The sequence below is a fragment of the Zeus faber genome, assembly GCF_960531495.2.
Source record: "Zeus faber genome assembly, chromosome: 21".
Lineage (NCBI taxonomy): Eukaryota > Metazoa > Chordata > Actinopteri > Zeiformes > Zeidae > Zeus > Zeus faber.
In genome coordinates, this window is record NC_137208.1 from 20,906,942 (window position 1) to 20,979,030 (window position 72,089).

The following is a 72,089-nucleotide window of genomic DNA, read 5'->3' on the forward strand; positions in this document are numbered from 1 at the left end:
AGGTCCAGTTGAGCAAACTACTCAGTGTTGCACTGGAAAAAACAAGCTCTCCCATTTTCCTGACGTATTTAATGATGCGAAGCCCAGGGTGGTGCTTCTTGTTTTGCCTTGTTTTTTTTTTTTTTACACGCATCCAAATGTGCCTAAATCAGCACCGGCTGCTTTGACACTGATTGTCATATCGTGACAAAGTGGTAGCTGTGCTCCGTCCAAAAACACCTCGGGGCCCCCGTCAGGCTCCTGACTCCTGACTGATCGCTCAATCATTTCACGACGCCAACCTCACCTTGCCGCGACGTCATTGGCAACACCCGACGGCTGCCGAAATCTTAGGTGGCACAAGCCAAATCAGCCCGCAGACGCAGACCATAATAATAATAATAATTACAATGATAATGAGTTCCAAGCTTCTGGATGATTTAACCATTAAGAGACCTTTTCTGCAACAAGGAACACAGGCCTCGAGGGGTGTTGAAAAAGAAGATATTTACTTTGGCTGTTCATCGCTGTGGTGATAACTCTGGAGACCAAAGCATGTCATCGCAGGACATTTTTGATTTCGGGGCAGGTTCTGACAGAGGCCGAGTACGGAGGGAGGGCTATATAAGATGCCCCTGGAGTTGGAGAGACTTCAGAATTAAATTCCTTTGACAACTCCGGTCCCAATGGCGTCCCACCTGCTTTTGCTCACAAATGTCCTCGTCGTCCACCTGGTTTGTCTGCAAATGGCGTCCGGGGCGGGCTGGGGAAGCGGTGCCAACCGCACCGCCAGGCATCACCCTCCTCCGCGTGACGGTAACCAGCACGTCTTGGACGCCAGCGCGATCGGTCCGATAGACCACGGATTCGAGAGGCCTCCGAGGCGACGGGTTAGCGGCGGAGTCCGTGCGCCGTCGAATTACGGACGGTTCAATTCCGACACGGTGAGTCAAGAAAAACAAAACCCCAAAGTTGTATCATATCATTTCTTGAACAACCAATGAAATAAAAAATGAAAAAAAATATTTCTCTTTTCAGCGGGGCTGTGACGGAATCCAAACGAAGAGCTGCAATTCCCATGCCCAGTGCACAGGATGCTTGGGACTGTACAACTGCAACATGACCCTTGGAAAGTGCCACCTGAAGGGACTGTCACAGATGCAAGGTAGCCAATTTTAGTGCCCTGGAAATAGCCGCTCCTCAAAAACACGAATAACTTACTAATAAATTACAAAGAGCAAAAAGTCCCATTAAGTAGGATTTATGTGAAACAAATGTGAACTTTGAGCTTTGAAATCTGTATCATTACTCAAGACTTAGCAATTAGTGGTACATATTTATAATTTGATGACAGATTGATTCATGCTCCGTTTTAACCATTACTGAATAGTTTGACAGGAGTCGTGGGCAAGTGTTAAAGGATAGGTTGGCTATTTTTCACCCCCTTGTTAAAATGTTTATAACTGTTCATAGCACAACCTTGCGGAAGGCTTCGCTGCTGAGGAACTTACCACTCTGCTGCAGCTTCTGTGCTTCAGTGCTGTCCAATGGGGCAAACCTTTAACCCTTTAAAAAAACATGAGTTAAATCTCCATTTGCAAAAGAGGAAGCTAAATCATGTTGTTGTTTTTTAAAGGGCTGAAATAGCAAACCTTGAACATGAATTCTTGGTAAATACATTATTTGATTTTTATGATATAATACATTTTAAAAATGCATGTATTTTGTTGTGTCTCTCATAGATAAGTTCCTATGGAGTCTGAAAAGTTTCTCGTCTCGACCCTGAAATTGGATGACGGTCTAATGGATGATGGCGTTGATAAACTGGAGAGAGTTGAACTTTCATCAACATTGTGTCAGTTGTTAACTATATATATATATATGTGTGTGTGTGTGTGTTTATTAGTCATAAATGACTGACTCATGTAGTTCGAATCATGATTCACGATTTAACTGTATGTCAATGCGTCATTTTTTTTGACTTTTTGAATCCTCTTAAATTTTTTCCTTTTTTCTTTTAATTCTGTTTTTTCTTGTCCTGGGTGGAAAGCACAATTTCCCTCTACGTGTCCTAATTATTCTGTGCCAGATATTTTTGCTTTACAGTTTTGCCGCCCATAAAAACAAATAAAGTGTGTAAAAAACAATGTTTTCATGAACATTTCAGTAAAATAGGCTGTTGATAACCTTGCAAGTGGTTTTTTTTGTAATAAGGAGAAAACATTTCAATTAGTAAATGTTCAAATGAATAAATTGGATCGGCCTATCAGGCTGGGATCTGTATGTCTGTAAAGCCAAATAAAATCTAATTTGATTGACTATAGAAGGTTGCAATGTCATTTCAAGGTTTTGATAAATTATTGCTTCATGTTGTTGCATGGTATATCCCCTTGATTTTTGATTATATACTTTATATACAAATACTTTTGCCGTTTTGGGAGCCCTATTAGCTTCCCCTTTTTGTTTTTAACATAAAATCAAAAGGGCAAGTAAAACGGTGGGTGTCATGTGATTGCCGAGAAAAAGAGGAATTGAACTTCACCCTTAAATTGACCTGCCAGTAGAGAGATACACAGATCCATTCACTGACACAGCCTTTAGCTCTTCGGAAGCCATGCCCCTACAAAGGTAAAACTGCTGTTTACTTCAGTATTTTGGACGACCCAAGATGATTACACCGATCAACTTAACTCATATTCCGTTAAAATGACTTATGTTTGTCATTCATTTTGATATTATAGAGCACACGTCACTTTACTCTTTTGGAGCGCAGCGGCCGTCTCTGCCATGAGAGCGGGCTACGCGACGTGGGAAGACGAGGAAGGCTTCGAATTGTGTGTCACTTCAAGGAGACGGACAGAGGACCTCAGCGGTATGAATATGTCGCACGTCCCCTTGAATTTGCCCAACACCACACAGCTACTCGACATCTCCTACAACCCCCTCAAGAGACTGGACGGAGCTCCGCTGCACAGACTTTCCCAGCTCTGTTTCCTGAAGGCAGCCTATTGTGGTCTGAAAGCCCTATCTCCCGGCACCTTCGATTGCACACCGGGACTTAAGGTTTTGAACATATCCCACAATTATTTTTCTCGTATACCCGATCTCTCGCTGCCGCTGCTGAAGGTCCTCGACCTGGTGAGCAACCTGTACAACGTCTATCAGCTGCCACCAACATTTAAGAGCCTGACGAGTCTGGACGTCCTCTATTTGGGCAGCGTAAACGCTCTGCAAGTGAACAAGAACGACTTCGCTACGCTGTCAAATTTCTCCTTGGAGCACCTTGCGCTGGGAGAAGGAGTCAAGTGGAGAAAGTACGACAGGGGCGCTCTTGCCGAGCTGAAGTCGGTCCGGAAAATAACCCTCGATGTGCCCTTTTGCGAGAACTTTAGTCTACTCGAAAACCTGCTCAAAGACTTGAATGAAACCCAGACAAAGGAAATACGGTTTGTGGGGGTACTTCCCGATTCTTGCAATGTGATCGGCGACCCTTTCAGGAACCTAATAACAATGCCGGCATTGCAGAATCTTACAATTCAGAGCACTTTGATCAACAGCTCTTTCATGGAGACCTTTTTAAAGAATATATTGCTGTCCCCTATTTCTAAGATTAAATTCAGTAATATAACCTATAGTGAAGATACACCCGATGGCTTTCAGTTCTCTAGTCCGAATTGCACGATAAATATCCATTCGGTTATTTTCGATGGCGTAAACCATCACCAATACAAATACCCCACCATAAACATCAGCGTTGACATTTTTTTCAAGATGACCTATTTGAGGTTTTCGGGGACCGGGATGAACATCTTGCCCTGCAACCTCATATCCGCCCTGCCGTCGCTGGAGACACTTGACCTGTCGGACAACTTGCTCTCCGACACAGGGTTCTGGTGGGAGACGTGTTCGTACACCTCGGTCTTCCCTAAACTCAGACATCTGTCTTTGAGCAAGAACCGCTTTATGGATCTGTCCTTCATCTCTCATAAGGTCCACCAGATGAAGAACCTGAAAGTGTTGGACCTGAGCTACAACTCGATCATTTTGAATCAGATATGTAAGTGGCCCGCTCACCTGACCGAGCTGAGCCTGAGCAACAACTATTTGGACAACAATGTCTTTTTTTATCTCTCTCATCACTTCGAGAGAATTGACTTGTCAAAGACAGGCATTACGGTCATCGACCCGGAGCTCCTACAGCCATTTCTGAAGCTGACCCACCTTTTCCTGACCTCCAATGGTATAAAGGTGATCCCTGAAGATCTGTACGTCCCCAATTTGCTCAGCCTATATGTAGATGATAATGGTGTCACGTCAATTTCCCAGGAGTCCTTGGCAGGTCTTCCCCGACTTCAGACCCTGAAAGCAGGATACAACCCCTTTTCTTGTTCATGTGACTCTTATTGGTTCCTGACATCGCTCAATAAGTCCTTACTCCCTGACTGGCCCTCCGACTATACTTGCAGCACTCCACCATCTCGAGCTGACCTGCCAATGTCGGAGTACAAACCCAGTAAGTTCTCCTGTGAGGTCTGGCTCCAGGCAACCGTTGCTGTGCCTTTGACTGTGGCCGTAACTGCAGCCTTCTGCTTTGTCTTTTATATATGTGATGGGGTCTGGTATACAAAGATGTTCTCGGTGTGGATAAGAGTGAAGAGGAGAGGCAAGAAGCAGGCCAATTTGTTGAAGAACGCAACGTACCGCTACCATTCGTTCATCTCCTACAGCCACGCCGACTCCTCCTGGGTCACGAGTCAACTGTTGCCGTCGCTTGAAAAGGCCGGGCTCTCCCTCTGCATCCACGAGCGAGACTTCGTCCCCGGTGAGTGGGTCGTGGACAACATAATTAATTGCGTGGAGGCCAGCTACAAGACGCTCTTTGTGCTCTCCAACCACTTTGTCCAGAGCGAGTGGTGCAACTACGAGCTTTTCTTCGCCCAGCACAGGGCCATCGACGTGCAGCAAGACTCCTTGGTCTTCATTCTTTTGGAGCCCATTCCAACCAACTCGCTGCCCAAGAAGTTCATAAAACTGAGACGGTTACTGAGGCAGCAGACATACCTGGAATGGCCCAAGGATGAACTAAAGCAGCAGGTTTTCTGGGCAAGTCTCAAATCCATGCTGCAGGTCGCCGACAACAGCATCATCGTAAGAGATGCTGCACGGGCGTTGTCTGAAATATTATCTGAGGCTTTGCCTCTGATTTCTGATGAAGTTTAATTGAGTTATGAAAATGAAAAAGGTATATGTTACAAAAAAAGTTTTGTACATATTTTTTTAGAACTGATATACGACTGCAAATTATTTTTTATAAATGCTGTGATTTTTTTTATGCCTTCAGTGCCCCCTGTGATTTTCTTTCTCAGTGTGTATTTTTCATTTGAGAAAATGTCCCCACCTACTGCTCCTTGGAGAGAAACGATCCTCCGCCTAGTTTCATTCCTAGTGTATGAAAACGCATTGTTTTGTGTATAAATCTATGTACATTTATAATCAACACACACAAACACACACTGAAATAAATAATGTCACACTTTTAGAAATAACGTGAAATACAATTTAAATGCATCCTTCGATCATAAAGTTGTACTAATAAAGAGCCAATAATGACACTGCTACAGCCGTAATCGCTTCGGTTTGGACTACAATACCCACATCCCATCATGCTTAAGCCCGGTATCATGCTGCCTTCCATTGTGGGTGAAATTCGGGAAAAACCCGCCCTCTTCTTGTAAAAGTGAAAAGGACCGGCCAGTCGGAATTTCAAGTGAGAATTTTGGGGGCAGATCGCGCGGGGTCCTAGAGCAGATAACAGACCTTTTGTAATCATTTATAATACGTTCTGTTTCTTGTCAAATGCGCAGAGCGCATGTCTGCATCGGGAGGGGGGGGGACACACATTTTGCTCGGAAGTTGGGGCCCACCGAAACGGAATGACCGATTTCGCGGGCGGATCCGAACGCAGCATTGGAGACTTGGACTACAGCACCCACAGATCCCAACACCCGTCTGCGGGTGAGCGGAGTCCGCCTCGTCGCTCAAAGTGCGGGACGGTGGTTTCCGACGAGAGCCAGGCAGCCACCTCCACCAAGCGCGCTGCTTCCAATCAGCGGGTGCCGTCGAGTCCCACCCGACGTCTTACAGTGATTCCAGACCAAATAAAAAGCCGCACTTGTGACCAAACGGGTCCGACTCCCTTTTTTTTTTTTTTTCCAGAGTCGGTTCCCGCGGAGTAAACCAGCCAAAGGAGTCGTTCGGGGGGTTTGGGCGCTTTTCAGGACGACTCGATGTCGATAATCACGGGAGTGATTCCATTCTGAGTGTCGCACCTTCAAGTTGAAGTTCAAGTCCAAGGGATTCTTTGTCGCATGCATATACACACGCGGGTCCCAGAAAATCTCTTGGTCGCATTTTTCTTCGAAAGGTATTTATCTTGACAAGAGAAATGCAGATGGAGAAGCCATCATTTCCGTCGGTCAGATGCATTCGCTTCGGTGTAAATCGGGCACGTTCGACGTGAATCCCGATTCACACGCTTGGCCGTGGACCTCGTTTCGCGTTTCCTCTCAGTCGCTATTACCAGTTTGAAGATCGGGAGGATCCCGCCCGTTCGGTCGGAGTGGCTCCCAGACCCTCGAGTCATTTCAAGAGATCCGTCCGCCGCGACCGGATCGTTGGCGAGTCTCGCATCGCCACCACACACCCATTCGGTGCGACCATCCTCCCGGAGAGGGACTCCCATCCAGCGACCGACAGGACGGGGTGAGTGTCCGCGACGGTGCCCGAGCGACAGCTGCGCGACAACCGGTGCCGCGCTCAGGTCGCATCGGACCAATGTTTCGTTTGTGCGGTGTCATGTGTTTGTTTTTGTTGCCGCCGGGTCTTGTGTGGACTCCGGCGGGCTCCGCCAGGCCGCGACAGGGAACCAAACCGCTCCGACCCTCCCGAAACTTTTACACAACACGTTCCCCGTTTTATACACGGGGGCTTTGCTGCTCACTTTGGGTGTTTTGTTTGTCTCCATCTACAAAGCAGAGGAAAAATAAAGGGCTAGCCCACTATGTAGCATTAGCCGGCACCATAGAGATCACAGCCACCAGCTAGCATCGCTAGCCATTCTTTACTACTTGGCGGCTAGCAGCCTGTTAGCCAAACAGCGCCCCTCGCCGGCCGGTCACCCGTGCTGTCAGTGTCACTTACCGGCGTGTGAACTCGTCAGCTTCGCTCCCAATGGTTCTCTCTAGGTTTTGTTGAGCAATTATGTTGTAGTACATTTCAAGAGTTGTTAATCATACAAGTAACTGTACAGTAAAACGAGGGGAAACTAAACGTCAAGGGCTATGCAAAACAAAGTAGGAAGAATAAGTAACAATCAGAAAATAAGAAAATATCCAACAAGCAGCGCTCTATATCTATCTATATATATATATATATATATATATATATATATATATATACACACACACACACACACACACACACACACACACACACACAGGTACTCCTCACTTAACGACCGACTTCAGTTCCTAGGACCAGGTCGTTAACTGAATTGGTCGGTAAGGGAGCGTGGCCATTGCCAACGCTAGTGTAGTGAATACTGACGGACTGCTGGAACGACACTGAGAACGGAGATGAGATGTATATACTGTATACAGTCTATAGTATATATAGTTTATACAGTTTATATAGTATATACAGTGTCTAAAGTATATATAGTGTTTATAGTATACAGTGTATAAAGTATATACAGTGTATACAGTGTATATAGTACATACAGTTTATATAGTACATACAGTGTATATAGTGTACAAAGGGTGATGTGAGATGAGATGCTTGACGCTGAGACCCCGCGCATGCAGGGAGGCCTGGTAGGAGAGGTGGTCGTAAGTCTGAACGGTTGTTAAACAGGAGTTCCTGTTTAACGACTACCTGTTTAAGTGAGGTGTGTGTGTGTGTGTGTGTGTGTGTGTGTGTGTGTGTGTGTGTGAAGCAAAACAAGTATGTATATGATTCTGTGTATAAATAGAACTGCAACAGAGCGTGCATGTATGTTCAATGGGTAACTATGTACAGTTGGAAGGGTGTGATATCCACAGATGATACCTGTACAATTATGTAGATAAGATAGTATGTAAACATAGTATAAATATACAGGTTATATATTGAAGAACAGATGAACTAGTGTGATGAATTTGTGTCCAGTTGCATAGTGTATAGTCATATTAGTGTCCAGGTGAATACTGTACAGGTCAGTCAGTGTTTGCGGACAACACAGGGGTTTCCTGCCATGTCACAGTTTAAGGGACTCCTGGGAAAAAATCTCAGAGTGTGTCCATGTTGACCTTGTGACTGCAGAGCTGTTTACCTGACTGCAGCAGTTTAAACACCGGATCCTTAATAATCCTGTAGTCCAGTTGTAAGACAACCATCGTTGCATGTTATTGTTTGATACATGACATGTCTTAATTATATGTAGGCATCCAAGTGCCATAATTTGGTCGATTTGTTCAGTCCCTGTTTTTATAAATAGGGTATGTAAGGGTATAAAACAGCGTGATCATGACGGCTACATAAATCCATATATAAATACACATTATGTTTGGGTGAAATTATGTATAACTTGAATGCCTAGTTTGAGAGCTTCCGCTAAGAAGCAGCAACGTAGCAAACTGTTCGCCCCACAAATGACTTATTTGCTGTTATTAATGTTAAATTAATTGTGAAATGAGACATTGGGTTTAAGCCTTCCATTGTAGTTTCCGTGTAGCATCACAAGATGCTACACTTGCCAGTAGCAACTGTTAGCATTTGCAAGAGCATGTAGGCGGTTTGAGGTGAGGAACGTGACACCATGTGGAGAAGTGGTTGCTCATCGTCGCAATGGCCATTATTAACAGACAGCGGTCATTATGCATTCATTATTCAGCTTATCCCACAGATCTAGAAATGTAGAAGCAGTAGCCAGCCCCTTCTCTGGTAGGATTTGATCCACTAAAAAAAAAAAAAAAAAAAAGTCCTGTAGCTTTCTGTGTTGGAAATTGCAAAATGTCTGACTCAACCTGTGAGTCTGTCTCTGCAAATGCAGTCCACTGTGCTGCTCCACCCGCACAGTCTCAGGAAGGACTGGTGACCGTACATGTCGAGCATTCAGATGGGGTTACCACCCATTTCCTTAAAAGAAAGGAGACTCTTGACAGGCCCCTCCCACATCTTCCATGCTCAGGACTGGACTGTGATATTTTTAGCTGTCTGCCTTCCTCACTCTGTGTCTTATCACTGGTCTCAACCCTTTCTGCCCAGGATGGATCCTTATGGTAGCTTGACAACACAAGACTAATTTGCCAATGCGTATTAGTCTGGAACCTAGGCTTGGGCCGATTGACGATTAAATCGTCTATCGGCGATCGACTCAGTCATCGCCAATCGACTCCATTGATCCTGATTGATACTGATGACAGTTTCTTTGTTTTTTCTTTTCTCTTCCTCCGCCAGGAAAAATCCAAGCATTGAGACGGTGTAAGTGCAGTTTACCGTGTTCTGAAACTGATGCGGGGAGCGGGGAAGAGGTAGATGGATAGGTGGAGAGAGGGGGAGATCCTCCATCCCCTCTCTCCCCCTCTCTGCTCAGAGCTGTCCAGTAACCACTGGTGATTGGGTCTCAACTTTCCCCCTACAGTCCCGTACAGAGACTTTTAGGGGCAGGTGCTCAAAAAAAAGAAGAGGCACATGGACTCTGGAGCTCTGGTTCTAGGCATTTTGCTGCTCTGGGCAAACGGAGCAGCGCAGTGGAGCCGCAGTGCCCACATCGCAGGTGCGCGGAGGTTCATGAGGTGCCCCTCATGAACCTCCGCTCATCAGGTGCCCCAGTGATGGAAAAATGGCGACCAGCAAGGCCTTTTGGGAAATTAAACTTTTACCAAATTTGTCGGAAGTATGGCAAACACATCTTTCTTATCAACAAAAGCTTTAAGTGCAGTTGTTTGTTCTTCTTTTAGAGAAAATATGCCCTCTCAGATTCATCTGGTTCCCAGGCTATCCTTATGGTGCTCCTCACAACATGAACCTTTCTTTTAGGCCTTGGTGTGTTGTGAGTTGGCTCTGCATTTTTTTAAGAGTCGCTTTCACGTGAGCCAATGTTGATGCACTGTTATATGCACACAGGATAAATTCTGCGCTACTTGCCAGAATAGACCTTTGGCTGAGAGAATAGATTAGTAGTTATTCCAGAGCAAGGGAGCCAGCTTGCATAGTACCATACACTTCCCAGTTTGTGTAAACACATGAGCAACAGCATTGAAGTTGCCACGGTCATTCGCAGCTGCCGAGGCTTAAAACATATGCCGATTAGGGCAATTAAGTGAACCGATTTCAAAGTTTAGTTGGAGGAGTATTGTGATTCCAAATGGTGAATAAGCACCCATACAGTCCATGGATATCAGCTACAGCTTCATGTAAAGCCCAATTGTGCAAAGGATCAAACTCGAGGAGTGAACCCATATACTTAAATACTTTGTACTCTATAAGTTTGTCTCATACAAACTTAGTCGTCTCCCTTGATAACATGGCTGAATATACCTGCTCAACGGTTTATTCCGGCATTCACCATTGCTTGAACATTTTGTCCAGTAATGTTATTGTGTTTATAATCTGAAAAAAAAAAGATTTGAGAAGATTGCTTGGCTTATCTGTCCACTAAATTGATTCAGGGAACCAGCCGCAGACACAATAATAAAGAATAAAGAATACAATAGAAAAATGACAAGATTAAAGGAAAAAATTAAAGCTCAAAGTGCTTGAGAATGGGCCTCCATGGGGAGCTTTGGCTATTTTCACCAGCCATTAGCTGAGTGAGTGAGCAAAGAACTGCCCCCATCCCTCAGAGTCCTTCATGTCCGTTTAATTGGCACTTACTCTGTGCCTACTTACAAACCTATGAGCTCAGTCCTCTCCATTGAAGGCTCATCCCTTCTCCTATGTGAATCGACCACTAAAGGCGCCAGTCTACCCACAGAGAAACAGAACATTCTCCATTTCTATGTCAGGAGGCCCCCGCCCCTTAGGGGCTACGCTCCTAATGATATTCATCCAACCGTGCACACCGACTGCTGATAATTTATTCATAAACTCGCTTCAGCCAATCAGGATGGAGCAGCATAGCCTTATAAGCCCCCGGCGCCCACTACTCGTCTCCTTTTTCAATTCAGCAGTGACTGATGAAAAATAAATTCTGCACTCAACCTCAAGATATTCTTCAAGAAAAAGCGTCATCGAGTGAACTCATCTAGGCGTCTTGATATGGAGCTTAATCCAACAACGGCTCTTATAGAGGCCCTTGCCTCTGCGTTGGTCTGATGGTGGCGGGTGATCTCAAAGCCAGGTGCTTCATTTGTCTAGGATGGGAGCACGCGCTCGAGGACCTGCTGGACAAGGCCTGCCAGCCCTTATCTGCCGCTAAGTGGGCCTGCCGCAGTGGATATTTTAAGGAGCACGTTCTGCTAGACCAGGCGGTCGCAGAGGTGCTGGACCAGTTCCGGCCTCTTCCCCGGTGACAGGACACCGAATGAACCCGATGAGGACCGGACCTCCATTGCGCTGGCCTGCACAACCTGTTGGGAACCGCATTTCAGCCTCCTCCCATATTACTGGTGACACCGGGACCCAGATGTGGTTACGCACTGCAACAACTGCCTAAGCGCACTCCCTTGGGCTGCGTCCCTGCCCCTCAGGTTGTGACCAGCGGCGGCGTCGGCCGTTAGGGTTCTGGAGGAGTGCTTGGAGGGTGTTCCCCAGCTTGCTGCTCGACCCTTATGCAAGCACTATGTCAGGTGGCAGCTTATCTGTGTGCTGTCCCGCTGGACGGACAGGACATTGCGAGGGGGTTACGCACTACGATTCCCCCGGATCCCACCGCCCTTCCAGGACATTGTGTGGACGGTGATGACATCACCAGAGAAAGCAAGCTGTAGCGTGAGTGGTCGCCCCTCAGTGGGACTTGGAGCTGGTTTTGGATGCGCTCTGTAGCGCGCCCTTCGAACCGATGTCTCATATCCCGTTAAAGCTGCTGTCTTTCAAGATGGCGCTGCTCCTCGCTCACGATGGCTTATGAGTCGACGGGTCGGGCTGCCCCGCTGGCTTTCAGTGCCCACTTTACTCGAGGTGAGGCTGCCCTCTTTAGGGGTGTCTGGGTCCAGGACATTTTTACAGCAGCGTCTTGGCCACCGTGACAATCCGCGTGACGTTACGGCAGGGTCTCTTTTCCAGTCGGCTAACAGTCTCTCTGTGGATACAGTGTTGTGTGTGGTGTTAGCTGCTTCCCTTTGGGCCTTTTAGTGGGGCACGAATGATTGCCAGGGTCGCTGTGTGTTAAGATTGCGTTCACTGCCGGCTTTGGCTGCTTCAACCTGCACCCTGGACCGTTAAGCATTTGGGGGTGTTTGGGTCCAGTGGGTAGTAGAGTATCAGGGGTCCCCGCCCTTGGTATACCATTAGGAGCATTCGGCGATCTCCACCTGTCTGCGGTCAAATTGGATTGGGTTGTCTGGCAGGGTGGCAGGTTCTTTTTCAGTTCATTCCAGTTCTCTCTTCATTTTAAGTATACTGTGTACTAAGGACATACTGTGCAAGGACATCTCAATTCGTGTCTTTTCTTGTGTTTTTCATCTGCTGGTTTGGGTTTTTTTTTTCCCTGGGTGTTGCTGGGATGAGTGTAAAGGCAGATGGACATAGCTATCAGGTGAACAGGGATTTCACTTCTGGAGTCTTTCATCTCAACTGCCGTAACTTGTTTTGGCCTCAAACCCACAGATATGGATATTCCCTAGTTATGAAATGTACTGTATATAATTGATAAATAAATGATAAATATAATTTGTCATAGTTATAAATGTCAAATTGGATAGATGGGATGGATGGATTTGCACTGTATAATATATTTTTGAAATTCTGTCCATATAATAAATATATAATTGAAATAAATAAAAAAATACCAATGGACAAATATAAATAAATGATTAAAGATGATGCCCAGCGATTTCTGGAGTCAAGCAAGTACAGATGTTGCGGGGTATGTCTCATCCCTACAGCCTCGCGGACGATCGCACGCCCCCCCCACCCCCACCCCCACGTTGTCCCGTGCCATAGGATGTCCAGGAGTGCCGGTGGAAAGGAGGACCCCATGGAGTGCCCACTGTGCCTGGAGCCGCTGGAGATCGACGACGTCAACTTCTTCCCTTGCACCTGCGGCTACCAGATCTGCCGCTTCTGCTGGCACCGCATCCGTACCGACGAGAATGGCCTCTGCCCCGCCTGCCGAAAGGTTGCGCGCGCACACATACACACTGTATTTTTACTAAAATACATTTTTAGTAAAAACATTTATACTATTTATTTATTTATACTTACTGTATCGATTTATCGCATATAATTTTTTTTTGTATCAAACTGAAAAAAAAAACATCTATTACTATGTTAATAGATCTATTTTTTTTTTGGTTTGATAAGGAAAACGTATTTTAGAAAAAAATATTCTCAATCAATTTATTTTTTCAGTTTGATACCGCAATAACTTCAAAGGGCCATTGGAAACTGAATCGGTTTTATTTAGTAATTTGAAATTAAAAATAATTCAAATCAACATAAAAAATACATTGAAGAAATAACACTAATGGGCAACACTTGCAAGTAAATAATAAAACAAGTTAGTTAAAAACATTGCTTACATCGAACATTGCTTCTTCCTGCAAATACTTTGTTTGAGTTCCAATGCATTGTTTACCTGTTTTCCCTGACTACATCACTGATCGCATGTTATGTTATGTTATTTGGCATATACATCATAAACTGTATGTGTATGTTCCGCGAGCGAAATCCCATTCTGTTAAGCTTCATTCCGAATGAGCAGCTTCCACAAGCACAGAATCAAATTTGGCTAGTTTAGATTAAACATACAGATGTAGGACAATTGATTTTTCTACTAATAATACATTTAAAACTATGAGTAGGCCCGAGTCTACTGCCTATTGTAGGTAATGCTGATGCTTTGGCTGCTGATTCTGCATGTTTCAGCCAGTAGCAGCCTCATTGTGACTTCATTGTTTACAACTCAGTAGCACTGTTTTTGTCATTATCAATACATTTTCAGACTTACCACTATTTGGCCATTTTGTGCGGCTATTTTGTATTTCCCTAACTGGTGGAAAAGGTTTGGACACCCCTGACCCCCTCCGCTTTCTGTTGGGGTCCTGATTACACTGTCATGTAGTCGGATGGCCCCCCACGGTTCAGCACGCACGTGAACCGCGGATCGATTGCAAAATTTAACAAGATAGTGAAAAAACCGAAGCCCGAGCCGCAGGAGCCGGAGCTCAGCTGGAGCGCAACTTGTGCCTTATAATAATTTAATGAAAAAGTGTGCTCCGATCCAATAAAATTATATATTTTACAATATGTCCACTTGATTTGTCCATTTGAGAGGGCAGAACCAAGACGGACAGCCTTTGAGAAGTGCCAGTACACGCTCCATAAGAGTGGTTAACGTTATGGATACGATTTGGATTGTGATCAAAGATAAGACAGTAATAATAAACGGAACATGATGCTGTGATATGATGAATAGAATTTGGAAAAAAGTCATTGCGGCAGCTCCTCCTACCACACGCCACCCAAGTGGCGTTTTCAGGGCCCTCCGGCACAGAGACACAAGTTTATTGTAGAGAGGGGGCTAGGTGGAATTAGGCAGGAACAGATCCGACATGTCATGACAGGGCTCCTCTCCTGAGTGAGTGTTAAGTTAGGGGTTTTAACCTGCTGCTCGTTAGCCCAGCCAATGAGCAACAGGTATGCAGCCACCCTGACCCAATCACCTAGATCCAGGTCAGATGTGGCTGCTCAAACCATCCCATCTCCACACCACAGTCATATTAAAGAACGTACAGAGCAGACAAGGACGTGGTGGGCGTAGGAGAAGTGACGTACTTGCAGTAGTGTTGAAAAGTTTGTCTCTTTTTAGTGAGCAGGATGATCTGGCTAACTGAAAAGAGTCTGCTCTTACGCCTCCCAAGCATCTATTTTATCTATGAAATGGTATGAAATATTTTGTTTATATTTATTCCACTACAAATATAACATTATTTATAATTATTTAATGTGACTGGACTCAAAAGTTACTTATTGAGAAACAAGTGTTTTCTTTACAAATCAAGACTCAATTGGGTTAGGGTTAGTACTGAAAAAAATAGATATCTTTTAATCAAATTGAATCATGTATTGAGGTGTACTGACTTCTTTAAAAAAAACAACTGTAACTCGCTTAATTCTGAACCGATCTTCATGAAATTTAGGTTAAACGTGAGAAATTAAACACGATACTGGAATTAAATTCAGTTACTGGGTGCAGATCTAATCATATTTTTTTACTCACCACCATGTTTAAAGGAAGCATGCCCGCCTCATATTGCAGTTTAATTGAACAATTGAGTATTGAGATACTAACGGATCAGTATTGAATGATTTATATATTTTAAGATTTTATTTAAACATTGGACATCTTGAATGTTGTCTTCATTTAAGCTCATGGGGAAAAGGTCCTTTCTTTAAGTGTTTTACAGAATAAATAGCACAGAATATATATTTTTTTTCTTTTTTGTTCTGCTGATCCGAAAAATTATCAGATTCATGACTCAAAAACGCGATATCAGAATCAGAATCAGAAATACTTTAATAATCCCAGGGGGAAATTACTTGATCTGAACCGTGAGTTTTGTGATCCGTTGCACCCCTTCAGTCGGGGGTTAGTTTGCGATAATGCCCGGTAGTTGATAAACGTTTCAGCGGTTGTAATTGAACTAAATCCGAAACTCTCTTTCTGGTATCTTCTATCTCTCTATCTGCGTGCTGCCAGCCTTACCCAGAAGACCCAGCGGTCTACAAGCCTCTGTCCCCGGAGGAGCTGCAGAGGATCAAGAGCGAGAAGAAGCAGAAGCAGACAGAGAAGCGGCAGAAGGTCACGGAGAACCGCAAGCACCTGGCCAGCGTGCGTGTGGTGCAGCGCAACCTGGTGTTCGTCGTCGGCCTCTCCCAGAGGCTGGCCGACCCCGAGGTCAGAGGTCATTGCGTTAAGGAATGAGCACACACCCACGCACACCCCAGTCTCCCATCAGTTCAGCCTACTTTGTTCTGAGCGATAGCAAAGTGGCTGCGAATGCGGTTCCGAAGGGGCGATCTGTCACTTAGGTGAATGCAAAATAGAGGAAGTTGACATTTTAGCTGCATCACAACATCTTATTTTATCCAGTTCTGCCCTGACAGAGTGTATATTGTAAAACTATAAACTACTTTCAACCCCGTTTGTTGGGGTGGGAGACTCTACTTTCCAAATGAACACTTCTTGTTCATAAAAGTGCAACACAAACTATGATTGTATCCCTTCAATTTCTCTCCCCACTTTTGATAATGACACGTGGGTGTCCGTAAATGACGAATATAGATCTGCCAACCTGCACACATTTTGTGCAGGTTGATGCACAATTCTTGATGAAAATACGCAGGTACGAAATGCCAGCTGAAATGATGAAAAAAAACAAAAAAAATAAACAAATAAATGAAACTGTTAATTAATTACAGAAAACAATAAATCAGACAATGCCGTACATTTATTGTGTATTTTAAACTACATCCCTGGGATTGGACCAAATACTATGATCTGTGATTCTGTAAGCCCTCCCCTCCCTCCCTCTCCTCTCCTCTCACTCACTCAACATTCGCTGATACGCAGTGGTACTTTATTATCCACCGATGCTGCATTGCTGAGATAAAAGTGGAAGTGGTGAATGGAGTAATAATCACAAAAATGTGACAGTAATGTTAACATATAAAGCGTTGGTAATAGAGATGCACTGAACGATCGGCTGGTTTTAAGCTTGATCGGCTATGACCGGTGACCAGCCGATCAGATATTTTTTTCAGATACTGTGCCGGTCAAATGTGCTCATGTACTTGTAAAGATGCTCCGATACTCAAACCCCATATGAACGTAATGTTACGTAGTTGCGTAATATTTTTTTTTTCTGGTGCGGCACGTTGGACAAACACGCCCGAAAAAGGGGCGTGTCATGGATCCAGTGTGCTTGGGAACAAAACAGTAGAGGAGGCAGCAACGTAAACAAACAACAGAAAACTGTAAAACTTAAAAAAAAAAAGTATTTTGAGCCATTCAAAAGAATCTCATTGTTTGTAAACGACCCAACCCTACAGTAGAAGCAGAATGGAGCACTGGCAGCATGGATAATCACTGCTGCCGGTGCGGTGTGCACACCGGTCCTTCGGCGGCGGGGAGCAGGGACCGGCTTGGGGCGACACTGGAGTGACTTGTAGCCCGGCGGTGAGCGTGGGGGTTCATCGCTGTGCTCCCCATGGTGCGATCCCCACACTCACAACATTTCACTGCTGCCATGCGGAAGAAAGTCAATAACTTCTGATTTGGATTTCTAAATGGTATATGGAATGATACATGGATATTACCTGTCTGTTTATGCGCCAGCGTCCGGAACTCCAACGTGCGTCGCATCGCGCAGGTAAAGGGACCAAAATGACGGGTCGACCGATTGGCAGTGGAGCAGATTAAAATGTTTTGAGTATGGGGACCGCTCCGAGGGGATCACAGCAGAGAACCCCACGCTCTGCCGGGCTCAGAGCCACTCCATCACTGCCCCAAGCCGGTCTCCGAACCTGAGTAGCGTCTCCTCTCTCCGCCATCGAAGAACGGTGTTCACAACAATTGTGGGCATGGATACTCCATATGCTGCTTCTACTGTAGTGTTGGGTCGTTCACAAACGATCCAATTCTTTTGAACGGCTCTTTTGAAGCAACAAAGGGAACCAAGTCTCGCTGGGTTTATTTTTTTCCAAGTTTTACAGTTTTGTCGTTGTTTGTTTAAATTGCTGCCCTCTACTGTTTTTTTCCAATCACACTGGGACCAAGACTCTGCCCTTTTCTGGCGTGTTCCTGTTGAACATGACACAACAGGAAAAAAAGAACGGCATTTCTCCTGGCAATGACAAAGGGGACAAAGGGGATCGCCTATTTTTAGCGGGTTTTCCCATGTTTAACTAAACCCAGGTATACCGGCAAATTTTGGCTTAAAAATGGTATTAGTGTGTGGTGCTGCTGCTTTCCATGCACTATAGGAACAAAACTGTTAAATTGATCATGGTATGTTGTATGTGGGGTCTCTCACATTTTCAACCTCTGTTAAGATTTGAAAAATCTTGTAGTGTGGGCCAGGCATTACCTCCCTGGTTAAAAAAAAAAAAGCCATCAATGTCATGGCAGGAAGCTGTGCACACAGTGTCCTTCACATCTATGGTCAGATGTCTGAATTCTACACATGGGGGGAAAAGTATCAATCATATCACATTGTTTTTTCTATAGTGATATTAGTAGTTATATCAAGTTGAATTAAGACTTGAGCTGTCAGGATCATGACATTTTTGTTGGTCATTGTCATACAAATAATTGCAATTAATAATTCCATCGTCTTATATGTTCATTTCATTGCTCTCTCATAGTCTAAGCCTAAAACAGTCTAATAATACACATTCACCCTAGAAAGCAAATCCATGAATATCGGAACATAAAAATTTGTATTGGCGGTTAATTTGCCTCAATCAATGAATCAAATGAAAATTGTCAATTTCCCATGAAAACCAGCCAGGGAAGCAATTGTAGAATTTCACTATTTTACGAAATAATTGCAATTAACTTAAATAATTGGGATTAGACTTGAAGACTTAAACTGGACAAAATTTACCTCGTCTTTTATTATCACACTCACACACACCACAACACATGCATTACGTGCAGCTACAGGGGCCGACACACACGCACATGGAGGCTGTGAAAGGTCTTTTCCACTTTTTTCCCCCCATCGAGGCTTGTCCTTCCTCCAGGGGGCAGCACTAAATCTTGGCTTACGCCTGTAAAGAGATTGATGTCTTTCAAATAAGAAAAGATTCCCAAAAAATGTCCTTTCTCCCGTGTGTTCCCAAAGGTTCTCAAGAGGCCAGAGTATTTTGGGAAGTTTGGGAAGATCCACAAAGTGGTGATCAACAACAGCACTTCCTACGCCGGCTCACAGGTAACGCTCCCCTGCGGTGTTCCCAGTTTCCCTCGCTGACTGTCAGACACAGGATGGCTCCAAATGTAGTCTCTGCTTTTTTCCCCCGCTTTCGCTGTCTTTCCTGCACTCCCCAGGGTCCTAGTGCCAGTGCCTACGTCACGTACCTTCGCTCCGAGGACGCCCTCCGAGCAATACAGTGCGTCACCAACGTGGTGGTGGATGGCAGAACACTCAAGGTGAGTTGGGCGAGTGTGCGTAGACTTTCAACAGAAATGGCCACTTTGAAACTACAGACTACAGAAACTACAGACTACAGACTACAGAACTACAGAACTACAGAGTCTCTTGATTCTCATGAGGTCTTGTTTTTTTTTTTCCCCCGATCTCGCCAGGCCTCTTTAGGGACGACAAAGTACTGCAGTTACTTTTTAAAGAGCATGCAGTGTCCTAAACCAGATTGTATGTATCTGCACGAGCTTGGGGACGAAGCTGCTAGTTTCACAAAAGAGGAGATGCAGGTATGGTTGAGGCGGAAAAAGGACAAAAATCGTATTTTCCCCACAAATGCAATTTCAAAATGTCTCCCAGTGTACTATGTTAGTATTTCTGAGGCCAAAGAAACCAAATCATGATTCAAGTAAAGGAGCTTACACTTTATTTTGATTGATTGCAATATTTCGTACCATCACCCATAACTCATACTTTACTCATCATGCATCTAGTTCTGTCTCTTCCCTTTGGGGACAAAAAGGCCTAGACATTGGTATTTCTACTTGCTTGTGATTCATTAATGATGATCTCATAGAATCTTTACTTATCAGACTACTGAAGGTTACTGAATGTTTTTCTGTGTAAAACAAAATGCTTCCAAGTGTTTCTGTTTCTTCTTTTTGCAGGCAGGGAAGCACCAAGAGTACGAGCAGAAACTCTTACAAGACCTTTGCAAAATCAGCCCTGCTTGCCTGCCGAACCTGGTCACGGGCGCCGAGAAACCAAAGGCCAAATGCGACTCTCTGCAGAGGTTATTTTGATCCGTTCCGCTGTCTTGTGTATTGGATTTAGATTAGATGCCACGTCTGCGTTGTCCCTTGGCACTTCACAACGGATGGAGTAGCAAGTGTATAGATGACAGGTTGACCACAAGGTCAAAGGAAGACGCTTGGCGCGGCAGTTGTGTATCCAGTATCGCTATCCAGTTTGTGTACGAAATGGAGTTGCAGCCACACTTGGCAGTGACGTGTCTCAAATGGGTTCCGACTGTGTGTTTGTACTGTGCGATTCTATAGCTTTTTGTACTGTATTATTTTGAATTATCATGTTATTTCATGGCTCTGTGGAATACCTGATTGTGATTGGTCAATTGCGGCAATCAGTGACCATTTATTTCTGAATAACGACCCCTGATCTGTTGATTATAACCGTTCGTTTCACACCCTTGTTTCACATCGCCTACATGCTAATGCTAACTCTAGCTATGGGTGACATCTTGTGACATCACATAGAAACTACAATGAAAGTCTTAAAGAGATGAACGCAGATATGTCCAATTTCCCATTAATAACAGTTAATAGGTTATATTTCAGGTGAAGTTTATTTTGTCGGGTGAATAGTTGGCTCTGTGGTTGCTGTGTTGGCTACGTTGGGGATTATGTTTCTCAGCGGAAGCTCTCAAACAAGGCATACTAGTTCAGAACTTCTGCACTGTGGCCGGTGAGACCCGGTGCTTTGTCCGGCAAATTACTTATTTTACGTGCTTCGGCTTACTGGTTGCATCCGGGTTAAAACCAAAGTAATCCCATATGGGATTGCAGAGAGAGGAGGAGACATGGAGAGGCTCATTGGGGTGCCCACTACCAATCCCTCCCTCCCCCCTCACCGATGGTGGCCATCGTGAAAGACCAAAATATTGTGTAGTTTGCTCCCGGCATTAGTCATGAAAAGACTCAAGCCACAAGGGTTTTCCAGTCTTCGATTTTCATTTGTGATGCCATCCGTCACTGACTACCTCTGAATGCGATTGCCATGATCGGGTTAAGTAGCCAATGACCCTCCCTCTCCCTCTCCCGCTCCCTCCCCCTCTCTCGCTCTCTCTCTCTCTCTCTCTCTCTCTCTCTCTCTCTCTCTCTCTCTCCCTCTCTCTCTCTCTCTCCCTCTCCCTCTCTCTCATAGATCCAACAGTACGAATGGTAGCGATGTGTGGCCTTCGCTACAGACCTCTGGAAAGGCCGCCAACGGACTGCCCTTGGACCGCAGCAAAAGTCCTACACTGGACAGCGGCTCCGACTCTGAACACATGAGCCCAGAGGGGCCCAAGTTGGAGCTGGGCCTCGGCCCCATGACGCCCCTCTCGCCCTTCTCCTCTAGCTGTGACAGGTCTAGGTAGGCGGGCGCCCAGGCTAGGGGTGCAAAGCTTGACACCTGTACGGTAGCAATGGGATCATAACAACAAAACTCACCCCATTCACAACCCCCTGCCTCCTTTTCCTTTTGCAGTCCCAGGAACAAACTGCACGACATCGTCAGTATAGGCAACGGTGAAACCTCACAGCTGGTAAGACCCGGGATTTGGATTTCCCTGTAGTTTAAGTGCAGCAGTCGCAACATACTGTACATACACTGTTGTTTTAAATCTCTTATAGCCACAAGTGGTGACATTTTCACCTTTCTTTTGTGGTCACGAATTGACTTTAATCACAATTACTATTGGAAACAGCCTTACAATTCCCCCAGTGACACAACAAGATACAGTGAGGCCTTAGATTTTCCTATTTAATAATAGAAAAAAAGTCTTGATGGACAACCTTATCTTCCAGTACTGGCACTGCCTCTGGTGTAATAATACTACAATAAGATTGCAGACACTGTAATAATTTATATCGAATTGATAGTTTATACCACTCATCCATGCCGTGTTATTTTATACATATTTATTCATCCATGACGGTATATCCATCCGTATTTTATTTTATACCCACAGGCATAAGTGACTGACCCTGCCATAGCCTTTTTACTCAACTTAGGATCATGTTTCATGTTCAGTATACTGTATATACTTTAGTTTTTTATTTGGCAATTTGTGTATATTTGGATTTTTTTCAGACGGTTAAGCTTCTTTATTCTATTTGTCTGTACAGCAACACACCAATCCTTACCACAACAAATTCCTTTGTATGCGAAAATGGCCAAATAAACAGATTCTGATCATGATTCTGGTTCCCCAGCTCCCAGGCAGCGACTCTCCGCCGCCCCCTCCTGGCCTGAGTAAAGCCTGCTTGGCGGTGCCCATCAGCATGGCTGCCCTCACAGCACACTCCCCCTTCGAGGGGGCCTCGGCCGAGTCCCAGTCCCTGTTTTCGGACAACAGCAACTTCAGGCACCCCAACCCCGTGCCCGGCGGCCTCTCCGGCTTTCCCGGCTCCCCCCAGAGCAACGCCGACTGGCCCACAGCACCAGAACCGCATAGCCTCTTCGCCTCAGGTGGGTGGCTTCAACTGAGTGAGGGAGGGGGTTTGGATAAGGTGGACTTTTTAGTGACACAAAAGTACGGCCGTGCCAAGATTTAGCTCAATAATTTGCTCTCTAATAACAACAGCTCTATAATAAAAGCAATTCTTTTGGACCAGTGTTGATATACAGTATAATAGCATGGTGTGTTTTACTATATGTATCACCCCTCTTTACACATTCTTGTAGGAGGCTGGCTCGCTGTCAAACATTTTAGTTAGAATTATTTTTTATTACCTTTTTTCTTTTACTGTTATTTCTTATATTGTTATTTACCATCTAATCATTTTGATTAGGATTGACACTATGTGAAATGCTCATGTAGTTGTTATGATAACACACAGGTTGACGCTCGTCTTCTTCCCCATTCCGTTCCCCCTGCTCTCTGTCCACAGACACGATCCCGGTGTCATCCTCCACAGACTGGCAGGCGGCCTTTGGTTTCGGGTCATCCAACCAGCAGCAGCAGCAGCAGCAGCAGCAGCAGCACCAGGATGATGACCTGGGCTTCGACCCCTTCGATATTACCCGCCAGGCCCTGGCCGACCTCATCCAGAAGGAGCTGTCGGTGCGGGATGCCGGACCCCCCACGCCCCCCAAACGCTTCACCCTCAGCTCGGGTCTCCCACACCCTTTTCACCACCACCAGCAGCAGCCGCACCACCACGCGGTCCACAGCACCTTTGGCTTCCTCGGGCCCCCATCGTCTTCATCTGCTTGCTCCTCCCACCGGCCCTGGGCGGGGGGACCGCGGCGTGATCACTTCTCGCACTCAAACCACATATCCGTGGTTTCGCCAGAACACAGCTTCTTGGATTTGACTCTGCCGGGGCTCGGAGGCATCCCCATCACAGGTAAGCGAAAGCCTGCTGCTGATTTGGCCATAATATTATGAAAAGCTGTCTTTACGGCTGCATAACAGTAAAAAAAAAATCATTTTTCTGAACTTCGTAGACTGTTCTAGCTGCTCTAATCACTGCCTCCATATGCTTGGTCATAATATCCACATTACTAACGATTTTTTTTCCAATATTTCTTGTATGTTATTATCTTATGCAAGCACCGCCCTAATGATATATGTTATGAAAAAACCTCCCGCTTTGTAAAAAGCTGTCGTGATATTTGATTTTGTCAATATCTTCCAGACAACGATGACTGTTTCACACTTTGGGTTTCATCAGTTGAAGTAATAAGTGGTGATGTCGGAAATCACGTTTTGCATTTAATCGCATTTAAATCACTATCGGAAAGATCGGAAGTTAACGCGAGGACACTTTTTGACGACAGTCTGCTCCCTCTAAATCGTTTGTTACCTTGCACGTTGTTGAAGCTCGCTAAAAATGTAGTGTGTAGTTCAAAAACTCGGCACATTTGGAACTCCTTCCAAATAAGGTCCCATGACAAAGACTCTCCACTTTCTTAACCTCTTCTTGTGATTATTTGTATATCATCATAAAATAGCAACAGCCAAAGCATAGCGAGACAACGCTTCTCACTTGAGACTGTGAATTCTTTACATTTATTGCCTTTGGATGGAATCGGTGTGATATGAACACACCTCAGTTGTGAGTTTGAACTCGTGCTGGGTCGGTTATTTCATAATCGGGAAATAGGCGGTTATGGACGGTCACCGACACACACGCAGCATAAACTAAAAAGAAGAATCGCCAGTTGTTAATGTTTTTTTTTTTTTAATTAATAAAATAATCTTCCTTTCCTATGAATACACATAAATAGTTTCATGTATGCTGAAACACCACGCATCACTCTAAAACAAAGCCGACAATACTTCTCCCTGCAATGATCGTGCTGTCTCTGAAGAAACACAACAGCATCGGCCTCTAGTGGGATGAATAACAAAAGGCTGAGGAGAACCACACTGATTTAATGGTAAAGCGCTTTTCTAATCTTGCGACCACTCAAAGCGCTCTACAATGTGCGCCTCACATTCGCCCACTCACACGCACACTCATACGTCGATGGCGGCTGCAACCATGCAAGGTGTACAGCTGCTCGTCGAGAGCAGTTAGGGATTAAGTGTCTTGCTCAAGGACACTTCGACATGCTGCCAGGAGGAGCCGGGTATCGAACCAAGAACCCTCTGATAACTGGACAACCCGCTCTAACACTGGCCCCCATTCAAACGTATTGTTTTTAATTATTATTTAAGATGATAAAAAGCCCCCCCCCCCAGTTATAAATTTGGGCGTTAAAAATTGGAATATATTCGAATACTAAAAATAATAAAGCATACAAATTCAAAGGGTTTTTATAGAGGAATATCTCCAGCCCTAATAGGTTCTAAGGTTCATTTTGACAAGGCGCAGCCCCCGAGTTTTTTAAATTTTTATTTTTTTATTTTTTTCCTGTGACCAACCGACTATAATGAAAAACTCACCCATCAAAACATCACACCCCTGTCCTGTAGGGTTGCCACGGTTATCGGTGTTTCCGGTGTTACGTGGTTATTGGGCATACACCGATTACATTACTTGCCCACCGTCATTTTCATTTATATATTTAATTATTTGTTTATTTATTTTATAGAAATAAAACCTGAATAAAAACGTAATAATAATAATTTTTGCGTATCAAGTTCAAGAGATTATTTGTCACATATCAGCAGCAACATTCATCAAATGAAAAAAATTAAAATTCTAATTTGTGAAATACTAAGCGTGTTATCAATACTTAGTCTGAGATTACAATCGTGAAGGTGTCTGCTTTTACGTACACAGCAGATTCGCAGCAGAGTCTGCTTATCACGGGAGGAGAGAAGGCTATCGGAGACCTTAAATCCGGTATAGATCGGGACCTGTCTCCCTCTTCCGTTATTAGCGCACGTGCATAATGTGCGTGTGTGTTATGGGTACATTCCGCCTTGGTGTAAAAGGCGATTATGTAGTAATAATAATAGCCTAATAATAATAATAATAGCCTAATAATAATTAAAAGAGCAACTAGGCTTCTACTACCGCTATTACTACTACCAATAATAAATATAGCTGCAGGCAGCAATACACAGGGTCCAGTTTATTCATTTTAGGTATGTGTTCGCTTTTGTGTCCTGTAAAATGCATCACAATTTACTTCACTTACAAAAATCATGGAGGTACGTCGTGGATTTGCGTCCATAGTACTTATTTTTTTGAATATCGTGACTGACCTTGAGGACTGGATTTTTGGACGATGGCTTCTTTATTGTCTTAAGATTTTCAGCTATTTTTCGGCATCTGGAACGCTAACAAAAACAAACTTTGTAATTTCTGTTCAGAACAAAAATAATAAATATGAAAGGCTATTATATTTTACAAATATTATAATACATGTTGTAATTAGTTCTTTATTGTATTTTTTCTGTTAATGTACAATTTGGAAAATTCCGTTGAAGAGATAACTTACCTATATTGTAATGCAGACAACATTTATGGAACTTTAACGTTAATTTGTCATTTGAATTATTATGGAAGAACTTGTCAATGCATAACACTTTCTGTCTTTACATTTAAATCTGCTACGTTTAGCTGGAAACTGTTTATACATTCAAGATTCAAGAGGTTTATTCGTCACATACATATACATACTTTCATACATATATGAAGTGAAATGTCAATAATATACAATAATAATACAATAATATACATGTTTCTTGAAAAAAAAAAAGTTTATACTTTACTTTAAACCAAACCTTGTCATTGTCATAACTTACCATGTTCGTAAGTACATCAGTGTCGGTGACTACAGGTGGCATTGGGTCTAATGTGCGTCAATTATGAGGTATTTACGTAGGTTTATGTATTCACAGAGATTTACGATAGCAGTCAAATTTACGTAATTTTAGTGGTGACTTTTTTCCTTCCATTACATTTTTGCATTTACATTTCGTTTCCATGAAAAATGAAAACGTTGTGGTATTTCTGTGAGTAATTACCATAGCACGGTTTCTATTTTTCCGACGGCTTGCTGGATCTTGAACACATCACTCAGTGCCACATTCGAGTGGATTCGACTCGATGTGGTCACGGGTTTTTGTGGACGGTTTTTCGTATTTTTCATAAATCCGGCAAAGTAATGGGGACCAAAATAAAATATCAATTGAATAGATCTACAGACACCTATCTACTAGGTTAGAAGATACATAAATGCATAGTTTGTTATTTCGAACCACTACAGAGCGACGGAGTCTACGCCAGACACTGGACACCGTCCAATGGACATTCTGAATCGGAATCTGTACATTTATAGTAAATAATATGATGATGATGTCATAAAGCGTCGTATTGTAAATCTCATCTTGTTCATTTTGTTTATGAACGGTGGCGTGTCAGTCAAGCCCGTCCAGTTGAATATTTGCGGTCGAAGTTGTTCGGTTTTTCACTCATATCTGCTCTGTATGTGGATCAACTGTGTTTGTTGCTTCTGCCGTTCTTCTGTTTCAAATTGTTTTAGATTTCAAAATTATTTTATATTATTAGGGATTCAGCCCACGGGCTGGACCCGTAATAATTTGCATAATAATGATTACATCTGAACGGGTTTTTAGCACCACTGGAAACATAGCCCCCCCCCCCCCCCCCCCCAATGCTCGTGCCTCAAACTGGAGTAGGTGAACATGCTCGTCTTCTTGACACGGAACCTCGGCAAAGTCAACTGAAAATCAAACAGGCCAGACATTTTCATTCATTGTTTGTTTGTTTGCTTGTTTGTTTATTTAACAGGGACAAGCAGAATAAACGGGGACTATCCCAGAAAAGCGCATTTTGACCTTATCCCTTCAGGCAATGTTGATCTATTTGATTTTGTTTTATTTATTTAACACTACCAAACTTAAATGTTAAATTGTTTCACATTTAATATCTGAGAATGCTAAGAAAGGTTATTTCATTTTATTTGACCTAATTCAACAGTCCCAAGTCGGAGTGACGCCTGACGAAACCCTTTTTTAATGTTTTTATTTTTATAGAAATAAAACCCATCTGGTTAATTTTTGCATATCAGTGCACACGTCCATCAAATAAAGAAAATTAAAAAAAAAAAAAACATTCTTAATGACGAACTGTGTTATCAATACTTAGTCGGACAAAGTGAAAGTGGCTGCTTGGTGCGTGCACTGCACGCAGCACAGTCTGCGGAGTCATATTTCACATTTCACACCCACCCCCCGTTGTAAAGTGTTGTGTTGAGTTTATTAACCGGTGGGAAGAATTGAAGAATTTCTCACCGTGGCATCTCTGGCCCCAGTGCACGCCAAGTCTGGGACAAATAACCAACAGCTCCAAACAATTAACCATTACGCCTTTAACCACACAGTCTTCCTTGTTGCATTTCGGCAGGGCCTGCAAAAAGGTTTAGCCAAACAATAGTGAGGCCTGCCAGAGATAAGAGTCCATGATGTCACTGTACGTCTGTTGCATTGTGGGTAAGCTCACTCGGATGGCCAGTGGGAGGCAGCACAAGACTGAAACCACGGGTAGTGTATTATGCCATTTTAAAAGTGTTTCCAGGCTGGCAACCAGGAATCAGCTTTTGGTTGCCGAAACTGAAAATATGGCTGCCATTTTTAGTCACCTTATATTTTGACTAATTAAGATACTATGCAGTCATACGTCAGCTTAATAATCAAAATGTGACATAAAAGAATGTTTAAAAGCTTTATTACGGTAACCAAACAAAATTCTTTGTAGTTTGTGTTTTATCTGATACAGGATTTGAATCTTCAGAGGGGAAGAAACACAACTCAAGACCCTTACTCTCTCTCTTACACCACGTGTACAGTAAACACTGATCAGCCACAACATTAAAACCACCACTTATAACCATTAATATTGTGTAGCTCCTCATGCCGCCAAAACAGCTCTGACCCGTGGAGGCATGGATTCCACAAGGTCTCTGAAGGTGTCCTGTGGTATCTGGCACCAACACGTTAGCAGCACCCCAAAAATGCTTGATCGGATCAGACCCTAATCCCGGCCGTCCACATGATGTATGAAAAAAACATGTTTCGTCAGACCAGGCCACTTTCTTCTATTTCTCCATGGTCCAGTTCTGAAGCTCACATGCCCATGCTTTCAGCGGTGGACAGGGGTCAGCATGGGCATTCTGATCGGTCTGCGGCTACGCAGCCCCATCCGTAGCAAGCTGTGATGCACTGTGTGTTCTGACACCTTTCTATCATAGCAGCATGAACCTTTTTAGTAATTTGTGCTACGGTAGCTTTCTGTGGGATCAGACCCTTATGGGTTTGACTTAGTTTCCCACGCGCATCAATGAGCCCATGGGCGCCCATGACCCTGTTGCCGGTTCACCGGTTGTCCTTCCTTGGACCACTTTTGGTAGGTACTAACCACTGCATACTGGCAACACCCCACAAGACCTGTCGTTTTGGAGATGCTCTGACCCAGTCGTCTAGCCATCACTATTTAGCCCTCGTCAAAGTCACTCAGATCCTTACGCTTGCCCATTTTTCCTGCTTCTAACACATCCATTTCAACAACTGACTGTTCACTTGCTGCCTAATATATCCCACCCCTTGACAGGTGCCATTGGAACCAGATGAGCAATGTTATTCACTTCATTTGTCAGTGGTATCAACAGTCCTGCTTGTCCCCTCAATGTTTCCAAAGTTAAATTAAAATTTGCATTTTTCGATTAGAAAGTAGCTCTCCAACGTCAGCCAAACAATCGGCGATTGTTGATATATTCGCATCAGTGGGTGTGCGGCACCTGTCGGGGCGGGACCAATTGTGTGGAACAAGGATTTTCGGCCAATGTAATCATGGAATAGCTCATTGTGAAAAATACAAATTCCCCTGTATGGGATTATTTTGGTTTTAAACTGAACGCAACCGGCAAGCCGAAGGGTGTAAATTAAGTCTAGTTTATTGTAGTGGCAGAGCCCGGCCTGGCACAGCACCGGTCCACAGCCCGGACTTTGGGAACCTCTGCTCCCTCTGTCTCCCTGACACGAGACGCATGACACAGGGCTTCAGTGGAGCGGCGATGGCTCCTTCTCCATGACGCATTTACACCACTGCTCTACACTTGCCTCTTTTACGAATTATCAGTCTTAAAAAAATTTGAAACCTAAAATAATTGTCATAGAGTAGTTATGTTGATTTAAAGTGTTTAATGAAAATGTGAAATTGGAAGGAAATCTTTGGAGGTGCTGCGCTGGCGCTATGCCAAATCCTGAAGGGGCTGAGCCGGCAAGGACCCCTGCAAAACTAATTTTATTGCAGTTATACTTTACCCGGTATTTGCGAAACAAAATCACTGAAGTGAAAGTTCTGTCACAAAACTATTGTTACGTATTCTTGCGCATTTTTAGGTGTACGCAAATCCTGTGGGAAATCAGTGCAACAGCAACGTGAATTTGGCCCAAATTATGAAATGGCCCAAAATGATTACTTAAAATATGCTTGATTAAACCTAACTGAATTATTTAAACAGTGCTAGGATATGTGGTTTCGGGTCGGGCCACGGATCTTGTGTCGACGGGTAGGGTCGGGTTGCAAACTAATTGGGTGGCGGGGTGGGTACAGTATTGCACGTCGTGAGTGCGGGGCGCGGTGGGTCTTGAAAATCTGTGACGCTCCGCCCGTTCGGAGACCGGCTTGGGGCGGTGCTGGAGGGGCTCGGAGCCTGACGAGGAGCGTCAGGGTTCTCCACTGTGCTCCCCACGGAGCCATCCTCACAATCACAACATTTCATGGTCCCCCATGCGGGGTAAAAAGTTATTAACTTCTGATTGATTTTGAATTATAAATCAGATATGAAATGATAGAATGATACATGGATCTTCCTGTCTATTAACGCGCCAACGTCCGGAGCTTCACGCGCGTCGCATTGCGCTGGTAAAGGGGCCAAAATTAGCGGGTAGACCCGGGTGTCCTGTCAAAGCCGATTAGAGCCGGAGCCAATAAAAACCTGTGTCTATTGCAGTGTCATTCGATCCGGGACTGAAACCCGGGTGTAACCTTTACCACTTATGAGAAATGCCGGATGTTAGCGGGTGTAACCGGGTTTTTGGCGCGTTGGGAAAGGGGTATTAGTGTCGAGCCCTGAAGCTGTGTGGAACAAAGATTTTCAGCCGATGTAATCATGCAATAGCTCATTGTGAAAAATACAAATTCCCCTGTATGAGATTATTTTGGTTTTAAACCGAACGCAACCAGCAAGCCGAAGGGTGTAAATTAAGTCTAGTTTGTTGTATTGGCAGAGCCCGGCCTGGCACAGCACTGGTCCACAGCCCAGACTTTGGGAGCCGGAGCCAATAAAAACCTGTGTCTATTGCAGTGTCATTCAATCCGGGACTGAAACCCGGGTGTAACCTTTACCACTTGTGAGAAATGCCGGATGTTAGCGGGTGTTACCGGGATTTTTGGCGCATTGGGAAAGGGGTATTAGTGTCGAGCCCTGAACATACAGACATTTGGTCAAGATATGAGTTCGAAGATATTAAATAAAATTACTTTGGTTGAATTTGTCACACACAGCTATCCTTGCCGATGAGCTCACAGTCGTGTGTTAAACCGTAAAGTGGGATTTTTCCACTTTGTGCCTTGAAGGCAGGATCCGGGGCTCTGCCAATTCCTGCCTTGGTTTGTCTCGGTTTGCCTTCAAATGACTTCAGGTTAGGGCTGCCGGAGCCCTTCCCCTTGGCCTGAGCTGCCATGCTTTTAATCCTTACTGTTCCTTAAAAGTGTTGGGCTGTGAGCTTTGAAAGTGTGCAAGACTTACCTCAAAGACTTTCCCTTTAATCCCCTTGGTTCCGGGTGTACCCCTCCCAGATCACTCCCTTTTTCACTGTCCAGACGGCAGCAAGGGTCTGGTTCATGGTTTACACATCTATTTGGTTGTTGTATTTAGATCTATGAAATTGACAGATGTTTTCCCTCCTCACTCAACTCCACCTGACTGACAGGCTTTTGCTGCTCTCAGAGTGATGTGACATTTCACGCCTTTGTGACACGTTGCATGACAGCCGCCTCACTCCTTTGTGCCGAGTGCTGGATTTATTGAGAACAAAGAAGCCAAGCCGCACGTAAAAAGTGTTTGATACTCGAAGTTCAGTGTGTAGTTGTAAAAATGGGAAAATGATTTTGGCAATAAAAACATAACATTAACAAGCATTGTAAATATTTGTACTCGTTTCCTTTTTAGCCTCTACAAAAGGCGCAGTCGCATTTTTTCCTCCCCGGGTTCAATGTATAACAAGATCCGAAGGGACAAGCTTATACTCTCCTCTGAAATAAATAAATCATGCGACACGTGAACACAAATGGCTCATTTAAACATTTATATAACGTTTGCGCTCGTGCCATATGATTACATAGCTGATTTTGACATCGCCGCCCGGGGCTGAGTATGGCTTGGCATGTGGCACTTATCAATCATGCAACCTGCCTCTTCCCTACAAATTCCTATGTCATGTCACTATGCCCTCAAATGTTAAGGATGTAAACTTTATTAAATGTGTCATGAAAGCCATTAAACTGCAATTTAATGTGCGAGAATTGACGGACTGGGTGTTGAAATTCAATACTTTTATGGTATCCACCATTCCACTGTTGGCGTCGAGTATCTAAACATTCTGTGGCATTTAATAGCAAAGTGTGATGGCTACTGTGTCATGTAGTTCTGTCTTATTGTTAGAAGGATTTTGTTTTACAATAGGACCTTGAGCTTAGTATTTCAAAGTATTGTTTAGTAGCCGCTAGCAGGTATCCGTGAAGGTTTTTGCACTGATATTGAAAGTGTACCACCTCTTATTTGGATGTGGCCATGCCCCAATGTGAGTTGAGATCGCAACCCTGTAATGGAATACAACCGTTCTAGTCATTAGAAAACAAGCAAGTGCATTTTCAGGTTGTTATTGTCATGCTAGGCTGAGCAATTCAATTCAATTTGATTATCTTCCAATGTTATTGCGCCATGATGTAAAGGCAATGTAGTTGTGTGCCGTGATGCATCATTTCAGGTTCCAAATGAATAACCTTTGCTTTCCCCTTTAATTATGTCTGGAATATACCATGATGAACAATAGGGCAGAGCTCCTATTCTATGTGATGACGTGGTAATGCATTCTTCCATATCAACCTTGGACTGTGGAAACCCTTGGTTTCTGAAGATAAAGTTTGAGGCCTTGAGGTTGGGTTAAGGCTTGCTGGTATCTATGCAGGAAAGCAGTATAATTTCGGGCAGCAGGAGTGAAACCACCAGACCTCAAAAGAAGGAAGAAATGCGTCTACCTTGCTCCAACACAAATGAGAAAACATCTCTCGCCTTTAAAATCCTCTCTATGGTGCGATTTTCAAAATCCCAACCAAGACACCCATTCGAACAAGTACATATATTGAGATATTGAAATCAAAAAGTGTTGTGGGGAAAAAATATGATTAGCAATAAATGTCTTCTTTTTCCGTTGATTTCCATTCACTCTTGAGTTTTTCAGACACCAGCATCTAGCGGCCGTTGAAGCCACATCGGCTTCAACTCCTCTTCCATAATGGTTGCCACTGAGTATTGCCCTTCTGGATGTAGACTTAAGGATCTCTGGGATGGCTTGCGCCTACAACCTTGCATTTCCCCACACACAGGCTCTGAATCAATTCCTTTCTTGCTTTATCAGCCTCTTCAAAAACAATGACCAGAACCTCATTTGGTTGGTCCAAGACCTCTGTAAATTGACCTCTGACTGTTTAGCACCCCGTTCCTCTCCGATTGCAGCTGGTCACTTCCTGTTACCACCTTGCCCCAATAGCCTGGCTTAACAACTGGATATTGTTCTGTGCGGAGAAACACAGATCCTGATCATGTTCTATTTTGGAAACTCTGTTGCTATTTTGTGATATCTGGATTTGCTTTGACAAATCTGTGAATTAATCAAATATTTCATAAACCCTGACAGTATTCAGTGATCTCACTATCGTCAGCGAAAATGTCACTATTGGTATCTCTGCTCTGTTCTGGCAGGTATGGCACATCCCTGGGGGGTGTCACTCTTGACACCCACCCTCATTGGATGTTTTGTTACACTGTTCAATCTCAGCTGCAGTTTTATGCAGAATGCTGATGTCAGTCTGGCACCGACCTGTACATCTTTTATTTTAGCACCTCTCTCTCTCTCTCCCAGTCTCTCTCTTCCTGGAACCAGGTGAACGGGCACTGGAAACTGCAGATTGTCGCTTTACCGATAAGGGCCAAAGGCAGAGAATTTTGCTGTATTTTATTTATTTATTCTTGTCAAATCTAGGGTTAATTTCACTCGGGTTAGACGCTGGAAGATGCAAAGACTCACCTACGATATTTGATGGAGGCAATTTCACCTCTAGCAGCCAGCCAATTTAGTAATAAATATCTCAGCCTGCCAGAAGAGTGACATTCTATAACTTTAAGGTTTTTTCCCCAGAGTTCATGAATTAAACATGGCAGCACTTGTTTATCTGCGGATGCAAATGGAAACACAGGTGATGATGTTAATAGCGACCATGGTTCCTGCTTTGACTCAGTGATTAAACTAACAGGAAGGGCCTTTGCGAGGTCTTTATGATCACATGGGTAACCCTGAGCGCATCTGGGTATTTTTATTTATTTATTTTTTTATATATATTTTTTACATAGACTTGAGTAGACCTTTTTTTGTTGATTTCACAACCTTTTAACACAACAGCTTAACTTACTAAATCAAATATTTATGAGAAGGGCCTAATGTATCTCGAATCACAAAGGAAAAGAAAGCTCATAGTCTGTCCAAGTACACTCATCATAGCAGATTTCAATTCCTTCCGGCCGAACAGGTTAGTTTAGTAAGTGTTTAGTCGGTGCATTTTATAATGAAGGGTTAGGATTGGTGAAGGCGGAAGTCTTTGGTCCGAGTCAAGTCTTCAGAACTCTGTAGATCAAGATTAAAGACATTTCTCTAGTGCAAGTATATATGTTGAGGCAAATGACCATCTAAAATAAGTTAAAAAATACCCAGTAAACATTAATGGTCCTGCTAACATTACATTTTTTTTTACAGCTTGCAACACGCACAACTAGCTACAGCTGGAGTGGAAATTGGAACGCGCTGTACGGATGAATCATTTTGCGCTGCCATGATAATAATTGAGGAGTAAAATAAAAAATACGCCCGGGCTAACATTTGAATTAAGTTAATGTCAATGTGTGCTGAAAGGAAAGACGTGGAAAGAAAGAAATGAAAGAAACTCAATTGGCTCATCGTCAGGACTTGTTTTGAGGTGTCCAATAAAAGTTGACGTCATTGACGTCTGATTGTATTCCATATTCTTTACACGTGGCCTCCATTTGTGTAAGCCCTGAGCTCTCTGGAGCCTCGAACGCAATTTGCCGTACCGTGCATGTGATTGGACGTCGATCAAGGCCAGGTGCACGGATTGAGGCGGGTGGTGGCGGGAGGGGGTGGGAGGGGGTGAGTATGAAAATCAAATGCATTTTCCTTCTGAAGCTGCGGAAGGACAAGTTGCAAATGAATGTCAGAGCTTTTCACTATCCAGGCAGCTACCCAAAACGAAGAGCGCTGTCGTTCGGTCCTCGTGTCTTCACTGTTAAGCCTTGTTTAAACTCTTACACGTATGCCGTTCTGTAGGTGCAACATAATGTGTCTGCGTATGCGGACTCGTTCCAGACAGCCGCACTAGAAATCAAAATTGGTTGAAAAAATATATAATAATAATAATAATAAAAGATTTACCGCAGGCTTCCATGTTTTGCCAGTAGAATACATGGAATGTAGCATTCCACGGAACCTATTGTAAAATACAAACCAGTAAAGCCTTTTGGCTAATGGGTTAAAATAAGATCAAAACACCTCAAACAGACAGTGGGAGGTTGTACATTATGCACCCTACATCATATCAAACCCTTTCTATCTCTTTCCCTCTCCCCGGTATCCCACACCAGCAAACAGAAGAAGAGCTATTCCTGGAGCTTTCTGTTTCGCTCTATTGGGGGGAAAAAAAAAAATCTTTGTTTTGAACCCACTCCAAAAGATTTGCTGTATTATTTAAAATGTCTCTCTGAATCCCGTATTCTCCTCGAGAGCGAGGGAGACTGTGTGTGCGCGTGCGTGTGTGTGTGTGTGTGTGTGTGTGTGTGTGTGTGTGTGTGTGTGTGTGTGTGTGTGTGTGTGTGTGTGTGTGTGTGTGTGTGTGTGTGTGTGTGTGTGTGTGTGTGTGTGTGTGTGTGTGTGTGTGTGCGCGCGCTTGTGTGTGTGTGCGCGCTTGTGTGTGTGTTTCCAAAGTGCCTTATTTCCTGCAATTATCATTTGCAAATGTGGCAAGTCAAACGTTACTGTACGATTTTAAAATGGTACCATTCCACCATCCAAGTGTTTGAGCCTGAAACTGAAGGAGTACTTCCTTTCTTATTGGCCTGTTGTTTGGTTAGGTGGGACATTTGGCCGGTTCATTCGTGTTCTGTTTGCACAGAGAGCCTGTGAGCTTGCCCTGCAGCCCGACAACTCCAGGTCTGCAGTGTTGGGATTGGCAGGGAGCGCTAAAGTACATTGGCTCTGAGAGCTCAAGCCCTGGAGGATTTGGACATGTTGCTCTCACAGGGAACGATTGGTCTGGTGATAGGTTATTACTTAGGTTAGGTTCAATTCTTATATATAATTGCAGACACAATTTATTTTCATATATTTTATTGCAGATAAATTGGTGCACATCCGTTATTTTGTTGCTCACTCCCGTTGTGTTGTGGCTCTTGCATTTGTGTTTTGTCTAGTTGCAGTGCGTTGAGCCCTCGGGGCCACCGTACTAAAGAGATTGCAATGACACCTAGCTGTCCATGCTACTGCGGTTCCTTTAGCGATGTGTTTTCAGGGGATCTCACGATACAGTATTGTCACGATACTTGGGCCCCGATGCGATAACATTGCGATTCTTATGGTCTGCAATACGCCAAGTGTTCCGATACGATATTGCAATATTTTATTAATTTATTTTTCATTTGAATTGAGTAATATGTTTTAAATGCATCTTTTTTTCTTACACGGAGCTTCTTGAAAACGTCAACTTGTGCATTTGCACACACGTTAGGAACCGAATGATGGCCGAATGATGGCCAACAGCCACTGTTTATGTGTGGTCAGTACCGTTCGGTCTAATTACATGTTTACAAGTATTTCAATAAGATTGCCGTCTCTCCAACTTTAGGAATCGTGGCCATACAGTATTGTGTATGCATATTATGATCACTGACCAGAGTAATTTTTGCCTCAGTAACGTCTGAATTGACCTCCGGGGGTTAAAGTGTTACGCCAAGCTACTCAAATAGAGAACATTGCTGATGATACTGTCCCCACAGAGGTTCAGTAATGAGCGCAATAGGACTTTGGATTTCACCATTTAAGAAGACACGAAAATCCGAGGTGGACACAACGTAGTATCGCAATATCTTTATGTAGGATACAGGGTATTTCAGATATAGGCCACATCCACACTAATTAATCAGTTTTCGGTCCACGCTAGCGTTTTCAGAAACCTCCAGGTGCGAAGAAGCGGTGTTATCCTCATGCAGTTAACATCTGAAGTCATTTAGATCGTGTCCAAGTCACGAGAAAAACAGAGGAAATCTGACGACAAACGTAACACAGTATCATCAGCAAGGTTCTCTATTTGAGGAGCTTGGATGTTGCGTCATCGGAAGCAGTCGTTTTCTCCCCAGAGAGCCCCCCCCCCCCGAAAAAAAATAAGTTTTAACTATCCGTCTCTCCGTCACAGAAAATGGCGGCTCCGAGGAGGGCGTTAACGTGAAGGAGTGGCAGGATGGCCTCCGAGCGCTCCTGCCCAACATCAACATCAACTTTGGTGGGCTGCCCAACTCTTCTTCCTCATCTTCCTCCTCCTCCTCTTCTTCCTCATCCTCCTCCTCCTCCTCTTCCTCTTCGACTGGCGTCAACCACAGTGGGCCTGGTGGAGGATGCTGGGAAAGGCCAGCCAGCTGGATGGACCCGGCCATCATCACAGGTATGTTGGTCCAGGAAGTTTCTTCTTCTGACCGACCCCAGTGCCTGCTGGGAGTTTTTGTATCGGTTACCTACGTCCTATGGCGGTCAGGCTCGGGGGATAGTTAGAGGACAATATTCGTAGTAAGGGAATGAGCCGTGCTGATTTAAGACCAACGAGTGCCGCTTGTAGCAATGGCATGTTTTCAAAAGCCACCCTGACGCAGGACTGTAGACACTTGGTAAAGTGCGATTTTTATGTTGGGCGGATGTAGAAAGAAACACTGTGAAGAGGAAAATAAATGCTTTGCTACCAATGCCTTACTTGCAAAAAAAGACATGGTGATCATTCAGTAGTGAAATAAGAGTGGCGAGTTTGAAATCTCCTGCAGAACACTGGACACAAGCAAGAGATCTCAGCTCCATTCTGCATAAAGCTTGGATACGGCCATTTATGCAGCGCTGGGATCAATAAAAACGAACTGGCCAGTCACTGTCGATAGTGCTTTGACCCTCCCATTCATCCATAAAAATCAAGCGCAGCGTTGTGAAACAGCCCATGCCGACGATATCCTCTCCTTGGCAACATACACTAATCAAATGAGAACAGCTGCTTCTGCGGCCTAGCACGGTTTCCTCTTTGGCGCTATTGAGTTTCACAGCCGACTCTTTGCTCCAGACCTTCTTTGCGCCCTCAAACTGCCTGGTGTAACGGTAGCCAATCATTCGCGTTTGTGAGGGAGCCTCTTGGTTCGATACCGGCCTACCTTCATCTCTTCTTCCGGCCCCCGCCGAGAGAGGTCGATACGCTGGCAGCCAGCCCCCGATTATCGCTAGAGATGAGCCCTCGTTCAAAGCACAGTGATCTCGCCAAGTACAGGTACTTAAGCTACTTTCCTAAATTGTCTTCAAAACACAAAAAAATAAATCTGATCTCAAACCAAGTCAACTCGCCCGTCCACCTGTTGGAATTGGAGCCCAACCTTTCTCTGAATTGTCCAAGGCCGCTCTATCGAGTGTTCCAGGAAATAGCTGTTGTGTAATCTGTTATGGGCTACAGAAATTGGGAGCCCTGATGTGTCTGGAACAAAGAAGCCTCATACTTAAAACATAAACTAATCTCAGATAAAGAAATGGCTAAAAGTAGCATCCAAATGGGAACAGCTTTCACAACAGAGCGTTCAAGTCGGGATTCCCTCGGCAGGCATGGCTGTTTTGGTCGTGTTTGGCTAGAGCTCCACCTAGTCGTCAGAAATTACGCATTTTACCCGAATAATATTTGGGTAAAATGTGTCATTTCTGAGGTATGTCTTATACTAGGCATGGTATGGAGCTGTGTCTGACACTAGTATCACTCACTCTTTATTTCTTTCTTTCAGGAATCCCAGTCGCCACTAGCAACAGCCTGGACTCTTTACAGGACGACAATCCGCCACACTGGCTCAAGTCCCTTCAGGCCCTCACGGAGATGGACACCCCCACCTGCTCTGCCACCTCCACCTCCACCTCCACAGCCACCACTCCCGTCCCACCCCACCACTACCACCACCAGCCCCCACAGAGTGACCCCTTTGGGGACCATCTCACCCTCCACAGAGTCGGCTGGACGCCCTACCCCCTCCCCCCGGGCGCTAGCAGCCAGTTCCGCTCTCCGCCACCAGGCTTCCAGACACCCATCTTCAGACCGCTGACACAGAACCAGACGGACCTCCTACAGAGCGCTGCTATGGACCGCCACTAGGGGGCAGCCGGCGGCTGCACTCCTACCCTCCTTTAAAACCACTTTAACCCAAATCAGCAGTAATGTCCAACACAAAACAAAACTATTAACAAATAATAATGACAATAATTATGAGATCGTATACTACATCTCTTTCTTTCATTCCTTCCGAGCTCTCGGTTGTGGTTTCTAGCCTCCAGTTGGTTGTTTGAGTTGGATTAAAAGGCGCTCTAGCCCCTAGCTATGGCTCCCAAGGCTGTCCAAGAGCAACAATGCCACATAGCAACGCTGGCAGCACTTCATAGCCGAAAGGGAGGAACAAGCTTTGTTACTGGATGAATAATGTCAGATCTTGCTTTTGAAAACCCTACAAACAGGGTAGCAGTAACTGTCTGCAATCCGCATTACTGAGAGATTTGAATTGCAAGCAGACCAAAATATGCCAAAATATGCCCTGAATGTTTGCATGTAAAATTATGGCTGAATTTAAAAACTGAAAAATGGGCTGATAATCATGTAAAACTCAGAATTGAATTGGAACGCCTCTGCCTTTTATAGGAATCGCCAACAAATAAGAAAAAATAAAAATCAAAGCGCTGCTTTTCAATCTGGCTCTCAATCCACCAACCATCTGATTCTGAGAACTCAAAGTCTGCTCTGAATGGAGACACGGTCCTCTGACAGGAAGGATGCAACAGCTCCCCCACAAATTCACAGGCTCAAATTGAAAAGGTAAAACTACTTGGGTACCGCTGGGACAAAGCAGGAGAGGCGATGTTGATGTATAATATTACAGGCATAGTTCCTCCCGCCATAGTTGAGACGATCCCAAGCCCCCTTACCGTACTGCCTTCACTGTCTGTACTCAAGTGGGGATTATTAACGCACGGGGGGCCACGGCGTGGCGTCGCACAGGGCCATCCAGAGACCTCGCCAATGGTCCCAGCCGCTGCTGGACAGACCAAGGCCGCTCCAGTAGGTCTGTGGAAGCAGAGGGAGCTGCCATGTAGAGTGGGTTGGCGAGGGTAGATGTTGAAGTGAACATCATGTCTTATTTTGTCGGGCTTGCGGGGGAGAGCACTTAAATTGAGGGATTTGTTGATGGTGCTGGCTTCCAAGGCTACGTCAACCCCAAAATGCCTCCTTTCATTTCTAGCGTCAGTTCTCAAAACTGTGTCCGTGGGGGCTGGCAGCGCTTTGTGACCAACTCAAGCAACACATATCATCGAAACCCCCGCCCCCATTTAATTTGTTTTCGATTAATCAACATTTTCCCCGTATAAGGTCCCTGTCGAGCAGTATTTTTGGACGATTGAGAAACTGATGCATTCTAACAATTGGATTGACACGCTATTACATTAAAAAAAAAAAAAAAACCACAAGTTTAAAACGGAAACCTGAAAGAATCGTACCTCTGCAGATCAGGAAGAAATCAAATGATAACAAACTGAAAATGATGACAAAAATAAAATGGTGAAAACACCCGACACCGGTGTACTTCGACTCATTTCCTGCCACGAGGTTCAAATCGTTAAAGCGGTTTCCCTAACACACTTTAATTCTGGTGCAATTCAGAGGCTGGAGAACATCAGGAGCTGATAGGCTGCATGCGCACCAACTCACTTCCAATGTCACATTTCCAGGGATCAGGAATTATTTTTGTCCTACGCCACCTGGCGAGAAAGGGTTTGATGACGATTTCACCCCGTGACACACTTGAAGTGACTGCTTTGGAATCGGGTCAGGTGGCTGACTTGACCAGTGTCTTGTGGCTTCATAAGGTTTCAGTCGGTTGCCCTGCTAAAAGGTATTGACACTTTAAGAAGAGTCATCTCTGCAGCACCAAGTAGTTCAACTTATTTGTCACATGCATATACACACGGAAGTTGTACAATAAGCTGCTGTCATGGCAGTAGTGATGGGTGGAAAATGTTAAAACTTCTTTGTCCAACAGGTGAAGAACTATACATCATTTAGACTGTTGGCGCATGCCTCGTAGCCATGTCTAATTTTATATGTTTTATTTTACAATTTATTCAAATTAATTCCAAGAGCAGGCATGCGTATTTTCAGAATTAACTGGTTAAGAAAATTGGGGAATGGATTCCTCCTTTGCTTAGCTTGTGGCCTCGACACCTTTTACGATAAAACATTTTGACGTAGCTCCAATACCACTTTTTATTTTATTTATTCAAAATGTTTTATTGTATAAGGTGTCAATTGTTAAATCTAAAGATTTAATGAAAGACTGTATAAATTATTTCCAAGGTGGTTATCAGTAAGGTTATTTAGTTTAAAAAAAATGTTAAGTTTAAAAATTCAATATTTAGAATTTCTCCCATATTTACTTACATGGCACTTTTTAAGAATGGCCATGTTGGTGCATTTGCCTTACGTATGTGCTCTATACAGCATTTCCGTTATTGGTGCCGAGGTCCACATTTCCTGGGAAGAAGCCAAAGTTTTCTGTTGACAAGATACCAAGAAAAAAGAATTTTATTGATTGAAAACAGCGATTTATTTATTTTTTATATAATAAGTCTTACCTCTGAAATACCACCAATGCTTTTATTGGTTATTGTGTGAAAAATAAAAAATAAATCTTTGTGATTTTCGACGTGAGCGAGCCTTTTCCATAGAAACGCGAGATAAAAACTCCATAGAGTGCAGTCAAAAGAGCGATTTAAATATTTAAAGAGAAAAGAGTGCAATCAATTTAAATGCTTTCTATATGAGTCTACATTGTGCCAGAGTCTCAGAGCCGCTGTCGGATATGCTTATTGATCAAGATCCGTTTTTAAATTCAACAAATATACGTAAAAGTAATTTAATGCAGTACAAACGCATCCCACGGACCAAGTTGTTTATGGCAGATTACTACAAATACATTTTGTTTCATACTTTTTAACTGGATAACTGCCTCGTAAAAGACCTTGTTTAACTTGTGTAAGGTACGCAGAGATCATAGCACATATTGTGACACCGTCTAAACAAGATCAACACGTCCTTTTTATAGGTAATAAGCAGGAATCACAAAGATTGTTTAATATTTTTCACAATAATTAATCAGAGCATTGGTGTTATTTCAGACATACTGTAAAACGTATCATCAAACTGTTTGTTAAAACATTTTTGAATCCCTGATGGTTCCTGGGACGCTGCTCCACGCAGCCGGGGGAGTTGTACCGTCGCGGTGGAACTGGTTCTGATGAATGCAGAGCTGCTATTCTGGCCGGAACTGATCCAATTTGATGAATCAGTGCAGCCATGCAATTCTGATCTTGCAACACAAAAGCTAATTTCCATAACTTGTTTTATTTTTTAAGTGGAATTTGATTGAAAAAAAATCAATGAAAAACAAACACATCCCGCCACACCTGACGAGGTCTCACGGCACACTAGTGGGTACAGGGGATGCAAAACACCGCTGTAAACCGACAGTGCTATTATTCCTGCAGCTGATGGGTGGTTTGAAATCTCTTGAAGACTCTCCTACTAAGTTTCTGAGGAATTCATTGATTTTCATTTAGGCCTCACAATGAGGCCTAATTCACTGTTAATAGCAGGCTGAACACAGGCGCCGTTTGAAACATTAATATTAGGTTTGTTCCATTTATGCGTCCCAGTGCACCGGGGTAGAAGTCACACGTGAAGTAATCACACATTGTTTTCTGTGGCATACAGAGCCAATATGAACGCTACGAATTGCACCTTTGTTTACCGTGCTATGACACCTCTGGGAAAAGGGAGGCCCACGTCCCATTACTTCTGGTGCTAAATTGGGGTGGACTATTAATTTAAAATAGGGCTGTGATTCCCAATTTCTAGTGCTGTGGATTGTAAATAGCATCAAATTAAAGTAACAACATGGTCGTTTCATTGTAAAGCTGATATTGTTGGGCTGGTGTATAAAAGAAAAAAAAAGAATTTGTGGGCCTATCTAAGCGTATGTATTTTTTCTTCTGTAAGTCATACATTTCCAATTCCTGCCTTTGTTATTTCGGTGCAAGAGGACAACAAAACATGAAAAAAAAAATTATATAGTGACATAGTACATAGTCAAAACAAAACATGAAAAAATACTATCAAAATTGTAATAATATATAAATAAATAAAAAAACAATGATAAACCCATTATTGAAATAAAAACAAATAACAGAATAAATATTAACATGAATTTTTTACGTTAATATCTTTAAAGGTCACACCACTTCTCCTTTTCTCCTTTTCAGCGAGTCAATATAGGTCTCTGAGGTCCCCAAATCAGGTCTTTGCATTCTAGGTTATGCATTCCAGCCATTCTAGCATGCCTCCATACCCCTCTGTTTCAGTCCTTTTCTCGACGGGCTGTTTCTGTGTCTGTAGCTTTAAAATGCAAACGCGCTGCTGCTCCCCGCTCCGGCTACATGCTGGACGGGGGCTGAGGTGAAATGGTCATTCACAGCGAGTCAGTAAACTTCTTGTGAATCTCTATGAGATCAGTAGTAAGATACACTCTGGGAACATCACCACCCAGTCTCTCATTTTACTCTCCCATGATTTAAGAGTGTTGATAAGATGGAGTTCATCATGCGGGTGAGAAAGAAAATGGTGCACCTTCGCAAAGGTAGTTTTCGAGCCGCGGGTGGAGATACTCAGGTGGGGGGTGGTACGATTCTAATGAGCCCCACTCGACATAGGAGGGGGAGACAAATCTGAACGGCTTGTTGAATCACATGTTTTCTGACCTAGGCTGCCCACAAAAAACAGACTGGGTTGTCTTCTTTCACAGTTTGTGTGTTAGGTGGCCCATCATAGACCCAAATGTATGTGCGCATGCACTGAAAAGGTGAGTTTTTCACAAGTGATTACCTTTGACGTGACTTCACTTGTAAATTTGATTTCTGCATGTACAGTGTTCATCTCGGCTAAGAAAAGATTTGAAGCCAAGATGTGCCACTTCTCCCAACATTTCCCCAGTCACTGCCAGGGACAGTTGGACATCTCTAGTGTCATTGAAGATGTTCATTGTGGACGACGAGAATTAACCGGTATGGGAGAGAAGGGGGAGTTTACCGAAATCCTGTTGAGAGAACACTTTGGTGTGAATATACAGTCATCTAACTATACATCAATCAGCCACAACAAACCACTGACAGGTGAAGTGAATAACATTGCTCATCTGGTCCCAATGGCACCTGTCAAGGGGTGGGATATATATCAGGCAGCAAGTGAACAGTCAGTTGTTGAAGTTGATGTGTTGGAAGCAGGAAAAATGGTCAAGCGTAAGGATCTGAACAACTTTGTCAAGGGTCAAATTGTGATGGCTAGACGACTGGGTCAGAGCATCTCCAAAACGACAGGTCTTGTGGGGTGTTCCTGGTATGCAGTGGTTAGTAGCTACCAAAAGTGGTCCAAGGAAGGACAACCGGTGAACCGGTGACAGGGTCATGGGCGCTCATGGGCTCATTGATGCCGTGGGGAGTGAAGTGTAGCTTGTCCGGTCCGATCCCACAGAAGAGCTACTGTAGCACAAATTACTGAAAAGGTTAATGCTGCTATGATAGAAAGGTGTCAGAACACACAGCGCATCACAGCCTGCTGTGTATGGGGCTGCGTAGCCGTCAGAGTGCCCATGCTGACCCCTGTCCACCACCGAAAGCATCTGCAATGGGCACGTGAGCGTCAGATGCTGGAACAACAAGCCCGATCTATGGGGGCACCATGTCGCAACTTATAGGACTTAGAGGATCTGCTGTTCACGTCTTGTGGAGTCCAAGCCTCCACGGGTCAGAGCTGTTTGGTGGCACCCGGGGGAGCTGCACAATATTAGTGGTTATTAGTGGTGGTTTGTTGTGGCCGATCAGTGTCTTTTACGGAAAAATAAGCAAAAATTGACGTATTTATGTGTAGATAGGTTCTCAGAACATTCATTCGAAAATCGGACCCAACCTGAGCGAGCTTGTGTCCCCGCCCTCCTTGTTTGGAATGGACACATCGCGGCAAGATTGAAATCGGATTAATCATTAAAAAACATAATAATAATATTCCTTTTTATTCTCTGGTCGTTTGGATGGGAGGAGGTTTCTTCTTGAACCCCTCGTTGGTAAGTTCCGCGCTCCACTCACCTGCTGCTGCGACCGTCCTCACCTTGTAGTGTCCTCTCGAAGAAATAAAGCACCAAAACAGTATGACGTTCACCCGAACAACACCACATTATTCTTCATGTACGACAACCCATAGCGTTAGTAAACACACCGATAAATTTATTTTGTTGCGATTTTTTTTCCCCCCCTTTTTTTCTTTTCTTTTTTTTTTTTTTTTTTTACATTCCACAGTTGAACAATTCCAGTTTTTATTTCATTTTTATTAATATTGTTCTTTTTTTAATATTCCTATAATGTTTACTCAACAGACACGTTACTGATGTTAAAGGTGGATAGATCCTTTCTTTTCATCGTTTTTATGTCAGTACAAAAAAAAACTCAAAAAAAACAAAAAACCCCGAAAGGTGCAGTATCTCTGTTAATGCGTCGTTGACCTCCGCCATCCGCTTACACAAGCCAGTCCTCAGTTCTGTCTTAGATAAGGAAAATCAAAATATATTGGAAGCGGTCCATTGGAAGGTTGACCCTGACCTTTCTAAGATGTGCTTTTATGTGTGATGGAATAATAAATGCCAGTGTGGTACGCCTGTTGGGGAAGAGCACCGTCCCACTCTTGTGCTTCTGGGTTTCGGGGTCCCTTCGCTCCTGATTTTGCCAGAGTTTCCTCTCCTAATTCGGGGGCCAGGCGGCATGAGAAAATATCAGCGGCGAGGAAAGAAGGGTTCGGAGGAACGTTCTCCGCGAGCAGGCGGCAGGGTTTATTTTTAAACGTTTTAAGCCAGTGCAACTCGTGAAGTGTGTCCGGCAGAATTTGAGTAATTTCATGGTCAATTGCATTATCAGCCCGTGACCAAAGGAACATTTATTAAGGAATATGCGAATATGGGACCCTGCTTCCACAGGATAGTTATTATAATCTTCCCACGTGTCTCCTTTAACAGTCGCTTATATACAGGATGTGTGTATATGACGACCAGTGTGTTTCTGATTTTACGCTGAATGGATCTTCTGCACAGTGAGATCAAAATCATAATTAGCGACCAAAATGTGTCCCTGCCTGATTTGGGGTCTGACCTCGCTGCATCTTATCGGCGCCAACCCCTGGAAATGTTGTTCTGAAAACCCCGCTGTTTACCAGCGAGCCTCCTGCAGGTGCCGCCGGCTAATTAGGCGGGAAACGCCTCCGATGCTGGCGATAAGCCCGACGAGGTGCACGCTCTCCCCACAATAGATGGCGAAGGGATGGCTCGGCTTATTAGTTTGACCTCCAAGTCTCCCGTGCAGCTCCCATTCATTTGACAGATTTGTCTTTTAAGATTTGGCCGGGCCCATTAGTCTGATAGCAAAACTTAACGGATAGGTTTGCCAATTTTCAACGCATCAAAATGTTGGCTCCTATCATTTCTGTTCAGCGCGCCAACTGAACGTTGACTACTACCACCGAGGAACCTACCGCTCCGCTGCAGCGCTTTGAGGCGCGCTTACGTACGGTCCAATGGGGCAAACGTTTAAAAGCCTCGCACAAACGTTGCATTTCCTACGTGATAATGGGATGCTCAGAATATTGTCAAGACGGTCTTTATATGATATACTGAAAGGAAATAAATGCGACCTCAGGTTTTTCAGGGTTTTATTGACTCTTTTGCCCTTGCACATCTGCTCCTTTGGCTACATCCCCACAAACACAAGAGACTAGAAACAGGGAGTTGCGCCGTTGCCTATCGGCAACGCGTAGGTTACCAGCAGGTCGCAATTGCAAAAAAGTCGTTTTAAAGGAAAAACTGATGTTACTGTTATTCAAAACATTGTACATTTTAATACGGGCCGCGTTGAAAAATAGCAAACCTATCCTTTAAAGATGACTCAGAAATGTTTTGCGATAGAGTTTTGGTGAATATTTTAAAAGCCTCAGATCGGCAACTTCAATATTTCCCCAAATCTCGAGAAGGAAATATTCTGAATGACGCTTTCGCCTCTCGGTGGGCGGTTTTTTCCCCCATCGGATGCAAAGCCGGAGCCACAGATTTGGCGGACACACACAATCGGTACGGTAGTCGGAAATGTAAAAACACCACCCCTCTATCCCCCAAAAAAACAAAACAAACACAAATTGTCTCGGCGATAATTCACGGAGACACCACGAGGCCGGATCACAATCGCACCGCTCGACAGGATACTGCATCTTTCTTTCTCTCTTTTCTTGTTTTGTTTGTTTGTTTATTAAAGCCTGCCTCTGTACGCCCCCCCCCCCTGCCACACACACACACACACTCTTCAGGCTTGACTTTGTCATTCAAATCTTTTTACAACAGATATTTCTTTTTTGTTTCTTCTTTAGAAACAACCCCCCCCCCCCCCCACACACACACACACACAACTTCAATTCTATCACTAGAAATGTGGATGGGGAGTGGGGGGGTTGGAGGGGGGGTAACCATAAAACAAACATGGCACTTGCACTGAAGCAGTCGCTCAGTCGACAAGATGAGCAAACAGGTAAAAAGGAAAACAAAACGTCTCTCTCTCTCTCTCTCTCTGAGAAGGAAATAAGGAGAGAGAGAGAGAGAGAGGGAGAGAGAGACGAAGGTCACGTGGGGGTCACGTGACACGGAATGCAATGAGAAAGGAAAAAAAACAAAACGTCTGGATGTGAAATTTCCCGTTGTTGAGTTGTCGTTGTCGTTGTTGTTGTTGTCGTCGCTGTCGTTGTTGTTGTTGTTGTTGTCATTGTTTTTAGTTTTTTTTCCCCTCACTCGTCTGGAATTATTCTGTACAATAATGTACACGGGCCGGGAGTCATGTGGAGACCCCCCAAACACACACACAGGAGTCCCCCCCCCGCCCATTTATGTAAGTCCTCTCCAAAAAAAACCCCCATAATCCTGGCTCTTTTCCAGGGCAGTCGTGGGTTTTGGCAAAGTCACATCAGCGGTCCTCTCCGGTGCCTTCACATCCCCAGAGGCACCGACCAGAGACCTCCCAACCGGGTTATTATTATTTTTTCCCCAACCGTTCGTTACACTGCGGATCGCCTACCTTTGGCGGCAATGCGTCCGTAAAGTACACGCACAAAATTAATTCGCACAAAGCCCCGTGGAGGCGTGTTTTTCCTTTTTTTTTTTTTTTTTTTTTTTTTTTGGCGGGGAGTCGGCTGCGAGTCCGAGCGGAAATATCCAGGAAAATACCGTTCCACCGAGATGTTGTCGCCCCGCCGATCTGAGTCTCCGTTCCTTCCGTCAATGTGTTTTTTTTTGTAATCTCTATTTGTTTTTTTTCCCCTCCGCTCTCTGTTGAAATCCTTGTCGCCGGGTGTAGGGTAGTTGGTGGGTGGGGCTGGGGCTGGGGGTGGGGCTGGGGGTGGGGCGTCCGTCCTGTAGTATTGGCTCCGCGATAACAAAGAAAACCAAAAGAACTAGCACAATTTCAGTTTTGATATGTCTCTGCCTTTATCCTCGCTTTTTTTTCAAGATAGCAGATCATCAAGACACCCGTGTGTTTCCACACACACACACACACACACACACACACACACACACACACACACACACACACACACACACACCTACACAAAGAAAAAATGTTTTCAGCAAACCAGGCGAGAGACTGGAGATGATTGGACGAATGCATGGAATGCATACAGCCGTCCTGTCTGTTCGTTGTTTTTTTTTTTTTTCCATTAGTGGGTTTTGTCTTTTTTTTATGATCCTTAATTGGTCCGAGCTTCTCTTCCCTCTTCGGTCTCCCTGGTCGGCTTAGCACACGGTGCCGTTCTCCTGCCGGGACTTGGGGCAGGTGGAGCGCGGGATGGGCTGGACGGAGGGCGCCAGGGTGCAGAAGAAGCCGGCGATGAGCGTGAGGCCCAGGCCGCCCCAGGCGCAGAACATGGACCAGCCGTAGCCGTGGCCGATGTCGTCGGGGAGGCCGTACAGGTAGCGCGGGTAGCGCGACAGCTCGAAGTTGATGCCCGCCACGCAGGTGCAGAGCGAGATGATGCAGAAGGTCCCTGGGACAAGAGAGAGAGAGAGAGAGAGAGAGAGGGAGGGGCCCCCAAAAGGTGTCACTTTCGGTCCGTGTGAGAACAGATCATTCACATTTCATGGAGAAGACTCGTTTCGGACTAGACCTTGTTTTCATGGATCGCCGCGCCGCCGAGCGAGTTGGAACAGCGCCAACGCGGTTCAGCGGGAGGCGAACCATTTAGTCCTCTGTGATAAATGTCCTTTGCAGAAAATGGGAATCTCTCTGTTCACAGTAGATTGTATATTATTCCAACCGGTAAACACTGCAGTTTATCAAACGGCCATCCCTGTGCCCAAACACGCTCCCTCAAATCGTCCAGAGTGCGTAACCAGGGCAAAGCCACGCGCCGTGTAGAGGTTCACGGAGAGAGTTTATCACGTCTGTTTCTTAAAGTAGCCCCGCGTGATATTCATCGCGTTGAAAATACAATCTGAGGTGCTGCGAATTGGCTGAACGCACTTTGAACAACCGTTCGAAAGGCGGTGTTAAGCAGGTTCAATCTTTTGCCGCGTTGGACTGCATTGAGGCTGGCTGACAAATCTGCAATCCGTGAAGATCAAGTGTGTGCAGCTCCGGCTCGTGAAAATAAGGGGGGGATTTGTTTGCCAAAAAATGTACCTCTCCTCCGAACGAATGTGACGTTGATCTAACTCTGAATCGCGTGACCTTGTGCGGTGGTCAGCCGAAGATTTGTCCATGGTAATCTGGCGAAGCCCGTTCCTTTTTGGCCCATTATTTCCCAACAACATTTGTGTCTTTTTAATTGCCCGCTCATTATTTCGACCGAAGGGCACGGCAATAATCCAAGGCCCATCTTAATCGAGTCTCTGCTTGCCTTATGTCGTGCCAGAGCTATTTGGAGCGAAATGTACATTACACTAAGAGTGAAGTCCGCCCTCCCAGGCTCTCTGTACTTCACCCAATATGAGCGAGAGCGAGGGAGATGTCTGATAGGGAAAAGGGTCTTCTTGCTTTCCCCTTTAAAGTAAAAATTACTAAATGACGATGTCTTTCAGTCCCTCGGTTGTATTGTCACGCGCTAAGAGCCCGTCTGTATGGCAAACTTACCTCCCATGAGGAAGAGCAAGCCGGCCACGTACTGCATGAGGCCTCGGTCCCAGCAGCAGCCCAGTACTCCGATGACCCAACCAAATAGGATGATGGCCACCGCCATGCCCATGAACCCGGCTGTCATCCGCCGCAAGTCTGTGGAAGTAAAGAGATTGTGTTGTGGTTATGACATATTTCACAAGCATCGCTGAATTCGGGAGTTTCTACGCAAATCACTATTAAAAATGTTATGCATTTAATGTCTTGTTAGGCCATGGACAAGATAAGAGGGTTTCTCTGAAGCCGCCTACAAACGACAAGAACCGAGCGTGCTGCTCAAACGTGCCCAATGTCCCCAATGTGTCCTTGTTATGTGGAAAATACCCCCATGCATGTTCAAATTGTCTAAACATGAATATTTTTGGAAGTGTATGTAATTGAATAATAGAATGTGATGGTACATTCATGATTCTGATATTTGTCAGGCGACACACAGAAACCCAGTCTAGCCAAACAACTTCACACAGTCGTCCCCACCCACCCACTGAGTACCTCAGACAGCGCCATCTTACATCTCCTTAAACCAGCTCCAAATGGCTTAGTTGGCTACCAAGCAGTAACAACCAGCACCAAGTCCCAGCTTCATTGAATTAGGCGCACTACATCTCAATGCTCAACAGTGAGTTTTGGAATCCCAGAACCACCTCCCTCCATATCCACGTCTGGGACCCTCAACCCACCACTATCTGTCTGTACATTACTGCCACTGGAACTGCCCAGAAGCCTTGTTGCTACCTTCACTCCATAATTACTACCACCAACGCCACACCAGACCAACACCCGCACAGTGACTAACCCGTCTGGCACTGGTTCTGTACGGCGCTCCTTGGTGGCTACCATCCATCCCTTAGTATGAATGCTCTTAAACATAGTAAAACAGTAGCCATCAGACTAACAATGAATGGGTCTATTCATGATACTATCAAAAACAACTCCAAGCATCATGAGCTTGACTGAGCGAAACAGGTGCGGAGCGGGTCATGTCTGCAGGCCCTGTTGCAGCCAATCTGCAGCAAGCGATTTTATGCCGTTGTTCGATGGGAACTGGGAAAACTAACTCAGGCGTGGGGCAGCCGGATAAATTCAAAAGGGCTGTATCCGGCCCGCGGGTCGCTGGTTCAATAGGCCTGGTTTAGTCTTTCTACGGGGCTAATGTGTATTCGCATCAACTGGGTTGAAATTGAAACTATTTGACCTTTAACATAGTGAAGGTAGTATGTGTAAATTTAGAGCAGTGCTCCACGCCAGGGGGAGTCGTCACCAAACAGGGCTCAACACTCTCCCATAGGAAATGAATGGATTGGTGTGGCGGCTAGCATTTTGACACTGATTATGTGCTCATCTCATCTGTGTCATCAACTCAAATCTAGCCTTTTAAGGGCCTCCAATAAGAAATCTTTGATAGCATTTGTTTGAGTAGCTCCATGTTGTGCCACATGGCCACAAAACAGAATGGGTTCCATGGTTTGAAGCTGGCGACTGCTGGGAGAGCTCAGTCATCTGGAGAAGACTAACTGAAATTGTATTGATTCTGTGTCTGTATGTGTTGTGCATTGCATGCGTTACTCACTTTCTCAAAACTCTTCACTTACTATAGTTAACACACTGGGTTTTGTTTTTTTTCACATTACTTGGACACAGAATGCATTCAATGAACACAGTTTTTCAAAATTCTTCAATCGATTTCCCGCTCATGCTCCACCACCAGCAAAACTGCCTATTCCAACGACCCAGACTGCCAAAGGCATGGACGTACGCTTTACAGAAGCGACGCACCGAGTTCAAAGCAAAATTCCAATGAAAAGCAGTCTGCTGTCACTTTTCAATCATAGTTGCTGTATTCCAACACCATAAATAAGGGTTTTACTACAGCATTTCTGTGACTTCTGTTCCTGCTCAATTTACTGTGGTACATTTTATTTGGTTAAAATGTGCCGCTGTTTTGTAATAAAAAAATTAAATCTGTTCATTGTTTTTACTATGCTATACAATTGAATACTTCATATTATTTCAAATAACATAAGAGATACTAGAAAGCACAAAATTATTCACTATTTCAAACATTAGATGAGATTAGATTACAGATACAGATAGATTAGCATTGGGGTTTTTATAAAAATTATATGCAATTATATGATTCATCTTGGCATAGGGAGTTGGATGAAGGGTTTTGAAAAAGTTAATTCAATATTTAAACACCATTTTTGGCTTCATTTTTTACATTTGTTGGTGTATGTTGTCACCGCCTGAAGGTAACAGTTGTTGGAGTGAATTTAGGAGGTGGAGAGGGCAAACGGAGGAACATGGAGTACCCATAGCAGCCTTTTCCCTGCACCGCGAGCCTTCACCGTGGGAGGGTAATGACGGACGCAGCAGACACAAGCTGCTGCCGGTCGAGGGAAAATGATGGCTGAGCGTGAAGGAGGAAGAGCGCTCCGAGGTTTTCTCCCCCGCGACGATTTTAATGTCATGGGTGAGCTGCCCCTCGCACGGAGGCCTCGACACTCAGAACCAGCCGTTGTATCAGTCACCAGGTGGCGAAGGGGAGACGGCTCAAAATATTTATCGGCCTGACAACGGCTGACACTGAGATCCAAATGGCGACTGTGGTTCAGAGTGTCAGCTGGCGATGCCAGACCAGCGATTCATTCGTAGCGAACAAATCTTTTGCGCCGACTCGAGCCTCAATTATGCTTCTGCGTAGGTGCACGTGAACGTCTCCGTGGAGCTACGCAGCGAAGGGGTTTATGGGTAACGGAGAGGCTCGCAGAGGAGCCAACACGCCCACCTCCCAAATCTCAACGCATTGCATTGGTCCTGGGCGCCAGACAAGCTGATTTGTTGAATTGTCCTGTCGGGGGGGGGGTTCGAAACGGAAAAGAAATCAGATAGAAGCGCAATTTGCGGAAGAGGTTCGAACACCGATCTTTTTGGGGTTCCAAAGTTTTCAAATAAAAAGAAGAGAAGAGCTAAGTGAGTGACTGAAAAAGTCTACGCTACAGAGCTGCGCAGCTGCAGAGCTCTGTGCCAAAGCATCTGACAAGAGTAACAGAAGACAGAGGGTGTGGGGTCTGACCTAGTAAGAGATGTGATCGGGCCAGCCCAGCGTCAGTATAGACAATTGAACCAGACGCCAGATTACCAGCACACCCCTGATTCAGTGAGCAGGCGAGTGAGATGAAGAGAGACGACGAGTGAGTGAATCGGTGTACCGAAAACTGGAAATAACTGAGGATTAAATGAGTGTGGGAAAAAGGGTCAAGGCCTTTGGCATAATTGTCACAACCTCAAACACTTGTTGGAGGTGTGATTCTCAGAGTGCGCTGTAAAAGGGTCCACGCTGTGTTGCTTGCAAAACACCCCGCGCCTCCACCCTTCGGCATCGCCAGGATTACTGTCCACATCCTGCAAGTGAAGCGCTTTTAAATTTTTTTTTTTTAACAGATTAGGATGCTGATAGCTGCCTCCGAGCTGATGTGGAACCGTCTGTCAGGAGGCACGTCGGTCAACCACTGTAACGGAGCTGACCTCCGACCCCTACGAGGCGGCGGCGGCGGCGGCAAGTCCTCTCGGCAAGGGAGCAGCCCCACTGGTGTCGACTGGAATAAGGCTTGTGAAAGAGCGAAAAACAGCAGGGACAAAAAAGAACGGCGTCTTTTTTGTCTCGGTTTCCAGCGACAGCCTTAACGTAACATGATCTGGAGACTCTCCCCAGGGGGATGCTGCGGTTTCATGTGATTTTCCCAACGTATTTGTGCCTTATAATAACTGTAACCTGATGCAGCGAAAAACACCAACACCAGCTTGAAAATAAATTCTAAAAAATTGCATTTTTGGAGGACTGTGGCACTATTGCCGTCCTACTGTATACCTTCCAGGAATGTCACAGTTCAGTTGTGAACAATGACAGATATAACACATGTTTTATTCAATTACTGGAGAGAATAAGCAATGGAAAAAAGATCATAACTGTGAGCAAGCAATGCTGTGTGGAAACGACTTCAGATTAAAGCACAGCGATATTTTTTTCCTGAGGTTGCATTAACGCTGTCTTCAGCTGGATGTATGCGCGGGGGACAGCTGTGTGGGATTGGAGTTAGCAGGATGGATGAAGGCATATTGGAGCATGAAATGCGGTATGTATCTGCCTCAACTGGCTGCAGGTAGATAGAGGGAAGGAGCGGCAGGGAAAGGGAGGGCTGGAGGTTCGCTAAAAATGGTGTCAGCACTTTCTTTTGACAAGTGGAGAGATTCCGGTTCAACAAACCAGGATGAAAGAGGGGGGAAACGGCGGACTGGCACTTCAATCACTCAGAGGTTAGCAGGCTTTAAAAGGGCTACTCTGAATCTTGTGGAAAACACAGAATTTATGGACAAATATATGAAGCTATAATATGATTATTTCCAACATAATTCTGCCATATTGGCATTGTACGAATGATAATGTAATACTGCTTATTCCGAGAGCGGGTGTGGCTGGCTGTGACTCAGGGGGGGTGCAGGGGGGGTGCACGAGCGCCTGTGCACCTGCACCTTTGCCCCTTGATGCCCCATGGTGCCCTATTTACCATTCACGCTTTTTTCTTTTAAGCGTGAATGGGCATCGAGGTAGGCGATTGTCTGGGCAAGATATGCATATTCATGAGGAACGTGCATATTCACAGCGGATCGCCCGCAATGGTGCGCATCGGGACACCCGTGATCTGCGCTCCGCTGTGCGTCCCCGCGCCATAACATTACGGAACAAAACAAAACGCCATGTGTAACGGGAACACCCCCCCAACCCTCGAAGACAGCTCAACCGGGTTCCATGTGCCTTTTCTTTTTTCTTTTTATTCCTCACCTGCCCCCCTTAACATCTCTGCATGGGCCTGCTGTGACTGTGATATACAGTTGGTTGGATACTACTGCCAAAACGTATTTATTGTAAGTCACTTTGGACAAAAGCGTCTGCAAATGGCAGACGCTTTTGTTTATTTCTTTCAAAATAAATGTTATTGCTATTATCTCGAGGAGGAATCTTGGTGTACACAGTAAAAGCACTTTCACTGCCTGTGAGCTTCAAAAATGGCCACAGTGGCAGTGGCAAAAACTGCCCACTTCCTGCTTAACCCTAATTTTCCCCCCTCCAATGGTGTTTGGTTAGTAATTACAAACATGGGCCCCCATGGCAATTGGTCATAAACAATGAAGATTCTCACCAACACTGAGGCAATAGCTCATGTCAGTAACAAAGCGTGGCAGTTTGTCTACCACACGCCACCCAAGTAGGACCTCCGGCACAGAGACACAGATGACAGGGATGTAGACACCAGTTTATTGTAGAGAGTGGTCTAGGTGGAATAAGTCCAGGAGCAGATGGACATGTGTCATGACAAGGGCTCCTCTCCTGGGTGTGTGTGGGAATGAGGTTTTACCTGTTGCATATTAGGCCAACCAACAAGCAACAGGTATGCAGCCACTCTGATCCTGGGCCCCAATTACCTAGACCCAGATCAGGTGTGGCTGCTCAAACCACACCATCCCCACACCAGATACCCCAGACACCAAACTGAGGCCTGGGAGAATACCTGACCAGACCCTGAAACAAGGTTACTATACCTGAAAAGGACAGACTCTGCGAAGGTTCCTATACCTTAAGATAATAAAACACTGGACTCTGATCAGGGTTCCAATACCTTTAACCAACAAATGTCCAAAGAAAATTAACTGGTCCCCTTCCAGGGGACCTGGTTTCCCTGGAACAGCACGGCCCATCGGCCTCCTTCCACACCGGTGACGACAGATTGCGCCCTCCTCCCTTCCGGAGTGTGGGGCCTCAAGTTTCTGTGCTGGCTGGTGAAGGCGTGGCCAGACTAGGCTGTTGCGGGGGCTGCTTTGCTTCTTGGCTGGCTGCTAGGCTGCTGGATGGTCCCAACGGTGGCTGCTGGGCGGAGCAGTTAGCCGCCAGCGGTTACTTGTGGTGGATGTTGAGGTTGCTTCTCCCCCGGTCCTCCGCCGGACCCCTGGGTGCTGCTGCTGCGAGTTGGGAGAGGGTTGGTGCTGGGGCCGCCCGTTGATCCGCTGGTGGCTCCAGGGCATCTTCGGACGGCCCCTCAGCATCCCTTCACCATGCTGAAGAGTCCCTGTTAAGGTGCCAGTGTGGCAGTTTCGCCTACCACACACCATCCAAGTGGCGTTGTCAGGGACCTCCAGCACAGAGACACAGACGACCGGGTAGTAGACACACCAGTTTATTGTAGAGCGTGGGCTCGGTGGAATAAGCCCAGGAGCAGATGGAGATGTGTCGTGACAAGGGCTCCACTCCTGAGTGTGTGTAAGGAATGGGGTTTTACTGTTGCTCGTGACACGGCCAACAAGCAACAGGTATGCGGACACTCTGATCCTGGGTCCCCAGTTACCTAGACCCAGGACAGACGTGGCTGCTCAAACCACACAATTCCCGCATCACACAGAGATTGAACGTGAGCATAGTGACTCATGCTAAAGAGGTGAAGGTGGAGGATTTCCGGAATTTTAAACCATACAATGGTTTTGTTTGCAGTTGTTTTTCTACACACCAATTACATACTTCCTAGTGAGGCTCTCAGATAATATTTGCCGCTGCCATCTATGATTGGGATGTTGCTAATAATCCCGCCGCATATGAACTAATATCCTCTCTCGACGGAAAGAGGAAATAAAAAAGCTAAAAGGCTGCAGGTCCAAAATATGACTCAAAGTAATATTTTTCATCTGGTGCTATGACAGACGTAAGGTGGCAAATGTCCAGTACGTCAGAAAGTTGGGCCTTCAAGTTCACCACAAGGGTGGGAAAGGTCTCAATGAAGCCCATTAACCTTCATTTCATTTGAGTCTCACATTTCCCAATCCAGAAAGGGCAAAGTGTGTATTAAAGAAAGAAAATGTAAAAAGACGAAAGGGACAATCAAATAAATAATACCAAATACAATATACGTTTGTAATATAATCTGTCCTTGAAAGGTAGTTTCTTGTTATTGTCATAGTTTAGATCCCGACGGTGCTGAAATAAATTATAAAACAATAACAAAAATTTCACAGATGGAGTATGTATTAAAGAAAATAGAACCTAAGAGATTAACCTCCAAAATTTGTATTTGTTCATTTTACACTTAGTAGACTTACTACTTACTTACTTTGAAGGATATGTAAGTGTTTTAGACATTTTATTCGTCGCAATATTCTGAGAGATTAAATGCTCGACTCTTAATTGACATTCAGAGTCAGTGAGTGTGAGAGGACTTTTGGTGAACGATAGACGAGAAGAGTCAGTTTGGCCTTATTGGGATCGGAATTCTTGCAAAAAAAAAGCCATTTAATTCTTTAAAATTATTGATTCACAAAATCACAATCGCTCCTGAGTCATTTAAAGGATTTGTTTGCCACAAACGACTCGTTTTGCGACTACAAGAGTAGCTACGCTGTTGCAAACTGGTCATTTAAGTTTAGTCTGGCTTCAAACTGAATCTAGTGGAATGGCCCTGGACCAGATCATCCCTCTAGTTGCAGGCGATCCCGAGAGCCTAGTTTGGGAGTACAGGACAACCTCTATATGCCTTTTTAGACAAGAACTCAAACACTCAACTTACAGCTTCACCCGAAACAGACATGAATACACACATACACACATTTCCCGACCGATTAAATTGGCCGCTGGTGCATCGTGCCGTCCCAGTGAAGCGGCTATCGGCTCTTCCTGCCTCTTGATGAATGCGATCCCCACACCCTGCCCAAGTAACGCCGCCCGTGTGAGGCGAGATTCTGATGAAATAGCTTTCCGCATTTGTGTGCTGTGTACATATTTACTGCCGTTTAGAGGTCACTGAGCGATATGGGTCTTTGTTTGGATACTCTCCGAAAAGCTTTGCCTTCGGAGAGCTTAAGCTTTTCTGAAATTCTGTCCAAGTAGTTTATATTTCAAGTGATGCAGTTTTCATAGCATTTTGTTGAGGCTAAGCAAAGCAAGACAGCTAGCTAGAAGCTACTCCATTGTTGAAGTGAAAAATAGTCCTCTGATTGATAATTGACGGTCCAGATTGTGCCAAATTGTCCGTTTTTGCTATACTTATATTTGAAGTTCAAAATTCAAGATTCAAGATTCAAGAGGTTTATTCGTCATATCCATACTTTCATACATACAGTATATGCAGTGAAATGTCAATGCAACGCACCCGGTGATTACACACAATATGTCCTAGACTGAACACAGTAGCTGCCTAAGAATTTCTACTTGACCAACTAACTGATTCCTAAAACGTAATGCAGTAAGTCGAATACTATAGAATAAAATAAAAATATATAGAATAAAATAAAATAAATAAGGGAATAGGCTTGTGTATATGGGATAGACTTATGAATATGGGATAGGTTATTTATGTATATACATATTTGTGCATTAAAGTGGCATGTGAATAAAGTGAGGTAGTGTTTGTGAGATATACAGCACAGTATACAAAAGTACGGCGCACCACTACGGTAACACCGAACAACCCAGAACAGTGGCACAGTATGGGGTACAGTATGCTACATACAGTACAGTAAGGTAGTGGAGCCTCTGTGTGTGGCTCAGTGAGGACCCCTGGTGAGGTCAGCATTGACAGTTCTTATGGCTTGCGGGAAGAATCCTTCATGATCCTGCGGGCTCTGCTACTACACCTCCTGGTGTATAAGTCCTGCAGGGAGGGGAGGGTAGTTCCAGTGGTATGTTCAGCTGAACGCACCACCCTCTGCAGGGCCCACCTGTCCTGAGCAGTACAGTTCCCAAACCAGGCAGTAATGTTGCCTGTCAGGATGCTCTCCACCGCTCCACAGTAGAAGGACTTGAGGATCCTCACCGAGACCCGGAATTTCCTCAGCTGCCTGAGGTGGTAAAGGCGCTGCCCTGCCTTTCTCACCAGAGTGTCTGTGTGTACAGTCCATGTTAAATCCTCTGTGATGTGGACTCCCAGGTACTTGAAGCTGCTCACCCTGTCGACAGAAGTCCCATTAATCACCAAGGGCGCGTGCGTCCTCGGTTGTAATCCTCTCCTAAAGTCCACAATCAGCTCCCTAGTTTTTCTGACATTCAGGTGGAGGCTGTTGTCCTGGCACCAGAGTGACAGGTCAGCCACCTCCTCACGGTAGGCCTTCTCATCGCCGTCGGTGAGCAGGCCCACGACAACGGTGTTGTCAGCAAACTTGATGATGGTGTTGGAGCTGGACCTGGCCACACAGTCATGTGTGTACAGGGAGTACAGTAGGGGGCTGAGGACGCAGCCCTGGGGGGATCCTGTATTCATGGTGAGGGAGCTGGACATGTGCTTCCCCACCCTAACCACCTGGGGCCGGGCTGAGTGGAAGACCAGTATTCAGTCCAAGCTCCTTCAGCTTGACAGCCAGTCTGGTGGGGACTATGGTATTGAAAGCTGAACTATAATCGATGAACAGCAATCTCACATAGGCCCCCTTCCGGCCATCCAGGTGCGTGAGCGTGGTGTGCAGTACCTGGATGATCCACGGATGACGCGGTCTGCGTCATCCGTGGATCTGTTCTGCTGGTACGGGAACAGCAACGGGTCCAAGGTGCGCGGGAGGGAGGCGCAGATATAATCCTTAATCAGCCTCTCGGAACACTTCATGACCACCGAGGTGAGGGCCACCGGACGGTAGTCATTCAGGCAGGCTGGAGAGGCAATCTTCGGGACAGGAACAATGGTGGACCTCGTTGCTCCATCTGTAGCTCCACAGTCTCTCTGTACGTCCGTTTAGCGTCCTTCACCGCCCTCCGCAAATTGTATGACGCCGCTTTGTAATTGTCCATATTACCGGATGCAAGACCGTCATTGTAAGCGGCCGTGCGAACATTCAGTTCGCAGCGGATGGATTTATCGACCCACGGCTTCTGGTTTGGAAATATCCGAACTTTCACTGTGGGAACAATGCTGTCCGCTAACGTAGCTATGAAGCTCACCGCTACGTCCGTAAACTCGCTGACGTCACTTGAAGTTTCCACCTGCGTCATACACTGATCAGCCACAACATTAAAACCACCACCAATAACCATGGATATTGTGTAGCTCCCCCACGTGTCCCCAAAACAGCTCTGACCCGTCGAGGCATGGACTCCACAAGACCTCTGAAGGTGTCCTGTGGTATCTGGCACCAAGAGCAGCAGATCCTCTAAGTCCTAAGGCAACATGGGGTCCCCATGCATCAGGCTTGTTGTTCCAGCACATCCCACAGATGCTCGATCGGATTACATCCTAACCCCAGCCAACCACATGATGTAGAAGAAAATGTGATTCATCAGACCAAGCCATCTCCTTCCATTGCTCCATGGTCCAGTTCTGACACTCACGTCACCATTGTAGACGCTTTTGGCGGTGGTCAGCATGGGCATTCTGACCAGTCTACGGCTACGCAGCTCCATACACAGTAAGCTGTGATGTGCTGTGTGTTCTGACACCTTTCTATCATAGCAGCATTAACTTTTTCAGTAATTTGTGCTACAGTAGCTCTTCTGTGGGATCAGACCAGACGGGCTGGACTTCGCTTCCCATGCACATCCATGAGCTTGGGGCGCCAATGACCCTGTCACCGGTTGTCCTTCCTTGGACCACTTTTGATAGGTACTAACCACTGGATACCAGGAACACCCCACAAGACCTGTCATTTTGGAGATTTTTCTTGCTTCCAACACATCAACTTCAAGACCTGACTGTTCACTTGCTGCCTGATATATCCTACCCCTTGGCAGGTGCCATTGGAACAAGATGAGCAATGTTATTCACGTCACCTGTCAGTGGTTTTAATGCTGTGGCTGATCGAGGTATATATTCATATATTGGAGACTCGCTTCACAAAGCAACAAAAGTCAATAGACACTTGAATACATTTTTTTATATTTTTCCTCCCCACAGTGCATAAGAAAGCTAATAGTGAGTGGACATATACAGTCAAATGTTTTACAAAATTTCCCCATTGCTTGAAGTAGCCTTCCAACTTTGAACAGCTTTGATAATGAGCATAACAGCTAGAGTACAGTAGAGGTAGAGAAGAGTAGCGTAGAGATAGAGCAGTGGCAGATTAGAGGTAGATTAGAGGGAGGTAGAGTAGAGTGTCTCTTCTGGAAGAGACATCTCTCTCTTTCGGAGAACATCTGTTATTTTCCAGTTGATAAGCCACTGCCTAAATGCCTCATGCCAGCCCCACCCTCTGCCTATTGTGTACGACATGTCAGTGTCCATATGGCGACCATGAGGTTATGGGAAGAAGGGTCACTCGGGTCCTCTGTGGGTGATGAAAACAGACACTGCACATTGGCCTAAAACCCCTTGCTCCTCCACTGAGGAGTCAGGTAACTCATTGCGAAAGGTTTCCCTAGAGTAGGGACATGAAAAAAAATTTGTCCCAGGGGCGTAGACTAGTCAGGGACAAACGTGGATGTTGCTGGGCGTCTGCAGACCTCCAACCGCACTCCTCCCCCGTCCCCAGCCTATGAGCTTCGGCCTATAAACGATGACTGTGAAATAAACTTGAAAAGGTGCCAGAATCGCAACAAAACACACCGAAAAAAAAACCTGGACAAGCCCGCCACCCCCACCAATGTCGCTGGTGAAGCTGAGGGATGAGCTGGGCCGGCTATCTCTTATGACGATAATTGTCTGAGTCCGAGGTACTGTATCAGCTGAAAAGCATGGGGGGAAAAAAACAGGCCGGCTCTCCTGGAGGGCGGCGGTCCTTTCAGACGCTCCGCTTTCAGTGCGCAAACGTTAAGCTTCAAAACCCTAATCGCTCTACCGCAGGCTGGTCGGCTGTGTTGTTTCTTTTTCCAGGACAGTTATGTACAATTGGATTGCTACCCTACTCACAGGCATGAGCACATTAGCAGCTCTGTTGTCTCAACACTAATAGAAGTTTGCTCTGGGAGAACACTTGGTGGGAGCGACATTATGCATGGATTTATGCACAGATTTGTTTTTCAGATTTGTTTCGGGGCTCTTTGAGCTTGATTTCTCCACGTCCACGGCATGTGATGTGTGTACGAGATTAGTTTTGCATATTACGCATGAAAGTATGCACATTAACAATTCATATATATATATATATATATATATATATATATATATATATATATATATATATACACACGTCATATACAGTACATAATGAGCCTTATGCAAATGCTGTCTCACCTTATTATGTCGGCGATTAGCAACGGCTCGGGAAGGCTCTTGTCAAAAGTCTTCGAAGACGCTTTTGAGCGAAGCAGCAGGGTAATCATTTAGCACATGGTTCATTTCCTTGCACCACGTCGGTGGTTTGATAAGGGGCAGGTATCATTAGCGCACACACCCCTCGATCCTTCTAATTCGGGGGTCGACCGGTCGAAGGTATACCAGTCCCGCACGAGAGCCTAGTGGTCAGTCTTGGGCTGAGCACTGACATTTCTTTTTCGAAAGGAAATCGCGATACAGGAACTCTGGGAAACTATTGGGTTTAGGTGAGAGAGCGTTTTTGTTTTTTTTACCAATACATGAGAGCAGTATTGGACCCAAAATTCCTGCTCCCCTACGATGGACGCAGCCCTGTTTGTCCGTATCGCTATTTTGCATACACAACAGCTAATTCAATAGTTATGGTAGTGTACTCTCTCATTTAAGGTTTGCCAAGGGATTGCCGGTCTTAACGACTTCCTTGAGTGATGAAATATTTATAAAGAATAAGTAATTTTAGGAGCCACAGATGATCAGAGGAAGCCCACAATCCCCCAGTGAAAGAGCCAAAGGTTCCCATTGAGTTCCCCTGATTGTTGATGATGCTCAGTGAATAGCCGTGGATAATAGCCGCCGTTCATTTGTTTACAGTATCTGGCGTGTGACAGAAGCACTATCCCGCCGCCATTCTCTCTAGGTTAATAGGTTCTATTGTTCCGCCGTGTGCTGTCAATTCCTGTTTAATTATGTTTCCTTGCTCTGGGACCAATGGGCTAATGCAAAGCTGTTCCATTTTGGTGCAATTTTTTTCTTCTACATTTTCTCCATCTCCATCAGATAGACGGAGGGAAGGAAGGGGGGGGGGGGGGGATGAAGAACGTGCTCTGGTGCGGCTTGCGATCGCACGTCTGAAGTCGCATCAGAGCTTCTTTGTCATTCTGGAAGAAGGCGTAACTTCGCATGGCGCAATGTCACGAGGCTCACCGCAGACAGTGACTGAGTGGATGCAGCGGAAAACAAGTTGGCGTAAGTTAAATTGAGGAGGGGGATCGGGGTGAGCCGGGGGGAGAGATTCCAGCACGAGGATGGACTTTTTTCCTTTTTGCTGAAAACACTTTGGATCTCTCAGGGTGGAGGTGAGGGTTTAGGGCCTGATTTTGTAATGTCCGTATGTGCTGGGCGGGGTCCATTGGTGAAATCAAATCAGGCAACGACGGGGAGAGAGAGAAAGAGAGAGAGAGAGAGAGAGAGAGAGAGACAGAGAATGTTGAAGACAGCAGCCAAAGATCTGGAGATCTGGAGCCGTGGAGTGGAGGGAAGTCGGCGCTAGACGTGTTTATGGTCTCCCTGTGGGGGTGGTGGTCCAGGGTGGAGCCAGTAGCTGTCACTCAGTATTGGAAGGGTCCACCAAGGGGGTTAGGGGTGGGGAGGGGAGCGGAGGGGGGCCCTGACAAGACAGCAGGCATACGGGAGTGGTGGTGCCAACGGCACGCTCCACATCAGCTCTCCGTCAGCGTCTCCACGGCGACAGGAGACAGGGACGTCACATGACCTCCGACCACGCCGTGCGATCGTCGGCCGGCCGAACGCTATTGTTATAGCTTTGCAATAACTTAGTCACCTATAACTGAACTTAATAATACTGTAATATCAAGTAAGTACTGTATTAACATAGTTCTAACATAATTTGAAAAATAAGAATGTGGTTTGAGTCTTTTGAGTCTCACTGCCGACAATAATTAACGAGCCCCAACCTCTCTGGTCCCGACTGCTGTTTCCCTAAAAATCCTCTGTCACAATCCTTCAAGTGCAACTTGACGATTACTGTCCCCAGCAGTACCGGAAAGTTTGTGAAGCTCATTTACTTACACAAAATTAAATGTGTGTATGTAATGGACACAGGCGTGGAAAAGTGTAGAAACATGGTTTTATAAATAAGGATATTTTATTACTCCATTTGTCCATATGTGCTGTACTTTTATACCAGCAAATCAACACATCCTGAGGGTCTCATAGTCGCATGTTTCATTTGGGCTTTGTACAGTTAAGCCAATCTCAATACTAATATGAAAAATAATCACACAAAGCTCTAATAGATCATCGGGGCCAGGGACCTGGGACCTGGGACCAGGGGCCAGGGGCCAGTGTAAATCAGCGGTTACTGCAATATAAATTAAAATTTCATCTATTCCAGGTGCTAAAAGAAAAGACGGAGTGCAATCAAATAGGAAAATCATTAAGAATAAATTCCTGCAGGTAATGGCTCGATGTTCGATAAATGATAAATCCAAAAGATTGTATGAATGTCATTATTTTTAATCACTGCTCAGCGTTGACTGGAGTTCAGTTGAGATTCTCAGTTTGGGAGAAATGTGCTGACAAGATGACCAAGATTTTGCATCTTTTCGGGATTGTTATTACTGTATTTGCTTAATCGCTCTCATGGATGCATACGATCTATCATTATTCTACCGAACCGAAAACTGCTTAAACAACCGAGGAGTCAAAACAGCTCAGGGCACAAGTGTATATTTTCATTTACATTACTCTTAATTAGTTTGGCTGCAGGACACAAATGAAGGGGGAAAAAAACTGTGTATCCTTAAAATTCGGAATTAGGGTTTTCTTATTTACTCGTTGAAGACGAGCTGAATAATGTCATAGGTACACAAAATTCAAATTTATCTTGAAACGACTAAAATATGGTCACCAGAAGTCCCGGTTTCTCCAGGACCATCCCGGTTTCAAGTTGTGTGTCCCGAATCCCGACAGATATTTGTAAAACACTAAAATGTCCTGGTTTTCAACATTCACTTCGAAATTGTCCCAGCTTTCGGCACAATTCGAACAGTAATAATAATATTATGTTTATTTTTAGTGCGTACAGATATTATCGACTATATACAGTCAAGCAGAGAAGAGCGTGCACAGAGGTCTCAGCGGAGAAGTGGGCGAGTGGGCGTGTTGGTGTATGCAGGGCCGACTAGCTTCCTAAAGGCGACGCAGCTGCGCGTGCATAACGGGGACGCTCTCTCAGACACTCCCCCCGCCAAGAGAGTGCCAAACGAGCCATACACTTAAGTTCAAGTTCAAGTTCAAGAGATTAGTTGTCACATACATACACATACGGTCGTACAGATATGCAGTGAAATGTCATGACTTAAGGGTCCCGGTTTGGGGGTTTCAAAATGTGGTCACCCACAAATAAGATCTCAGGGGAACCTGAGATCTTATTTGTAGTTTATATTTTCCATTTTTACTCTATAATAAATATGTAAAAATGTATATAGAATTACTTCTTTTAAGATGCTGGAAAGTGTATTTCCCTAATTTCACAGGAGCTAGGCTAGTTGAAGCCATGCATTGAGCTTACACAGTTAGCGTGCTGCCAGTCGCTGCCTCTGAACTGGACACACTCCCGACTGATTCTGGGTGAATTAGGCAAAAAGCAAATTTCCCAAAAAACCCAAGAAGCATCCCAAGTAAGGTTTCATTAAGGGCACATTTTTTGGCAGTGTAAATGTAGCAATGGAGCAGATTGAGTGGAGGGAGAGAGAGATGCGAGAGTTATTAATGCCTCTTAAGGCATTAATAACTCCACTTCTAGCCATGGAAATGAGAGTGTGGCACCATTTGGAGGAGATGTTGAGAGTGGAAAGGGCTTAAGCACAGAGAGAAAAACGAGGGCGAGAGGGAGAGAGAGAGGGAGGGAGAGAGAGAGTGAACATTCGGGGGACATGTTGAGATAATAAAAGCCAGAATACCTCGGGTGGCTCTGGAAGTTTAGCACACTTCCTCGGCCCGCTCTCAAATCGTAGACGAATCAAACGTAAAGAGCTAAGGCCCAGTTGTGCCCCGTGTTCTCGTAGAGCAGAAATTGTATTCTTAATAACGGGACCAAATTTCCAGCCATATCTACAGATTTAATTTATGGGAAATGTTTTATTGGGACCAAAAAGAAGGCCACATTTGTCGAAGGCGATCATCATTTTTGACAATCATCAAAAATGAGTAAGCTAATAGTCCGCCTAACTCAGATAAAACACTACAGTACTTACCAGGCATGTGCAACAGGGGATGGAGGGTGCACGAGCACCATGGCGCCCTTTTTATCAGGTGCGGGGTTTTTTTTGCGCATGAATAGGCATAGAGGTCACGGATTGCCTGGGCAAGATATGCTTATTCATGGGGAACGGCGTGTGGCGCAATGTGCGCACAGCGGAGCACGGATCACGGGCGTCCCGATGCGCGCCATTGCGGGCGCCCGTGATCCGCGCTCCGCTGTGCTGCTCCGTTTCCTTATGGAACGAAATAAAACACTGCGCGTGACGGAACACTTCCTCCTCACTTACTCTCTCATCCCCCCACCCCCAGATTGCCCGGATGCCTAAAACCGGAGCTCGGGGTCCATGTGCCTTTTCTTTTTATTTATTTTTTAAGGTCTCTGCATGGGCATGGGTATTTCGGGCAATGAAAGGTTTGTCTCTTTTTGGCGATTCGGCTCATTATGAGTGACTCAATAAAAAGATTTGTTCCATTTTCCAACTCTTCGTTTGTTCTTATCGGTTCGACGGTTGAGTCTCAGAGAATGCCTTCGTGTTCGGCTGCAGCTACAGAGTCTTGAAGGAGGGCGCGGCGTCTCCCGACTCCTGAGTAATTTCAAAAGATCTGAACGCTCGGAACCGAATCGTCCCCGAGCCGTCTCGCCTCACTGCTCGCCTAACATACAGGAAAAATAACTCTTCCCTTGTCGCGAACTGGCTCGCGATATCTTAGTACTGTAACCCTGGCATCGGGGGTGATAAAAGAGACGGCCGCTGCGCTGTCTATCCCTGCACACACACAAACACACACACACACACACACACACACACACACACACACACACACACACACACACACACACACACACACACACCTGCGCACAACTGCCTGCCACGTTTTCCGGAAAGGGTTAAGAACCAGCATGTCTTCAGAGCACACAGAGCCGAGGAAAGGGAGAATATGTGTGTGTGTGTGTGTGTGGTGTGTGTGTGTGTGTGTGTGTGTGTGTGTGTGTGTGTGTGTGTGTGTGGGTGCGTGCGTGTGCGTGTGTGCGTGTGTGTGTGCGTGTGCGCGCGTGTGTGTGTGAATATGTCAGTGCAGAGGAAAGACAGAGAGCAAGAGAGATGAGGAGGTTCTTCTCGAAATCGATTGAGCGTTCGACCTCTCCGGGCAACGAGATCGTCAACACACTGAAGAAGAATGGCGGCCCTGGTTTTATAAGAGCAAAAGGAGCAATAACGGGTTGCAAGCTCTCTCTCTCTAAGTCCTTCGCCTCATTTCGTCTCCCAGCGCTTCTGTTCCGGTGTGATGTTTTTGGGGGATCGAGACAGCTTCAAATTGGACGCCAGAGCCCAAAAGCAGCTTAGTGGTGCGGGTTAGACAGCCCATTTGCCATCAAATGGCTTGCTATTGTTTGACGGTGTCATTTGTCACGACGTCAAGCGACATCAGTACAGTCTGGTTTGATTCCCTGTAAACTTGTTGTGTTTTGTGCCATTTCGATGTCTAACTCGACGGCCCGATATTAAGAAACAGATTTGACATATTGCCGTTTCCCTTTGAATTTCAGAGGGCGCACTCTGGAAATATTTGGAAAGATTCGCAAGTTCAAGGGAAGACATTTTTGTCATGGTCTTAAAAACAGTTTAAATTATGGGGAGATGGACACTTCTTGTTTAAAGTCTGCGGCTCTCGTTAAGAAACAGATGTTTCACTTAAAGAAATCCCTCAAATGAACTAGTAAACTGATGGAAGACAATTTTTATAAAGCCGGGCCAGTCAAGTTCTCTCGAAATAAAAAAAAGCTTGTTGGCAACTCTGGTTGTTTAACACTTCTCACTTCTCACATTTTGCACTTCTCATTATTTGGCCTTTTTCAAGCTCATTCCCAGGCTTCCTCATCTACAGAGGAGAGCCTGGAACGACATTGTTGGGTTAACCAACGGTTAATTGATCTGTTGAGTTGTCAGTCAAACTGCCAGTATTGAGTACTTGGGCTATTACGCTACCTCCGATAGCGCCATTTCACGAGTATTCCATAACCTCTCGGGATGCCAAGGCGATCGGGCCATGGTCAAGCTGAGGCCTCCAGGGAAATTGCTTTGCGTTACCTAGTGTAGTGAAAACAAAACCCAACTTCTTGTCTTACGTACCTTATAGACAGCTCCGGCGTAGCTTGTGGCATGAATTCTTGGCCTGGTCAATTGGGGGGTGCTAGTACATTACTATAGACAAGGTGTGGTCACAAGCATGTGCACTACCACACCAAAGTCAAAAACAGACCTATAATTGGTATTACTACTGTATATCTATGTTTGCCCTGCTACAGCATCAGCGGGTCCACCGCTTTATCAGCTGATTTAAAAACATGCTGTAGTTCGATTGGTGTTGGAGTGTGCTATATCCGTCTGACTTACGCCCCAAGGAAACCATTCTCAGATAAATGGAAAAAGGGAAAGATGAAAGGCCCGTCATTTACCTCTCTCCGGCAGCCCTGTGATCTTCCAATGGATACTGTCGAAGGTCCTCGGGATAGATTGACTTCGGCCGTAGGGGTCTAAGCAATTTTTTGCGCTGCCGGCGGCCGCGCGACAGCGAATCACGTGGGAGCAGTGTTGCCATGGGAAAAACAACGTTGCGCCTTCGTTGCGACGGCGGATTTTAGCGAGCGGACGGGGGCGAACCGCTGAGTAGGAAATTGATTTGATTTGAGAGGTGGTGCTGACATACACACACACGCATGCCACACTATAATTACAGATCGCATTCTCCACCGTTCAGACATTAATCCAGGCAAATTGCTAAGTCCCACAGTGCTGTGTCTCTGCCGTTCGTCCGGCCGAGAAAGGACTCCGAATATCCTGTGGTTTCTCAACAAATTAGCCAGTGGAGCCACAGCTAATAGGGCCAAGAGGGAAGATGAACCGGGATGGGGTTAGAGCCACAATGGAGGGGAAGGTAAAAAGCAATTACTTCCTAAATTCAGAGAGCTAGATTAATAGAGGCCGCGGGGGGCCGAGAGCTCGTGTTCCCTCTCGATTTCCAGCAAAGATTGACCGATGGTTGGCGGTGTAGCCATGCCACTGGCGGCTTAAAGCATCAGAGATTGGGTTTGTCCTTCCAAGGGGAAACTGTTTGGCAATTTGGCCACGTACCACGGGATTACGCCAACTGTGCATCCATCTCAAGGCTCCAAACCCCCCACATTTCATTGCGGTGTGTGAAGATTTAAGAGTAAGTTTCGTTGTGTTCACGGTTGGGCGTCCCAGCGAAAAAAGCAGTTCTCGCATCACAACGGAGAAACCTGAGGACTGGGTCCCTTTGTTTAAACAGAGAGGCGGAGAAGAGAGAAGCTGAGCGGAAAAGAGAGTGCGAGAGAGGAAAATTGAAAAGCGGAGAAAAAAGGACTCCAGGAGAGACGTGCAGGAGACACTCGCTCCTTTTCAAGTAGGCAAGCTGAAAGACGCTGCTCGACGCTGTACTTCTTCGAGAACCCCTTCTTTGCCATCCCCGGGGCCACCCTCGCTTCAAAATAATCGATCGACCAGACACAACTCTAAGACTCTGAGACTCAGACGACAGAGAAGACTCAGGGACAGTGGGTGCGTTCTGTTCCCTTCTCGTTTTGCTTGGCCCTCAAATCGCCTTCCTTGCCAGCCCTCCTATTGTCCTTGTCTGAGCGTTGCGGAAATGTAAACAAACCAATGGAAACAATGGACAAGACACCTACGATCCAGCCAGACACACAGTCGGCGTACGCTCCCAGGAACATGTCCTTTTGAATCACTCTCCTTTGTCTGCTTCGTCTGGGAAGCTGTGAAATCACAATTACAGTAATAATTAAAATGTCCTGCCCACGCGGTACGCTGTGGAGTTGCCGGGGCGGCGGCGTGCGCATCGCTCGTCGCTGGCAGAGCCGTATAAAAGTCTCAATAAAACATCGGCAATAGCCTTCACTCGGCCATAAACGCCTTGAGCCGTCCAATTATACGACCTGTGACCGCTTAGAGGAGCAGTACCACCCGAGTGTTGTGTCTGGCTGCTTTATTTGCAGCCCATGCAGCGGTGACGCGGTGGCTGTCTAGGACACGCGTTCCCCCGTACAAAAACCTCTTAACGCTTATGTTTCTGTGTATTTATTCATTAATGGGCAGTCGCTTTTGTGCAATCTGTTTTCGATGCAGAGGCTTACCCTCTGAAAAACAACTTCGTCACACCCGCCGGGAGGCTGGCTTCTGCAAACAGAGGTGTGTACAGTCCTTCATTGCTGAAGAGGTCAGTCAGCGAGAGAGGGAGTGGGAGAGAGAGAGAGAGAGACATGACCTTGTTTTATTTTTCTCCCGGACGGCAGCGCCGCCCGGTCAACCTCATGCGCCGAGCAGATAAGGAGAAGGTTGCTGAGAAGCGAAGCTGTCAAACATGGCAGTCCGCAGAGCCACACGCACACACGCGCGCGCGCGCGCGCACACACACACACACACACACACACACACACACACACACACTCACACACACACACACTACATTTCCATCTCAGTGATTTAGGCATGCATTTGCATGTGTTCAGGAACACTAAAAGTGCCGGAGAGTGAGGATATCAGACACACCTTCACCCATGTGCGCCTTCCAATATGTGTGCCTCTTATACCCTCATATATCATTATCAGATTAAATTAAATCAAATTATATCATTTATTATTATACTGTCAGATTTATGTTGCAACCAGTTCATATTATTACACAATATATTATTAATAGATTATTGTATTATACATTTACATATTATCATCAGACTTTATTAACAACAGATTATATTATCATATAATTTACTATTATGATATTATAATCACTAGTATGATTCTGTCTATCAATCTATCAATCTATCAATCTATCAATCTATATACCTAGAATGAGTGATATCAGTAGTACCATAATTACAGTAATAGCCGCTAAACAAAAGTCTTACGACTGCTATATTTTAAGTTTTGCTGTTGTATTATTTATTATAATGATATTATGATATCACGAATATGCATCTATCTATCTATCTATCTATCTATCTATCTATCTATCTATCTATCTATCTATCTATCTATCTATCTATCTATCTATCTGTCTATCTATCTATCTATCTATCTATCTATCTATCTATCTATCTATCTATCTATCTATCTATCTATCTATCTATCTATCTATCTATCTATCTATCTATCACTACAATGAGTGATATCAATAGTACTGTATTTATAATAATAGCCGCGCAGCAAAAACCAAACAGATGGTATGGACGGGATGGACCCCTGTCTGCTGCGTTCAGTCAGC

General features: G+C 45.0%; 3 protein-coding genes and 1 long non-coding RNA gene across 4 annotated transcripts in view; 3 read left to right on the forward strand and 1 right to left on the reverse strand.

Annotated features, from left to right (window-relative positions):
- Positions 1 to 660: 660 nt before the first annotated feature.
- On the forward strand, positions 661 to 2,191 carry LOC307246718. Its single transcript, XR_013844710.1, has 3 exons — positions 661 to 923; positions 1,018 to 1,144; positions 1,722 to 2,191. It is a non-coding gene; the product is annotated as an uncharacterized lncRNA (long non-coding RNA).
- Positions 2,192 to 2,766: 575 nt separating this feature from the next.
- LOC307246684 (toll-like receptor 1) lies at positions 2,767 to 5,245 on the forward strand (the record flags this gene model as incomplete). The annotated part of the gene is made up of 1 exon (XM_080022670.1): positions 2,767 to 5,245. The coding sequence occupies one exon, from the start codon at positions 2,767 to 2,769 to the stop codon at positions 5,197 to 5,199; it is 2,433 nt and encodes an 810-aa protein (XP_079878796.1). The 3' UTR covers positions 5,200 to 5,245.
- A 7,878-nt stretch (positions 5,246 to 13,123) lies between these two features.
- cnot4b (CCR4-NOT transcription complex, subunit 4b) lies at positions 13,124 to 40,767 on the forward strand (the record flags this gene model as incomplete). The annotated part of the gene is made up of 12 exons (XM_080022592.1): positions 13,124 to 13,297; positions 15,881 to 16,078; positions 19,029 to 19,115; positions 19,232 to 19,333; positions 19,490 to 19,615; positions 19,994 to 20,118; positions 21,267 to 21,476; positions 21,591 to 21,648; positions 22,319 to 22,574; positions 22,997 to 23,455; positions 37,349 to 37,594; positions 38,952 to 40,767. The coding sequence occupies 12 exons, from the start codon at positions 13,124 to 13,126 to the stop codon at positions 39,311 to 39,313; spliced, it is 2,403 nt and encodes an 800-aa protein (XP_079878718.1). The 3' UTR covers positions 39,314 to 40,767.
- Positions 40,768 to 49,130: 8,363 nt separating this feature from the next.
- Positions 49,131 to 72,089, reverse strand: part of tmem178bb (transmembrane protein 178Bb) — a gene marked incomplete at both ends in the record, with an annotated part of 100,827 nt that continues 77,868 nt past the window's right edge. The window contains 2 exons of the mRNA XM_080022802.1: positions 49,131 to 49,381; positions 50,467 to 50,604. Of these exons, the coding sequence (XP_079878928.1) occupies positions 49,131 to 49,381; positions 50,467 to 50,604 (389 nt within the window). The remainder of the gene's footprint in view (positions 49,382 to 50,466; positions 50,605 to 72,089) is intronic.